Consider the following 72,089-nt stretch of genomic DNA (forward strand, 5'->3'; position numbering starts at 1 on the left):
GCACCCCCAGGCTCAAATTCAGTGCTATCTCCCTGTGTGGGCATAGGATCTGGTCACAGAAGACAATCTCCCCAAGGTCGTGCACCTATGCTCAAATTCAGGACTGCCTTCCTGCCTGGGCGTGGAGATGAGTCGCAGGAAACAAATTCCCCGAGTTCACAAATCCGGGGTCAAGTTCAGCACTGTCTCCCTGCCCTGCGTGGGCGCGGGATCTGGTCACAGAAGACCACCTCCCTAGGGATGAGTGGTTAGGCTCGAATTCCGCTCAGTCTCCCTGCCTGGGCGCAGGGATGAGTCGCGGGAAACAAATTCCCCGAGTTCCCAAGTCCGGCGTCAAGTTCAGTGATGTCTCCCTGCCCTGCGGGATCTGGTCGCAGAAGACCACCTCCCTAGGGATGAGTGGTTAGGCTCAAATTCCACTCAGTCTCCCTGCCTGGGTGCGAAGATGAGTCGCGGGAAACAAATTCCCCGAGTTCGCAAGTCTGGGATCAAGTTCAGCACTGTCTCCCTGTCCTGCGTGGGTGCGGGATCTGGTCACAGAAGACCACCTCCCTAGGGATGAGCAGCTAGGCTCGAATTCTGCTCAGTCTCCCTGCCTGGGTGTAGAGACTAGTCGCGGGAAACAAACTTCCTGTGTCTGACACCAAGGCTCAAAGTCAGGCAGAGTCGCCACTGCTTTGTGTGTGCAGAAAGCATTATTGTGTGGCTGGGTTCTGGTAGTTTCTATGTTGCTGCCGCGGGGGCGGCGGGGGAGGGGGATTGGCTTTGTGACTCACAGAAATCTGTGGCCGGTGCCTGGAGTCCTGGTGTCCCTGTGGTGTCAGGTCTTCTACCAGAGCGACTGTAGGGTCCTGGTTTGCTTCCAAGACCAGACTGGGTGGTGGCAAGGCTAGGATCCTAGTCTCAAGAAATTCTGTTCTTCAAGATGGCGTGGTCTCTGTGCCACCAGTGTCCTCCCCGGAGTGTTTGCAGTGGCCGCGGGGTTTTGCCATTTGGCAGCCCCCTGGAAGAACTTCAGGTTCTAACTGTCCCTATTTCACTCACACACACACCCACACATGTCCACACACACCTCTATCGCTCCCTCACTCTCTCACAAACTCTCCCTCCCTACCTTCCTGCCGGTCGCCATCTTCTTTATATTTTTGTGCATAAAATATTTTACCCTTTCAAACACACAATTACTTTAGGAAACAAAAATATGAAGGCAAAATCCAAAAAAGTGTCAAGAATGTTCTCAGTGAAGAATCAATCAGCAGACAGTGGTGTCCGCATGTTCCAGGCTGTTTGGCTCTCCTGACTGCCTGCCCTCTCCTCACCACACAGAAATCATACTCCTTCATACCATCTACTTTAGTGTCATCTCCCTAGGGCAGTGGTCAGCAAACTGCGGCTCGCAAGCCACATGCGGCTTGTGAGCTACGGTTTGCCGCTCTGTTGACTAATGAGTTTGCCGACCACTGCCCTAGGGCTTCTGAAAGCCCTCGGGCACATAGTGGGCCTTCATTAATTTCTTTTTTTTTTTTAAATATATTTTATTGATTTTTTACAGAGGAAGGGAGAGGGATAGAGAGTTAGAAACATCGATGAGAGAGAAACATCGATCAGCTGCCTCCTGCACACCCCCCACTGGGGATGTGCCCGCAACCAAGGTACATGCCCTTGACCGGAATCGAACCTGGGACCCTTCAGTCCGCAGGCCGACGCTCTATCCACTGAGCCAAACCGGTTTGGGCCATTAATTTCTTTTGAATATCAAAGAACACAGTTGGCAAGAAGAAGGATTGGAACCTCACAGGGCTGGGTCGCCCACTTGGCCTACCAGTCCTGCCTGGACCTGTGAGTACCCCACCTCCCTAGACTGAGAATTGGATGGGCCACCAGGAGCAAGAAGGCTGAGAGGGAGGAGGCAGCAAATCAGGGCTTCTGCCTCCTCTTCACCTCTGTCCCCAACTGGTGCATGCTTCAGGACTGGGAGCTGAGAGTCTCCCACTGGCCCTCAGCCTCCTCTTTCCCCCTGTACGCACACAGGTTGTGGTCGTCTGACCCACTTCCTCTCATTTATTCATAGGCTTCGAGGACAGTCAAGGCTTTGCAGGTGGGATGGTGGTGCCCAAATAGACTCACATTGAACCATGGGTTTTTATGGGCTAAGATCCCTCTGCAGCCCAGGGCAGCCTGAGAGGCTCCTGGTAGGAGGTGCAGCCCTGACCCCTGCTGCCAACACACAGACACTACAGGACAGGGGATCCGCCAGGCTGGAAAGTCTCTCAGGACTCCATAAGGAGCCATTTCTTTTGAAAAGCTATCTTTCAACTGCATTCCCTGCAGTCTCCCTTTGTTGTGAATTGAATTGTGTCCCCTCAGAATTCATATGCTGCAGTCCTAGCCCCCAGGACCACAGAGTGTGACCTAACTGGAACTAGTGCCGGTGCAGATGTAATTAGGTGGTTTAAGATGATACGGGAATAAAGTGGGCCTCTAATCCTACGTGACTGGTGTCCTGACAAAAAGGGGACATTTGGACAGAGGCATACACACAGGGAGAAGGCCGTGTGGACATGAAAGCAGAGATCGGGGTGATGTATCCACAAGCCCAGGAGGCCACCAGCCATCAGGAGCTCCAAGATGCTCACGCCTCACAAGGAACCCACCCTGCCTCACCTCAATCTCAGACTTCTGTGCAAGCCACTCAGTTTGTGGTTCTTTGTCACAGCAGCCCCAGCAAATTTGCTGGGAATTTTTTGCTTTTCTGGGGCAGGTTAGTAAGAAACTGGGAAAATTCCCTGGCAAGTGGAATTGATATCGGATGAAATGAAGGGTCCTCTTCCCCACTGGGTGCTGCTGAGGGTGGACTTCTTACAATATCCCCAGAAAAAGAATTTTCTAAGACTCACATGGGAGTATGAGTGATTTTTATTTGTGTGCAATTAAATCCCTGGTTTCTAAAGTCCTATTTTCCTTAGTCCAGTCAGAGAAGTGTAGCTGGGGTTTCAGTAGAGCTAGAAGCCAGTGTCCGGTGTCTGTTCCATGTTGTAGCAGATCCAGTACAGCATCACACTAGATGAGGTCCATTAGTCCATTGTGTGTGGGGGTCCACATGGCCATGGGCCAGGAAGCCAAGCATGAACCATGAGCCAGCGTGCCAAGAGGAACCAAGAGAGCGAGTGTCTTTGTTCAGGGTATTAAGTATCCCAAATCTTCATGAGCTTGCAGTGGCCACCCCAATTCTGGCCAACCACCTGTCCCCAGGTGTGATTGACAGGCAACTATCTTCCCTGTCACCCCAACTTAACTGGGCATGTGTCTATCTTCCTCTTGTTTAGTCTCCTTGCCCCAATGTTTTACAGGGAACGTGCCTACGTCTAGCCTTCCTGTTGTTCCTTTGCTGTTATTAATAATTAGCTAATCACAGTGGTATCAGAATGAGGAAACAAACGGCCTGAGCAGCTGAGCAATCACCAGCCAGCTAATGAACCACAGGGCCCTGTCCTCCCTTACCCAAGACACCTAGGAGCAGATGGTTTAAATCTCTCCTCCCCAACCAAAGATATCTAAGAGTAAATGGCTTAAGTCTCCCTACTCAGAGGAACACATAACAAAAACCCAAACCCAGAAAACCAATTACAGTCAAGACTAATCCAAGATAGAGCTGAAAGTGTCCAAGCTCATTTTGATAAATTGACATACTCAAGGACACACCTGGAAAGCTAAATATTGTTAAGATTCTCACCAGGGACCTCCCCTAAAACTCCCACCTAGGAAAACAAGTAAAACCCTCAAGACAAAGGACCCAGCACCTGCCCTGCTCTCTCTTCCTTGAGCCTCTTTCCTCCCATGTACTTGACTTTCTTTTTCCTAAGCTCAAGGACCCTCCTCTTGCCTCACTTTTCTCAGAGCCGGAGCAGCTCTGCCTCAGCTCAATCCCGTTCCTGTGATTTTGCTTCCTCGATCCTGTCCCAAGCTTTAATATACCCTTTCACCTGGATTCCCGTCTTGACATGTTGTCTGCACAAGTCAAGAACCCATAGCCCTAGCTGGTTTGCTTAGTGGATAAGAGCATCGGCTTGCAGACTGTAGGGTCCTGGGCTCGATTCCAGTCAAGGGCACATGCCCGGGTTGCGGTCTTGATCCCCAGTAGTGGGGAGTGCAGGAGGCAGCCGATCAATGATTCTCCCTCTCATCACTGATGTTTCTATCTCTCCCTCTCCCTTCCTCTGAAACAAAAAAACAAAAAACAAACGAACACCCCAGACTGTGCCGAGGCAGACCCACTGGGGGCTTGGTCCCTTTCCGGTGACATTTCTAACTGAATCCAATCTTTGAAGCGATGCCTTTAAAGCTGTAGGTAAATATGTTTTAGCTATTAATTTGGCAAAGTCTGTCAGTTATCCCCATTTCCATTCTGGCTGCCTGAAGTATACTAGATTACCTCTCAGCAGTTGGGTGTGGCCTTTTGACTAAGTTCTGGCCACTGGGATATAAGCAGGAATGTTGTGGCATTCTGGGAAGTGTCCTCAAGGGGAGGGACATTTTCTTTCCACACGAGGCATCGAGGACTCAGCAAGCAGGCAATGAGCAGACACAGCCTCTGTCCTCAGGGTGGCTATCCACCAGGGAGCAGTTGGGTCCAGTCCTGGATTCCACATTTTAGGAAAAGCATTAACAAATTATAGTTTATTAAGAAATATAACACAATGCCATGTGATGGAAGGGGGTTCAAGACAGCAGTAGCATGGGTCTGGGAGGACATAATCCTAACTCATATACACACACAGCAGAGTTTTTAAGATGTGAAAAACACCTAAATATTACTACTTTCAAACATTCATCCTACCTTTTGGGGCATGGTTAGGCTCTTTTAAAAAAAGTAGATGATAAAGTTATGTCATTTTTTAAGTTGTTTAAAAAATTTTTAAGTGTATTTGTGGAGCAAAATCAACCATGGGTGTCTAAGAGCAACTATGACAATATGTGGCCTGAGGATTCTTTTAGAACGATGCTCTATCAAGTAATCACTGAAGTTAGTAGAAACAAACATATTTTACATTAAGATCACTTCCATCCACGTGCTATAGTTTTTTTAGACAACTTTCAAGTTTATTCATTGGAAATCATAGTTGTTAGATTTTATGAAGATTATTTTCAGACTCCTGTCCTACCACACTGGGTAGAGACAGGTCATCTTGTAATAAACATTTTTAGAAAATGAGACCTGAAGATGTCCCCTAGAATACTGCCCCATTCCTTTATATTGTTTTGTACACCCTTCAAGTTTCAGGAAAGAGATATTTATGCTTTGATCCTCCAAGAGGAGTAGAAGTAGGGATTTAAAGTACATAAAATTTAACAAAGATAGATAAAAAGAAAGCCTATGATCCAAGTTCTGAAATAAGTCAATAGCCCTGGAAGAAATTTGCATGGTAGCATTTATGAGAAACTAACCGAGCCATGCTGCTATAAGTGTCTTTGGAAAGGTCAAAGCCAGGTCTGTGTTAAGGCTCTGTCACTTCTTGTGACCTTGAGCAACAGAATTATTTCTTTGGTACCGTTTCCTCCCTATAAAACAGGATAGCTACATACTCACAGGGCTTTTGAAGCAGTGTCCAGCATAGCAAGTGCTCAGTAATCCCAACGTAAGCCAACAGCGTGACAAATTAACGACAGCTTAGGTTATATGGCTGCTGCCTCTTTTGGATCCTTTTGGCTGCATAAACATTCCACTTTGGAACCCAGCAATTCTGTGATTTGTCTTTGCAGGTGGGGCCCAGACATAGCTGAGTTGGAGAACTCCTGCACTAAACGGTACTACCTCAAAAGCACCTGTGAAGCTAATTCCACCTGAAGGACAGGCTGCGGCTACCTTAGCTACTTGGCTGCTATTGACTGAAGACACAAATGCAACATGCAACACTTAACTGGAACCTGGATTTGGGGGAGAGGTGCTAGAAAGTCCTTTGGGGGCACAACTGGGGAACTTTAATATGGACTACATTACTAGATTATGTGTGCGAATGGTAGTGTGGTTACACAGCAAGAGCACACTCACATGTTTAGGGGTGAAATCTGGTGATGTTTACAACTTACTTTCAAATGGTGATGAAAAGTGTATCAATCTATTTTGGCTGCCATAACAAAATCCTATGAGCAACAGAATTTCTCACAGTTCCAGTGGCTAAAAGTCCAGGATGAATGTGCTGGCCAATTCTGTTCCTGGCAAGAGCTGTCTCTCTGGTAAAGCTTGCCAATGGCCACCTCCTGTCCTCACATGGCGACCTGTCTCTCTGGTAAAGCTTGCCAATGGCCACCTCCTGTCCTCACATGGTGACCTGTCTCTCTGGTAAAGCTTGCCAATGGCCACCTCCTGTCCTCACATGGTGAGAAGGTAGAACAAGCAAGAGCACTAATCCTATCATGGGGGCTGCACTCTCTGACCTCATCTAATATTAATCACCTCCCAAAGGCTCCACCTAGAATGCCATCACATGGGCCCCGGCACATGAATTTTACAGGGACACAATTCAGTCCACAGCAGTATATGTAGAGAGGAAAAGCACACACAACAGCAAGCTGTTAACTATCTGCAAAGGTAGGGGAGGGGTCTACAAGGTTTATTACAGGGTAGGACAAAAGTAGGTTTACAGTTGTGAGGACACAAAAGTTAATAAAGCTACTGTAATAATCATAACCTGCTTGTCTTTTTCCATTCAAACTATAAATGTACTTCTGCAACACCCTGTATTATTACTCTTTCAGCTTGGAAGATTTTTGAAGCTGCTGGAGACATGAAGCTTGAGAAAAGCTGAATCCCAAGAACACTGTCTCCAAGAATGGCAGCATTTTTCCTGCCAATCCAAGGACATAAAGATCTTCCTGGGAGCCAGAGCTGTCCGACCCGGGACATGTTGCTCTCAGCCAAGCTCAGCTGCTGAATATCAGCATTCAATTCAACCTGGAGAACCACAGCAGGGACATGTGTAGGGGCCTCTGCAGCAGGGAGACCGGAATAGCCCTTTTGATATTACACAGACACATGTGTACCTGCAAGCATACACTCCCTGACAACTTGTCTCTCCAGTCATCTTGGAGAAATTTGGGAGAAAAGAGTTGAGTCTGGGTATGCATTTGTGTTGAGCTAGTGTTTCCCATGAGTAAAACCACACATCAATTCAAGTTTCACATTATGTTCCCAGTGTCTCCATCAATTGCCTTGGAACAAATCTGCATTCTAGCATTATTGCCTGTGTGACACTACTTTCCACAGGCCACGTGGGTTTTGAGCTCACCCTCTCCCTCTCCAACAGGGCCCTGAATTCACCCATCCACAATCTAGACCTGGGCTTGCTCAAGGCCCCTCCTCTCCTCATTCCCTCAAGTTTTTATCAGCAAAGCTCTATCACTGTTTCCTCCAAGTTGACCCTTCTTTAAAAACAAATGACATGGGTTAGTAGATCAGCACAAAGTTGAAATAGCTGGCTTGTTTTCAGCTGCCAACTGGTCACCTGGAAAGGGCTCAGTGTCTAGACAAAGTGGTTAGCTGTGCCAGCCACCATCAGGAAAGATCGCGACTACTCCCACATGCCAATTCTATGAGTAGAAACACTATTCTTCTCAAACTTTATAGTCAGGAAGAAATGATAAGCCCAATATGCAGGATTTCCCCACCACCATCTGTCCAAAAACAAACACTCTTTTATACCAATCTTTATGTATTTATTCACACATTTGAAAAAAAATATCAGGAGTGAAATCATTATGATGACCTAAGTAACTGTACAGACCTACTCCAATGCAGTCAAATTCCCCAAAATCAGAACATGAGCAACACCCAGCTCCTTAACAGCTCTACACTTACTACTGCCCACATCCACCCACGCCTGGCAATCACAGGCGCTAAGTGCAGACATAACCCAGGGCCTCTTCCTGGCCTGTCAGGTCCTAGGGATGAGAAGAGAGAACTGATCAATAAAAGCTGGGGCTGTCGGGTGCATCTCTGCTCTGCCAGACTCAAAGGCAAGACAGGAAACATCAGGCAGTTATTTCCTTGGCACAAAACTTCCCAGGCAACAAAAAGGTTGAGGGGCTTAGGTTAGTCTCAGTTTTAGAACCAAGTAAAAAAAAGGGGGGGAGGGGAATCTGATCATTCTGATTATTTTTTAAGGGGGGGGGGGATTTAAAACTTGATCCCTATTCTTCCAGCAGATGGCAGCATAACCATAAGCAGAATCAGCAAGGCCAAACTGATGCATCCCATTTGACTGTGACTTTATCCAAACAGCATAGTTTGCTTTTATTTTAGCTCTGAAGAGAAGAGGAAAAACTTTCAGGGGAACAAGAGAGTCGCATAAACCCATTACACTAGTGTTGCGGCAAGATTTCATCTAATGGTTCACACAGCTTGTCTATAGCTCTGAGAGCTCCAGGGAGTGGCCCAACACCACTCCTCTGCCTTTAGCCTTCTGAGGTGGAAAAGTACTGAGTTTTCAAACGTGAAGTGTGAAAAATAATGCCTAAATCAAAATGTTTTCTAGACAATGGACTAGAGAAATTCTATTCAACTCCCCAATCCCTACTTTTTGACACAAAGATTAAAAAATATATATACTTCAAATTCAATTAAGTGAAACACTGAACTAATAAACTTTTAACATCAAAAAATATATATATTAATGTGGGATGTTTTGAGCATCTCCACTGATCCTATCAAAACAGTTAATAATACAGGAAGCTACTGTCTGAAAGGATTCATTTCCCAGTGTCCTTAGTAAATGGGCCAAGAAAGGAGGAGCCAAGCCAAATTAACATAGTGTTTGAATACAGCCAGGCCAAAAGAAAAGGCTTTGGGCAGTCAGTGGGTGGTATTTGGGAGGCGAAGAAATTTCCTGGTACAAACTTGATGTTCCTAAAGATAGAAGCAAGGTGAGGACAAGGCACTTACACTGCCAAGCAATAGTTCACATCCATTCAACAATAGGACTACCCAGTACCAAGGGACTCCCAATGACCCCTCAGAGAACCATCAACCGGCCACCTTCACTTTCCAGTTGGACCTTCAGACTAAAGGAAGTCCAAGTGCTGCAAGACTGATGGTGGAAACTGGAATGTTGGCAGAGGAAACTATTCAGAGGAAGCAAAACAAGATATCCTCTTCTGGCCTGAGGTGCAGTTTGTTCCAGATTAGCTCAATGGAATACTGAATTGCAAAATGCTTGGCCTGAGAATATGACAACGCCCCCATGGATGCCTCCTTCTTCTCTGTTTTGATAAAGAGAAAAGGCGGTTCTGAATGAAATCAGACACCAGTTATTGAATTATCCTGCACTGGTGGTTATAGCAGACGCCTTCCAGTACATGTCCCCATTCTGAATCAGAGTGATAGGGAACAAGAAGGGGCTAACAGCAGCCTGTCCCTTCTTATCCCAAAGCCCTTCAAGCATACTCGATCCGGGCAGGGCCACAACTACTCTCGTTCTTCCGCTCAGAAGACGGGGTGGTGGCCTTGGCTTCACTACCCATTTCCACAGGCTTAGATGAGATATAGTCCTTTACTTTGATCTCCATGTTCTTGGCTTTCAGAGTGGCCATGTGCAGCTTCTCCAGGAAATCTGGCATGCCTATTGGGAGAGAGGGGAATGTGAATAGGCTGACAAACCAGCAGTGGGCTCAAAATTCCTTCATGGCGGAGCCTATCCTTCCTTAATGTATAGGGAGTGAAAACAACTCATGACCTCTGAAATCCTTTGAAAAGGCATGTGAATCAGGCCACATCCTAAGTAGCTCTTTCAGGTGATAAACACATCACTTTTCAGTGGCACAGCCTATATATCTGCCTATTTTACTTCGACAAATATCCTCTGCATTCTTCCCCTGAGGTACAAGAAGATTCCAGAAGAAAATCACATCAGTGTGCTTTGTAAGGCAAGACATTGAAAGGGAAAGGTATAGGCACAGCCATGATGTGTAGCCTTTATTAGGACAGCTGCTGCCCTTTTCTCCAGGTGACTGTCCTACAACCACCACATTTTCTCTGCCAGTATATGTCCCCAATATCATCCAAAAGAAAAATTTTAAGTGCATTAATGCCCACAGTCCATATTTAAGGATTCAAGCAAATGCTCTTCTTAAAACTCCCCTCTGAGCACAGTTACTTTCTGGGGCTTCATATTTCTCATCCCTCCAAATCCAGCTGGAGGATTGTACAGCTTTATAATATTCAAGCACAAGCTTGGAAGGACATTTAATTTCCACAACAGGGCTCCAGTGACACAAGTACTAAGCTTGCTGCTGTCAATAAGAAGCTAGAGAAAAACAAAATGCTCAACACAGGTTCCAGACCCTGTACACAAGTGCCCACTCACCACTGGAAACCATCCAACTAACACAGTAGCGAGGAAACACAGTCTGGGGATTGTCACTGTATGTCAACAAGTAGTCAAAGCCATTCTGGAAAAGAAAAACAGCAAAGATGAAGGTACCTGAATTACAGCCTCCATTATCCAGACCCTCAGGATAACCATGACCTGAGTGTGGGTAAGAGTGCCATTTGTTTTACACTAAGCAGAGGAGTTAATTAACACTGAAGACCACGAGGTTGGCATCCAAAGAAGGCCTGCTTGTGAGGCTGGCCCTGGCTGGAGTCTGGGAACTTGGCTCCCAGAGTGTCCCCAGTCAACTGCTAAGAGTGACTCCCTATGTGTCTATTAGTACAAACCAAGCAATTTATGTTGAGCACTTGCTTTCCTCCTGGGGCTCTGCAATTTTGTTATGTGCTGATAGAGGGTGCCTATGTGACCACCCCCAATAAAAATATCAGGTGTTGCCCTGACCGGTTTGGCTCAGTGGATAGAGTGTCAGCCTGTGGACTGAAGGGTCCCAGGTTCGATTCCGGTCAAGGGCATGTACCTTGGTTGCGGGCACATCCCCAGGAGGCAGCTGATCGATGTCTCTCTCTCATCGATGTTTCTAACTCTCTGTCCCTCTCCCTTCCTCTTTGTGGAAAATCGATGAAATATATTAAAAAATATATATCAGGTGCCAAATCTCTAATGGGCTTCCCTGGGCAGAAACATTACATCCATGTTGCTGCACCGTTGTTGCTGGCAGAAGAATGGGCTCTCTGTGACTCTCACACAGGAAGAGGGCATGGGAAGCATGTACGTGCCTTTAGTCTTCTGAGGTGGACTCTGCCTTTTCCCTATGGTCCAGCTGTGCCTTCTGAGATATCGCTGTGATGAACCTTAGCTGTGAGGACAACTATATGCTGAGTCCTGTGAGTCCTTCTAGTGAATTTTCTAATGTGAGGGTGGTCTTGAGTACCCTAACACATACCCCCAATGGTTAAAGATCTTTATCTTTGCCAGAATGGTATTAATTCTACTACTGACAGCAAACATTTACATAATGCTTAACTATGTGTCAGGAACTGCTTAAATTCTTCACAACAATCCCAGAATGTAGGACCTATTAGCCCTAGTTTTACAAATGAGGAAACTCAGCTCAGAGAGGTTAAGTAAATTGGCCCAAGGTCACCCCCCATATACTCGAGAGCCAACATGAACCCAAGACTCTGACCATGGGGCCCATGTATCCACGTTTTCTGGGTCAGCCCTCTCACTGCCTGACAGTGTGAAGGATGAGGATTAAGAGGCTTATAAGTGTCCTGATCTTAGGAGAGGGGGCCGAATCAATTATGCTCCACCCAAAGGGGTAAGAGGGAACTACTTTGTGCCTGCACTTTGTAGGGCAGATGACCACAACTCCAGGTGGCAGACCTAGACTTTCTCTTGTGCCTTTATACCAAAGTCCATATCCTTTTCCCTGAGTGAATGGTTTATTCTTTTATTCTTGTACTCAATATCATCTGGATGTCGGCTATATGTCTGGCATTGTGCTAGGCGCTATAGAGAAAAGAAAAATGTGCTAGTCCTCGTACTTGGGAACTTCCAATAAGTAGGCTAACTGGGTACCTAAATGTATGCCATAACAGAGCAATAGATGAATATTATAGAAGTAAAGAGGAAGGAGAGGTAAGGCCCAGGCAACGGGAATGTGAACAGTACCCACCACAGAGGCCAGTTTTAAAACTAGGAGACACACATTTTTTTCGGTCATCACATTATTAATCTTATTGGTATTACTAGTCTGAGACTGGTTTGTGTGTTTTAGGTTAAAGTGAATGAGTGTTACCTTGGGGTGGTGGTGAGAATTTAGTTTCAGCACAGGGAAAAAGGGTAGATATAAATATAAATAACAACTATACAATCCTCGCCCTGGCCAGCATGGCTCATTGGCTAGATTGTCGGCTTGTGCTACCTAAGGGTCACAGGTTTGATCCCTGGCTCCAGTTGGGGCTTATGCAGGAGGCAACCAATCGATGTGTCTCTCTCACATTGATGTTTCTCTCTCTGTCTCCCCCCTCCCTTCCACTCTCTAAAAATCAATGGAAAAGTATCCTTGAATGAGGATTAACAAAATAAAACAAAAAATTCTTCTCTATAAATAGTTCTGAATTAAACACACAGCTCTCCCAGTAAAAAGAGAGGCAAACACCATATTACCTGAGGTGAACCACAATTTCTATTTGGTTTTTAAAGTGGTATAAATAAAACAACTTGAGCCCTGGCCAGTGTGGCTCAGCTGGTGGGATCGTCATCCTGTACACTGTAAGTTTATGGGTGACAACTTGATGAAAATAAAACCGTACTAAAGAATACAGTTCATATAGCTTTAAAAGGTAGCACAAAAACATAAAGTGAAATAGAACTAAAAACAGCAAACATTAGAATCAACATGTACATTCAACAAAAATTTTGCTAAAAACAAACAAAACACCCCACTAAGTTAAAGAAAATATTTTCAAAAAATGGCTACAGAATTTTAAGGAAGGCAGAGAGCGTCAGTCTAACCCAGTGATTTTCAACCAGTGTGCCACAAGAATTTTTAAAACATCCAACACCCGATTATTTAGTGAGGAGCACTGACCTCTTTTCCTTTGGACTGTTAAATTAAAAAATGATAACAGGCCACACAACAATAGCTGTCTGGTGTGAATGATCAATTATACCTATTTTTTGTCAGTTCAGCAAAAATTATGATATTTTTTGGTGTGCCACAGAATTTAAGTAATTAGCTTAAATGTGCCATGAGATGAAAAGGTTAGGTATCGCTGGTCTAACCCTCTCATTTTACAGACAAGGAAACGGAAGTTGAGAAAGGTTATATATGATCTGCCAACTGTGGTGAAATTTTAATGACTTCTAAAGAATGCTGCTAACCACAGGCTGGGTTAGGGGCTATCATCTTCTCTTGTCTCTCAGATAAATGGGATCTTGTCATAGGGGCGTCCTCCAGGTCTATCAGCCCACAGCAGAGGTTCCCAAAGTGTGGTCCCCAGTCCAGTAGCATCAGCCTCATCTGGGAACTAATAAAAATGCAACTTCTCAGGCTCCAGTGGATTCTGAGAACCAATGCACCTAAGCCCTCTCCATTTCAGATAAAAGGCGCTCCTTGAGAAAATTCCAAAGCCACCACACATCACATCTTGAATGATGTAAACTCACCTCATCAAATGACTTGTGGGGACGGATAACCATTTGGGATTCATATGATTTGACCCTTACAAATTCTGGAGACTCTGGCACACTAGGGTGCTCCACAGCACTGATAAGGAGAAAAATTAAGGAAACTGAGTAATAATGTCTACATACAAAATAGCACAGGAGCTAAAGTTATGAGAAAAATCTAAAAAGCAACACTAATACTTAAAATACAACAGAGAAGCCCAGCCACAGTGGCTCAGTTGTTTGAGTGTCATCCTATACACCGAAAGGTTGCAGGTTTGGTTCCCGGTCAGGGCACATACCTGGGTTGGGGGTTCAATCCCCAGTTGGTGAGTGTACGGAAAGCAACCAATTTATGTTCTTCTCGTATATCAATGTTTCTCTCTCTCCCCCTCTCTCTAAGCATGTCCTCGGGTGAGGATTAAAGAAATAAATAAAATGAAACTCTCTCCTTCCTGCCTCTCTTCCACTCTCTCTAAAAATCAATGGGAAAAATATCCTCAGGTGAGGATTAACCAAAAAATAAATAAATAAAAGACGAGTCACCAAGACAAATGAATACAAACTAACTTCTAAGACAAAGTGAGTTTACTTGGTAAATCCCAGTTCACTAGGCCTTGTGTTGAAGACAGAGCACTTCTTTTTTAAATCATCAATATTAAGAAACTGAAGAAATGATTTAATGAAAAGCATATATCCCTTTAAACTCATGTTCTAGTTGGGATGGGTGGGGCCTGGGCTTCACTTATATAAGGGCACTGAGAACATGCAAACCCACTACAGACATATATGAGCTAACAGAACTTAGCAGGAATCCCAGGTAACCATACATACCGTGACACCAACACCATCACATTGTTTTCCTGATCCACACTGTACCGCCGAACATAAACATAATCCCGGGAGTACATTGGATACTAAAAAACAAAAAGGAGCAGGATTATTGTTCTGCCTCATATGTATGTGGTAAAGTAAAACCAGAAGTAAAAATACTCACAGGAAAATGTGTTACCCAGTGAAGAACCTCAGAACCACTAATGACGTCCCTCTCAATCACTTCCAGCTTGATAACCAGGGCATCCCACTTTTTTCTGTACTCTGTATCCAGCTATAGAAAGAGAAAAGACCCAAAAGATTTAAAACAAAGCTGCAGAAGCCTTCCCCAGATGCTTGGGCCTCTGACCTAAGGACTTTCTTGTGAAATTGTGATCCAACCTAAAAGACAGCACTACAGTGTGAAAGACATGTAAGTCTTAAAATCTCTTCTTGTAGGCCAATACCAGTACCTTGAAAGTGAATCTTAAGAAGAAAAAGATAAACCAAAGAACAATGTAAGGAAAAAAAAATCTCTAACAGGTACATACGTCTGAGAAAAATACAATAGATAGTGATACAAATGTGTAAGGGTAAAACAATTCTAAAAGTTTTAAACAAGACAAAAAGTACAAAAGGATGAGCAGACACTTCATTCAAAGAAATGCAAGTAGCATATTTTTTTAAATTTCCAACATCACTAGTAACTAAGGAATTATAAAATATGACACTATCATACACATCTAAACCAATAAAAATTCAATGTAAATTCACAAAGTTCAGTCCTTAAGGGAAATGTGTGCACTTGCATATTATAGTGGTTGCTATAATCATCAACTAGTTATTGAGGGGGTAGAAGTGGTCCTGTCCCCACTAGACAAAGAAATTGTAAGTCAAATGTTTACCCCAATGCTATTCAATGTGAGATGAGGGGTAGAGAGGTGGATGAATATATTGAAGCCACAATCCATTTTCTGAGTCAGAGAAATTATTCATGTGGATGGTGGCTAAGTGAATTCCCAGGCTTAACGGCTCCAAATTAGGGAAGAAAAATTACTCACCTGAACATTGAAGAACTGCCGGGGTGTAACGTCTGTGTAGGTTCCAAAAACTAGAATGGTAAGAATCAGGGATGTTTACCACATTCTCATCACTCACCATATTCCTATCATTTTACTGTATTTCAATTATAGTACTGACAGATCTAAAAGGCAAATTCAGAAACTAGAAGTCATATTGGGGTGGCAAAGACACCCTATTGCATAGTTCAGCAAAGAAGACATTGGGAGACTCTTGTCATCTAGGAGAGGAAAAACAACTAACAGTAAACCATGGCAAATTCCCTGAGAAACAACCAGAACAGACAATTTAGAGTCTGAGGAACAGAAATCCTGAGCACCTGGGGTAACCATGAAACCCACAAGGCAGCCAAGCTGGGCTCACCTCTATACTGGTAATGGTGGCTGCCTGTAATAGGGCGACGCCACAGCTTAAAATGTTTCTTATCCATCACCATTTCCCATGGTGCCTTTTTGCCCCCTGAATCTTCATTTCCTTCCGTTTGGGATTTTGGTTCTGGAGGGTGGCGCTCAACCCCAGGGCTCTGAAACATAGCTGACATTTCCTCCAACCGTTTCATCTCATCAATAGACCTGGAAAGGAGAAAAACAATAGTTATGTTGCAGGTGGTTAGAGTCAGCCCAGGGAAATAACATGTCCACACAAAGACTTGTAAAAGAATGGTGTTGGTTTAAAACAGTATAAAGTGTGAATAAAAATGTGAGTTCTCTCTCCAATCATGTCCTCCAGTGAGGATTAAAAAAATAAGACAGCCCTGGCTGGTGTGCTCAGTGGTTAAAGCATCGACCTACGCACCAAAGGGTTGCAGGTTCGATTCCGACTCCAATATTCATTAACTAGTATATTGAATTACTGTCCCTATTTCTTAACCTGTAAAGTGGGGGTAACAATAGTGCCTATCTCAAAGTTGATTGTAAAAATTAAATACACTTATATGTAAAATGATTTGTACCTGGCACATAATTAGCCCTCAAATGTTAACTATTAAGGTTTAGAACTGTCAAAGATCATTTAATACACTTTGCCCATTTTTTATTGTTTTTTTTTATTGGGTTCTTTATCTTCCTATTACGTTATGAGTACTTATATATATTTCCTCCCCTCTTAAAAATTCATATACCATCCTTTTACAGTATACAATTTAGTGCTTTTTAGTATAGTCATAAGGTTGTGCAACCATCACCATTAATTCCAGAACATTTTCATCACACCTGAAAGAAATCTATACCCATCAAAGTCACTTCCCATTCCTGCCTCCCCACAGCTCCTGGCAACCACTACTACTCTCTCTATGGACTTGCCTATTCTGGACATTTCATATAAATAGTATCCTATACTATGATAGCATGTGTCTTTTTTTTTTTTCATCTAACCTATTTTCAAGGTTCATTCATGGTTTTATTCTTTAATGACTAATCTAGTGGCCTGGTACACGAAATTCATGCACACCAAAAGGGAATTAATTAGAGGAAATCCTATCTAATAAAAGAGTGATATGCAAATTGACCATACCTCCGCTACACCCACAAGCCAAGACCACCAGCCAATCAGGAGCGAATATGCAAATAAACCCAACCAAGATGGCTACGGCCACAGAGAGCAGGAGGGAGGCTTGGGTTTCCCCGGTAATGGAGGAAGCCAAGCTTTCCGCCTGCCCTTGCTGGCCTAGGCCTCCACTCAAGGCTATAGTTTCAATGATAGAAGATACATAAACCCAAACAGAAATGGCAGCAGCCACAGAGCTGGAAAGAGCAGGAGGCTAGGGTTGCCTGCGGCGATGGAGGAAGCCAAGCTTCTGCAGCCCTGGCCAGCCCAGGCCTCTGCTTAAGGCTACAAAGTTTCAATTATAGAAGATACATGAATCCCCCAAAAAATGGCTGCTGCCTCAGAGCAAGCAGAAAGCTTGGCTCTGCTCCAGACTACAAAGTTTCAATTGTAGAAGATAAATAAACCCCAGATACCAGGGCCTCCACTTGGGTTGCCAGGGGGCGTGGCCGGCCTGCAAACCACCACAGGCCCCTCGCCCAGGCCGCCCCACGCCCCAAGGGAACCCCCACCCTGATCCAGGACACCCTTCAGGGCAAACCAGCTGGCCTCAACCCATGCACCAGGCCTCTATCCTATCTAATAAAAGAGTAATATGCAGATTGACCATCACTCCAACACACAAGATGGCTGCCCCCATGTGGTCAAAGATCCTGCCCCCATGTGGACATAAGATGGCCACTACAAGATGGCCAGCAAGGGAGGGCAGTTGGGAGGGACCAGGCCTGCAAGGGAGGGCAGTTGGGGGCGATCAGGCCAGCAGGGGAGGGTAGTTGGAAGGGACCAGGCCTGCAAGGGAGGGCAGTTGGGGGCGACTAGGCCTGCAGGGAAAGGCAGTTGGGAGGGACCCAGGCCTGCAGGGGAGAGGAGTTGGGGGAGACCAGGCCTACAGGGGAGGGCAGTTAGGGGTGACCAGGCCTGCAGGGGAGGGCAGTTGGGGGGACCAGGGCCTGCAGGGGAGAGCAGTTGGGGGGTTCCAGGCGTGCAGGGGAGCAGATAGGCATCAATCAGGCTGGCATGGGAGTGGTTAGGGGGTGATCAGGCTGGCAGACAGAAGTGGTTAGGGACAATCAGGAAGGCAGGCAGGCGAGCAGTTGGGAGCCAGCAGTCCTGGATTGTGAGAGGGATCCCAGATTGGAGAGGGTGCAGGCTGGGCTGAGGGACACCCCCCCACCGTGCACAAATTTCGTGCACCGGGCCTCTAGTATTTTAATATTGCTATTTGCCCTTTCTCTATAATAGAAGTGTCAGAGATGAAAGAAAATCAATAGAAGTATATGAAAATCTTCCTCCTGTCAAGAGTCTGGGGCACGCCGCAGGACCCCGAGTCAAGTCCACGCCCACCTGCGTACACCTCGAAATGGTGCGAGACCCAGAACCGGCTGGCCCGACCCCACTGGGCGAGATCCAGACCTGGCCGGCCCACCTCCGTCAAGCCCCGCCGGGTAGGGGGTGCAGCCTAAGGTCCCCCGTCAAGCCCCGCTGGGTGGGCACACTCTCAGGTCTCCCGGCCCGGCACCGGGAATGGGGGCGTGGCCTGAGATCCCCCGTCAAGCCCCTTTGGGCCGGAAGCAAAGCCTCAGGTCCCCTGGCCCAGCGCTGGGGCAGGGGGGCACAGCCTCAGGTCCCCCATCAAGCCCCACCAGGCGGGGGTTGGGGGGGACACAGCCTTACGTCCCCCGCCCCAGCCCTGCACCACGCAGCCTCAGGTCCCTGCTGATTGTTCATATGGCTCATTATGGGAACCCTGACTCCGCTATGGGCGCAGCCATCTTGTGTTCCGGGAACCCTACCTCCACTGTGGGTGCAGCCATCTTGTGACAGTGTGATGGAGTGGGGTCAATTTGCATATTATCTCTTTATTATATAGGATAATGTTCCATTGTGTGGGTACATCACATTTTACTTATTCATCGGATGACAGACATTTCGATTGTTTCCACCTTTTGGCTACTATAATATGGCTTTGAATATTTGTGTACATTTTTGTGTAAATATAGGTTTTTTGTGCTCTTGTGCAGATTCCTAGGAATGGATTTGCTGGGTCATGTTTAACTTTATTTTTAACTTTCTGAGGAACTGCCAAATTATTTGTCAAAGCAGATGCATCATTTTATATTCCCATCAACAATGTATTAGAGTTCCAAGTGCTTCACATCCTTGTCAACACGTGTCATTGTCCATCTTTTTGATTCCAGCAATCCTAGAGCATGTGAAATAGTATCTCATGTGGCCTTCAATTTGTATTTCCTTAATGACTAATGATGAGCATATTTTCATGTGCTTATTGGCCATCTGTGTCTCTTTGGAGAAATATCTATTGAAATATTTGCCTATTTTTAAATTGAGTTATCTTTTTATTGCTGTATTACAAGAGTTCTTTATATATTCTGGATACTAATTCCTTACCAGATATACAACTTACAAATATTTTCTCTCATTCTGGGGGTTGTCTTTTCACTTTCTTAATAGTGACCTTTTATTCACAAAAGTTTAACTTTGATAAAGTCCAGTTAATCTATTTTTCTCTGATTGCTTATGTTTTTGAAATTATATCCCACCTTTGCCCAATCCACGGTCTTAAGGACTTATACCTATATTTTCTTCTAATAGTTTTAGTTTATATTTAGGTCTTTGATCACTGAGTTAATTTTTGTGTATGATGTGAGGTAGGGGAGGGGATCTAAATTCATTATTTTGCATGTGTATCTCCAGTTGTCCCAGTACCATCTGTCGAAGACTATTCTTTCCTCATTGAATTGTCTTGGTACCTTTGCTAAAAATTAATTCACCATAAATGTAAGGGTTTATTTCTAAACACTCAATATTTATTCCAAAAATTTTGGGTTGCAGGCTTGATCCTCAGTAGGGGGCATGCAGGAGGCAGCTGATCAATGATTCTCTCTCATCACTGAGGTGGGTTTTTTCGGTTGAACATATTTTCATTTATTGTTTTTTTCTTTATTGTTGAAAGTGTTACTGATGCCCCCTTTGTTTTTTGAGTCAAATGGAGTTCCATTTTTTATTTTTTGAGGAAATTCCATACTGTTTTCCACAGTGGCTGCACACTGACCCGCTCTACCTCAACCCGCCTCTCCCAGGCCTTCACCACTCTTGTCTGTGTCCAAATATACATACTAGAGGCCCAGTGCACAAAATTCATGCACTCGGGTTGCGGGGGGGGGGGGGGGCCCTCAGCCCGGCCTGCGCCCTCTTGCAGTCTGGGTGCCCTCAAGGGATGTCCGACTGACATCTTAGATCCTTAGAGCTGCCATGGAGGTGGGAGAGGCTGAGCAGCACTCCCTCTGTGGGAGCACACTGACCACCAGGGGGCAGCTCCTGTGTTTAGCGTCTGCACCCTGGTGGTAGTGTGCATCATAGCGACCAGTTGTTCCACTGTTCGGTCGATTTGCATATTAGCCTTTTATTATATATGATGATACTTTCTCAAGTTAATCACTCCCCACCCACACTTTCCCTCTGAAATTCGTCAGTCTGTTCATTCCATGCTTCTATGTTTCTGGATATAGTTTGTTCAATAGTTTATTTTGTTCATTTGATTCCACATATGTGGTCATGTGATACTTATTTTTCTCTGACTGGCTTATTTTGGTCCAGGTCCACCCATGCTGTCTCAAAGGGTAATAATCCTTTCTTTTTTTTATTGCTGCATAGTACTCCATTGTGTAAATGTACTAAAGCTTTTTCATTCACTCATTTGCTGATGGGCACTTGAGCTGTTTCCAAATCTTAACTATTGTAAATTGCACTGTTATGAACATAGGGAGGGGTATATATATTCTTTTTGATTGGTGTTTCTGGTTTCTTAGGATATATTCCTAGAAGTGGAATCACTGGGTCAAATGGGAGTTTTTGCATTCCCACCAGCAGGTACTAGAGTTCCCTTTTCTCCACATCCTCTCATCATTGATGTTTCTATCTCTCTCCTCCTTTCCCTTCCTCTCTGAAATCACTAAAAATACTTTTTAGTTTTTCCAGAAAATAGCCTATGATTTTAATAGGAATTGTGTGTTGAATTTGGGTAGTACTGCCATCTTAACAATATTAAGTCTTCTAATTCATAACATAGTATAGCTTTCCATTTATTTGTCTTTCAAAATGTCTTTCAATGATTTTTGTAGTTTTCACTATCATGCACTTTCGTTAAATTTATTCCTTAGATTTTATTCTTTTTTATATTAATTATAAATGGAGTTGTTTTAATTTTACTTTTGGATTGTTCATTGCTAGTGTACAGAAATATGATTTTTAAATATTGATCATGTATGTGTTAGGGGCAGAAATAGAACTACATATAATTATAAGAAATATTAGTCATGCTCTGTTAACCGTGATTGTTCTGTTCTGTTTAGAGAAAGCACATTCTAAACTGCCTGGGAGTTGTATGCCCTGGGACATGGGAACTAACATCGGGATGCAGTCCATCCTCCTTTCCCAAGACTGCCTATCATTATAGAAAGACTAGAGTCCCAGTGCACGATATTCGTGCATGGGTAGGGTCCCTAGCAGCTGCTGGCCAGGGCCTCTTTTCCCCAGCTGCTGGCCGGGGCCTTCCTTCGTTCTGAGCCGCCCCCTGGTGGTCAGCGCATGTCATAGTGAACGATTGAACTCCCAGTCTCCTGGTTGAACTCCTGAGGGGACACTTTGCATATTAGGCTTTTATGTATATACTAGAGGCCCAGTGCACAGGATTCATGCACTCACGGGACATAGGCTGTGGGGATTGGCCCGCTGTGGGAGTGCCACTCATCCCCAGCGGCTGTGGACCTGTCCTCTGAGCAGCTGCTCCCTGATCTGGCATCTTACATGGACCTGGTCACCTCTCCAGGAGACCCGGTTGGGCCCGGGCCCAGGGACAATAGCACTGAGAGGTGGCGGAGTAGGCCTCAGTCCTGCGGTGGCCATGAACCCACCTCTCAGCCTCCGGGGTCAGCTATCTGGGAGTCCAGAGGAAGTGGCAGGGAGTGAGGAAGAGGAGCCTGGGGCAAGTAGGCAATGATTGAAGCCCGGTTTCCTGCACATCAGCCCGGGGTTTGCAGCAGGAGCAGCCACTCATCCCGGTCAGCCAAGCGGCGCTCCCACTGTGGTATCACACTGATCACCAGGGGGCAGCTCCTGGTGGTCAGTGCGTGTCACAGCGACTGGTCAACCAGTCGTTCTGCCATTCAGTCACAGGGCACAGGCTTTTATTATAAAGGACTAGAGGCCCGGTGTACAAAATTCGTGCACGGGGAGCGGTGTCCCTCAGCCCAGCCTGCACCCTCTCCAATCTGGGACCCCTCGAGAGATGTCCCACTGCCCGTTTAGGCCCAATCCCACTCATTTAGGCCCAATCCCACCGGTCAGTCGGACATCCCTCTCACAATCTAGGACTGCTGGCTCCCAACCTCTTGCCTGCCTGCCTGCCTGATTGCCTCTAACTGTTTCTGCCTGCCAGCCTGATCACCCCCTAAACACTCACCTGCAAGCCTGATTGATGCCTAACTGCTCCCCTGCTAGCCCGATTGCCCCTAACTGCCCTCCCCTGCAGGCCTGGTCGCCCCTAACTGCCCTCCTCTGCTGGCCTGGTACCCCACAACTGCCCTCCCCTGCAGGCCTGGTTCCCCACAACTGCCCTCCCCTGCTGGCCTGGTTCCCCCCAATTGCCCTCCCTGTCGGCCTGGTCACCTCTAACTGCCCTCCCCTGCAGGCCTGGTCCCCCCCAACTGCCCTCTTCTGCTGGCCCAGTCACCCCTAACTGGCCTCCCCTGTCTGCCTGGTCGCCCCTAACTGCCCTCCTTTGCTGGCCTGGTCACCCCTACCTGCCCTCCCCTGTAGGCCTGGTTCCCCCCAACTGCCCTCCCCTGCTGGCCTGGTCCCTCCCAACTGCCCTCCTTTACCAGCCTTGTCTCCCCCAACTGCCCTCCTCTGCCGGCCTGGTCACCCCCAACTGCCCTCCTCTGCTGGTCTGGTCACCCCTAACTGCCCTCCCCTGCAGGCCTTGTCCCTCCCAACTGCCTTTTGCCGGTCTGGTCTCCCCAATCTGGGACCCCTCCAATTGCCCTCCTTTGCCGGCCTGGTCCCCCCCAATTGCCCTCCCCTGCAGGCCTGGTTCCCCACAACTGCCCTCCCCTGCAGGCCTGGTCCGCCCCAACTGCCCTCCTTTGCTGGCCTGGTCCCTCCCAATTGCCCTTCTCTGCTGGCCTGATCTCCCACAACTGCCCTCCCCTGCAGGCCATCTTGTGTCCACATGGGGGCAGCCATTTTTGACCACATGGGGGAGGCCATCTTGTGTGTTGGAGTGATGGTCAATTTGCATATTACTCTTTTATTAGATAGGATAGATTTACAACCTAGGGGCTGAAGCAATCTAGTCCTGAAGTCCCCCCTTCCCTGTCCCCACCCCTCAACCCCCAGCTCCTATACCCTGTAATCCTATCTTGGAGGTGCCCGGAGGCACCCGCCCCCTGTGACCCTCCTCCCCGCAGCCAGCATTGTAACCTGTAACCATTATACCTTGCCTACTTTCCCATGCCTGTAATTCTTACTTTGCCATGTAATCTTTGCCCTTCTACCCAATATAAGCAGCTGGCTAATGGAAAGGGGTAGAGCAGATTTTTGTGGATGACCTGCTGCTCTCCCATACTGCCGGCATTACTGAAATAAACACTCATAGATGATTCAACCCTGTCTCTGCTTAATTGGCTCAAGTAGTGACTGGCAGCCTAGACCCATTGGTTGTCTGGTTACATATCCTGCAACCTTGGTGAACTCATTTATTAGCTCTAATAGGTCCCTGTGGATTCCTTAGGATTGTCTATAGCAGTGGTCGGCAAACTCATTAGTCAACAGAGCGGCAAACCACGGCTCACTGGTGGTCAATGCGTGTCACAGCGACTGGTCAACCAGTCGTTCTGCCATTCAGTCACATGTGGCTCGCGAGCCACAGTTTGCCGACCATTGGTCTATAGGATGATCAGGTCAGCTTCAAATAAGAGATAGTATTACTACTTCTATTCCAATCTGGAAGCCTTTTATTTCATTGTCTTGCCTGATTTCCCTGGCAAAAACATGCAGTACAATGTTAAATAAAAGCTGTGAGAACACATTGTCTTGATCCTGATCTTAGGGGGAAAGCTTTCAGTCTTTCACTATTTACTATGCAGTTAGCTAGCTGTGTTTTCCATAGATGCTCTTTATCAGCTTGAGGACGTTTCCTTCTTTTCTCTGTCAAATGTGTTTTTTTTAACATGAAAGGTTGGATTTTGTCAAATTTTTTCCCCAGCACTTATTGAGATGATTATGTGGTTTTTGTCCTTTATTTTATATTTTAATTTATTTTTTATTGTTGACAATATTACAGATGCCCTCCATTATCCTTTATTCTATTAACATAGTATATTAAGTTGATTTTTAAATTTTTACTTATTTTTTCAATATATTTTTATTGATTTCAGAGAGGAAGGGAGAGAGAGAGAAACACATCAGTGATGAAAGAGAATCATTGATAGGCTGCCTCCCACAAACCCCCCACTGGGGATCAAGCCCACAACCCAGGCATGTGCTTTGACTGGGAATCAAACTGTGAGCTCCTGGTTCATGGGTCGATGCTCAACTACTGAGCAACACCAGCCGGGTTATTTATATATGATGAACTAACCTTGCTTTGCTGGGGTAAATCCCACTTGTTCATGTGTATAAAATCCTTTTTATATGCTGCTGGATTCAATTTGTTACTATTTTGTACAAGACTGCATAAAGCTTTAAAACATTCAAAACAATACTGTTACAGGACAGTGTAAAGCTAGGAAAATTCCATAGCAAGTAGAATAGGGAAACTGAGACAGGAAAGTTTAACAAGGCCAAACAGTGTGGCATTTTGCAGCCAATTTGTAAATGTACAGCCCTTTATCTTCCCCAGCCAAGGACACTTGAGAGAAAATGGTTAAAAGCCTCCTTAAGAAGAGAATGCAGGAAAGGACAGGGGAAGGGGAAAGAAAAAAGGGGCCGTTTTTTGTCTCTTTAACTCCCTATCAGAAAAGCCAGCAGTCTCAAGACTTGGTAAGATAAAATTGCCAGGTACTTCTCATGAATTCTGGGAAGGCCACAACAAAGTAAAAAAAGACCATGTGGATTAATCTATACCAAGATACTCAACAGAGGAATCTGAAACCTATAGACAGGAGGATATATACAGAAAGCCTCAAACCCCCACCCAACTCACTCTTCAGATTATCTGAGAAGCCATGTGCACGTTATGTTGGATGATAGATTTGCTTACTGTGCTTCTTTAGTAAATTTGTTTGCTTTAATTGCTTCAGTAAATTGGGTTTATCACAATTCAATCAGGATCTCATTTAAATTCATTTGTACTAGAATTGAGGTAGGAACAAGCCCTCTCCCCTCTGACTTGGGGCTGTCGGACAATATTTCTGGGGTCTGGGCTGCCTGTAACAATACCATATTATCACACTATGTGTCATTTTAAGACAGGCCAATAAGCCAGGACAAATGGAATAGAGAAACTGAGACAAAGCTGAACAAACTGACAGAGCAATTTACAGCAGACACAGGTCACCTCGCTAGAAATAACATCTAGGCCTCAGTTGTATTTCAGCTCCAGATCAAGAAAAGCAGCAAAATCAGTTGTGATGACTGACAACCCCCTTCCCTGACACTGACCAACCAGTGCAGGCCAGGACTCTGAAGGAGCACACCTAGAAAACATGAATATTTCATTGAAACCCTCACCTGAGACCTCCCCTAAGATTCCCACCAGTGAGAAAGAAAGCCTCAAAACAAAGGAGCCAGTGTGTGCTCTCCCTTGGGGGAGCACCTCCCCAGTCCCTTTCCCCTCTTCTTCCCCCAAGGGCATGCATGTTCTAAGAGACTTGCAACCTAGGGATCAATGGGCAGTGGCAGCTTATTGCAGGCTAGACCCTTGAACCTGTTCCCAAGGTCCCCTTTTTCTCTGACTTCCCAGAGAGCTAGGGCAGCCCAGCCTAGGCTCTTCTGTTGCTTCTCCTATACCAGTGGTCGGCAAACCGCAGCTTTGCCGCTCTGTTGACTAATGAGTTTGCCAATCACTGTCCTATACTAAGCCCTTTCTTGTTTTACTGTCCCCAGCTTTAATAAATGTTCCCCCACAGTCATCTGGACTCATCTTGTAAAATTTTTTCTGCACAAAGAACCCACACACTACAGGCTGGCCCCTAGGCAGACTAGCCAAGGGCCAGGTCCCCTTTCCAGTAACAATTATGCATCATATATAAAATACAACAGAATAGGTTTTATTTATAGTATTTTGTTTCTTAAAAATAACTGTATATATAACATTCATGTTACTCTTTAAATCTTTTTATATATCTGAGAGCATTTCATAATTTTTTAAAACATGGCTTTTATTTTCTCCTTAACCTTTAAATAGCAGACATGAAAGAAAAATTGTTGGCTATGTCATCTACAACTCTTCTGTGATTCAAGACTAAAAAAGATACCAACTACTGATACATGCCCCCTGCCTTTTTTTTCTCCTCTTCAACCTTCAAAAAAACCCTCAAAAGTTCAAGATTAATTTCCAGGCAATTAACCATATACATTTACTACATTTACGTTCTACAGAAATATATCACACTAGAGGCCCGGTGCACGAAATTCGTGCACTGGGGAGGGTGTCCCTCAGCCCAGCCTGCACCCTCTCCAATCTGGGACACCTCGGGGGATGTCCGACTGCAGGTTTAGGCCCGATCCCTGCAGTCGGACATCCCTCTCACAATCCAGGACCGCTGGCTCCTAACCGCTTGCCTGCCTGCCTGATTGCCCCCTAACTGTTCCCCTGCCGGCCTGATTGACACCTAACTGCTCCTCTGCCAGCCTGATTGCCCCCAACTACCCTCCCCTGCTGGCCTGATGACACCCAAGGCTTAGTATAGATCTGACCCTTCACAGAAAATTTTACTAATAAGGGCTTTACAATAAGGGCTTGACGATTAAATCACTGGGACCAGACACCAAGATTTCCTTTCTTTGAATAGTGGAGGGAATAATTATCTTGTCTTTAAGTTGCCCTGAAATTAAAATGAGATAATGACTTAGAAAAGTATAAAAGCACCATATAAAGACAACTGTCTTTTTCATGTACTGAAAAGACAATAAAGTAGTAAAATGAAAAACACTATTTTTATTCTCCCCCTTCCTTCCTTTAGAGCTTTTATTTAAACTTTGAAATTTATAAAAATTTCACTCCAATTTTCATTTCTTTACATTCAATATTATTTTGTATTGGTTTCAGGTTTTACATTAGTTACAGAATAGCTCAGGTGTCCTCAAACTGTGGCCCGCCGAGGACATTTGTCCAGCCTGCCGGGTGCCGCTGCCTGTCCTGCTTAGCAGCTGACTCATCCCGGGCCCACAGTGCGCATAGGAATTTGTTCATAGTTTTTTTTTTTTAACTATAGTCCAGCCCTCCAAATGTTTGAGGGACAGTGAACTGGCCCCCTGTTTAAAAAGTTTGAGGACCCCTGGGATAATCATATACTTTACAAAGTGTTCCCTGGTATTTCCAGTACCCACCTGGCATCATACCATCATTACAACACCATTGACTGTATTCCCTATTTAAGTGACAGTGGGTTTACAGGTTCCTTCCAGTCTTTCTTTTGTGTTGTTTGCCTTTCTTTTTCTTTCTCACTTCTTCCCTCATTTTCCTTATATAGTATCTCAATTGGCCATCAAAGGTCAGTGAAGGCACTGGGACACACTTAATCCATTTTACAGACCAGGAAACTGCGGCCAATTCCAGTTGGCTGAGGAACTTGACTCAGCGCACAGGCAGCCCTCAGAGCCATGCTCTCTGCCCTTTGTAAGGGGCAGCTGCCAGGCAAACAGAACAAACCTTCCCGTCAGGCTTCCAAGCCTCTTTCTCAAGCACCTCTTCATTGTGGACGCTCTACATTCTTTCCTCTCCCCAGTCCCCCACCCCCATTCTTTACTGCCCACCCTTCTCTGGAGCAGGTGGAAGGCTTCGCACTCACTGCCTAGGCATGCTCTGCCATGGGGCAGGGCGGCGCGGGCTTACTTTTGGGTCAAGGCAGGAGCAGGAGTTGCCACCTCTGAAGTGCGAAGGCTGCCTGGGAGCTTCTCTGAACCACATCAGTCAGTCCAGTACCCTGCATTGCGGCACCCCTCCACTGAGGTGGCACCGCCCCTCAACCCCTGCCTCAGGGCTGCGGGTCCTTGCCCCTCCCCCCGGACGTCCTTCCATGCCCCTTGATCCCTGGCCGAGCCCACTCGTGTCTTAGGGCCACTGCAGAACCTCTCTCTCTGCAGGTGAGGCAGATCCCTGCCCGCCGGTCCCCTGCCCCAGCCCGAGCCCCTCTGGTGCACCCCGCCTCACCAGGTTTTTGCCTTTGATCTATGGCATTGGTGACAGTACACTCCTAGCAAGCCTGGTACTCAGAGGGCACAGGGTCAGTTCTTTGCCCAGAATGTTAGAGGTTGCAATAGCATTTGCAGATGTCGCCCAGAGCCTGCTGGCGAAGGTAGCACCTGTGTGGGGTGTCCTCATAGAGGGATGGTGAGGTGCTGCTCGGCGCCTCTTGGAACACCCACCTCCTGGCTAGCCGCTTTGCCAAAGCTGTGGCACTTGCCCTGAAGCCGCCCCTCAGGCAGCCCCTTGCCTCTTCTTCCACATTCGGCCTTCATCCATCCCTCTCTCCTGCAGTGCTTGGGCTCCAGACCCGAAAGAAAAGAACCAAGACCAAGAAGGACAAAGCCCAAAGGAAGTGAATCTTGAACCCCCACATCCCATTCTCTGGATTTCCTCCCACACCTCCTCTCTGTGTCACATCTTGAACGGGCACCCTGTGGCCCAGCCACATGGCCACTGGGCGGCCTGGTAGAGTCGGTCTCCGGGAAGCTGTGAATCTGTGGCCAGAGGCCCGGTCTGGTTCTCAGCAACCCCATGCCTGTGATGTTCCCAGGGCCCCACGGGAGTGGCTAGGTGGGCCGGCCGTGCCTCCCCATGCCTGTGATGCTCACGGGGCCCCACGGGAGTGGCTAAGCAGGCCCAGCCACTCCTCCCCAAGTTGGCGATGTTCCCGGGGCCCCACGGGAGTGGCTAAGCAGGCCCAGCCGCTCCTACCTGGGGCTGCGATGCTCCCAGGGCCCCGCAGGAGTGGCTAGGCAGGCTGCTGCCCCTCCGGCGCCTGCAATGGACCCGGGCCCCGCTGGTGGCATCTGGCACTGCCCACCCCACCTCCCAGGGCCCCGATGGACTGGTACCTTGCCAGCAGTGTCTGGTGCTGCCTGCCAGGCCTCCCCCAGCCCCTGATGGACCCAGACCCCTGGGGTGGGCCATGGCACTGACTGCCCCACCTGCATATGCAAATTTACCCACCATCTTTGATGGGTTAATTTGCATACTCGCTCTGATTGGCTGGTGGGCGTGGCTTGGTGTAGCAGAGTGATGGTTAATTTGCATGTTTCTCTTTTATTAGTGTAGATTATAATTAATTTATCTTTATATCTGCCTTCCTTACTAAACTATGAATTCCCTGATGGCTCAGAATCAGTCATTTGCATATTTGTATCCCCAGCTCCTAATGAGTGCCTGGTAAGCATTAGATGCTCAACAAATGTTTACTGAATAAATTGAACAAATAAGTTAATATGAAAGCAGACCTCAGTAATTCAAATTCTTATTAAAGCCCTCCCTGTTTCCACCTATAAAGTGAGGACATTATTTCTTGAAGGTTTCTAAAATTCCAATTCTCTGAATTATAAACCTTAGTTAGATGAAAATATTTACACAGGGAAATTTGTTATGACTGCCTGAAATCTTATTCCATTTGGGGAGAATCAAAAGAATAGGTGGGATGCAACCCCTTCTCTTTTAGAGCATAGAAATGAGGTTAGACATCTGAGACGTCTGGTAGAGACTTTGAATCTTGAGGAAATGAGAAAGGCATGGGATCTTTTGGAAATTATTCTCAGTGATCCTGAGGGAGATGAGAGTACAGCAGTGCAACCAGTCTAGGGAAAACAAAATCAGCAACAATGCCCTAAGATTATTCCTATAGTTAGATGGTCTTGGCAGTTCTCTTGGTCAACCTGTTCTTTGGCATTCTTACCAATGTTTTGAATGACCTAATACCTTTCTGATTAATTCCTTTTTGTCTTAAGTTAACCAATATTGGTTTCTTTGTTTGCAAACAAGAACCTTTTATTTATACTGATGTTCTGATAAAAGGTTTAACCTGTAGGGAGCAGCTATAAAGCCTCTGACTGACCTGTGGGCAAAGCCACAAACAAGTCCTAGCTTAAAAATAATTAAGCTTGACCTTATGAGCTCCCTATATCCTTCCTGGGTAGCTAATGAGATGTGGGAGGTGCAGTAAGTGCTGGCAAAACAAGTGAAACTCACAAGAACATTGTAACTATGGTGACCACTACCTTGTTTACCTCTGACTATAAAATAAAGCCTCAGCTTGCGGGCTGAATCTCCCTCTGTGGCCTCAGCCAGGCACAGGAGATCCATCCAGCCCCAGCTTGTTCTCTTTGTCCATCTTTTCTTTAATCCTTCACTGCCCCAGCTCAGGCTCACCCAACCCTTGAGCCTGCACATTAACCATTTTAGAAAAGTTTTAATTTGAATTAAAAGTTGCAAAATAGGATTGACTGCTACCACTGCAACCAGGTATAGAAATAGGGAAGGAACTCTAGAGTAGGCAGTAAGATCTTGCAAAGGAAAAAAACATAACCACAGCTAGACTTTCTCAGAGAACAAGTCAGGCATCACATGGCCACTTTGCAGGACTAGTAAAGCATCCTTTAATTAAAATAAACAACACTCCCAAACGTCATTATCACATTATAAAGACAAGCAAGAATATCTTATTAAAAGTACATCAGAGGTTCACTAAATTACACAGTAATAAGGTTTTGAGAAAATTAAACTACAGAACTATAAGCTTAATGGCCTCCTAAGACTCCAGGTGGCACAGAGCTCTGACCCATATAATTGAAGTGGCCTTTTATTAAAATTACTAGAGGCCCAGTGCACGAAATTCGTGCATGGGGGGGTGGGGGGTGTCCCTCAGCCCAGCCTACACCCTCTCCAATCTGGGACCCCTCGAGGGATGTCCCACTGCCCATTTAGGCCCGATCCTAGGATCAGGCCTAAACGGGCAGTCAGACATCCCTCTCACATTCCAGGACCGCTGGCTCCCAACTGCTCGCCTACCTACCTTCCTGATTGCCCCTAACCACTTCTGCCTGCCAGCCTGATCACCCCTAACCAATCCCCTGCCAGCCTGATTGATGCCTAACTGCTCCCTTGCCAGCCTGTTTGCCCATAACTGCCCTCCCCTGCAGGCTTGATCTCCCCCAACTGCCTCCCTTGCAGGCCTGGTCCCTCCCAACTGTTCTCCCTGCTGGCCATCTTGTGTCCACATGGGGGCAGGATCTTTGACCATATAGGGACAGCCATCTTGTGTGTTGGAGTGACAGTCAATTTGCATATTACTTTTTTATTAAATAAGATAGAGGCCTGGTGCACGGGTGGGGGCCAGCTGGTTTGCCCTGAAGGGTGTCCCGGATCAGGGTGGGGGTTCCCTTGGGGCGTGGGGTGGCCTGGGCGAGGGGCCTGTGGTGGTTTGCAGGCCGGCCACACTCCCTGGCGACCCAAGCGAGGCCCTGGTATCTGGGATTTATTTATCTTCTATAATTGAAACTTTGTAGCCTTGAGTGGAGGCTGGGCCCACCAGGGTGTGCGGAAAGCTTGGCTTCCTCCATTGCCAGGGGCAAGTCAAGCCTCCTGCTCTCCCCAGCTCCGTGGCTGCCACCATTTTTGTTGGGATTTATTTATCTTCTGTAATTGAAACGTTGCAGCCTTGAGTGGAGGCCTGGGCCCGCCAGGGTGTGTGGAAAGCTTGGCTTCCTCCATTGCCTGGGAAACCCAAGCCTTCTGCTCTCTCCGTGGCCACAGCCATCTTGGTTGGAGTTAATTTGCATACTCACTCCTGATTGGCTGGTGGGTGTGGCTTGTGTGTGTAGCAGAGTGATGGTTAATTTGCATATTACTCTTTTATTAGATAGGATGAGACTAAGTTCCTACAGGGGACAAGAAATGACCTGTGAATAAATAACATTTATTCTTTGAATAGCACAATATCAACACTGGAGCAAGATTGCATCAGGAAAAGGTAAATGATTACCTCCCCAGGGTCAACATCTCTGAAGGGTCTCAACTGCTAAATGCTGACATGCCAGACCAAGCCACTTAATACTCTGTATGCAAAGGAAGGAAAACCTCTCACTACATATCTGTGTAGCCTGCTGTGCCAAATCTTATTTGGGCAGGATGGATGTCTACACCTTGTTATCTAAGAGACTTAAACAAGTAATAAGGACAAAAAAGATTATTCCAAAAATAGTAACAGAATCAGCAGATTAGTAAGAGGATCAAGGAAAGATAGTCAATGCTTCTTTCCTTTCTCCAAAACTAAAGTGGGCTCAATATTTCAGAAAGGCTGGACTAAGAGCTATGAAAATTGAAGGCATAAAACAGAAGAATAAGTATAACCATGGTTGGTTCATTTACGGGGTCCTGCCCTCAGTGTAGAGTTTGATACAAGGCTCAAAAATGACTCAAATGAAGCCAACCATTCATTAAGACAACTGATTCATTTCACATAACCCCCTCCTCAAATTCCATATTGTCAAAGTTAGAGACTTTTAAGTATAATTGTTATGGGACACACCTAAAAATAAAAGACATCAACTACCTCATTGCAATTCTGGGCCAACTGGCTAATGGTAAAATAGTGAAGACAATATAAAAAAGTTCAAGTAAGCTTTTATGTAGTTCTATAAGAAGGGTATGTCAGTAAAATACCCTCAAGTGACGTTGGTTAAAAAAAAAAATCATTTAAGCCAAAAGGACATTTTATTTATCATTTATCTAGTTAATAGCATACTGAAAAGTATTCTGAACGCCCTGAAAGGCAAAAATGAGAACAAGTCAATTTTCTGTATGAAACTTTCTGGCAGTTATTTACTCAAATTTCTAGAGCGAAGAACTGTAATCTTTTTAAAAAGGGGGAGGTTAATGGGAGATTTTCCCCTAGCCTTGCATATTTCTTAATTTCCTTCCTCTTTTTGTTCCTGCAATTTTTTCTTAATGTTTCAAAGTAATCAAAACTTACTTATCGCCTGACCTGTATAGCTCAGTGGTGTCGACCCATGAACCAAGAGGTTTCAGGTTTGATTCCTGGTCAGGGGATATGCCCAGGTTGCAGGCTCAATCCCCGGTACAGGAGGCAGCCAATCTGTTTCTCTCTCATTGATATTTCTATGTTTCTATCTCTCTCCCTTCCTTTCTCTCTAAAAATCCATAAAAACACATTTTTAAAAAATTACTATTGTGTTTTTCCATAATATTTTCCCTCACAGAATTCAAGGTAGCACCAAAAATAGTAGTTGAATTATTTTGTTGGTTTAATTAAAGCTAAGTGGGTAAGAATACTAGACACCAAGCATTAAAAGGCTTAATTTCTATATCTGGTGCCCTTCTTTTCTCAAATTTTCTTCCTGCTGCTAAATTAATGAGATCCTATTTATTATTAAGATGATCTTAAACACAAAAGAATAGAAAGCAAGGTTATTCTTTTTCATTCTGAGTAGAAACTCAAATAATGTAAGAAAACACATCCCACTTTAAAGCACACAGAGATATCCTGCACACTCCATCACTGTTTAACCAAGACAGCAGCCATTGAATTAGTTTGTACCAGCTCAAGTTGGTACAGAAACAGCACAGAAGAGCTAAAGGCTGTGATTTAAGGGCCATGGGACAATTATTCTCTTCTTCCATTAACAATGAAAGAAATTCACTTGTCCTGAGGCACATTCAACTGTGTTCCATGGAAGCTACTCAAAATCACCTCACCAGAACAAAAACCTAAGGTGTTCTAAGCTAGCTATGACAACCTCAGCAGTGCCTCTGTTAAAGCAAACACTAGGCAAAAGAAGTTAACCTGTACCCAGAATATTGTATTAAATAAAATATAAATATGACAAGTTATCAGAACAAAGATCTATGGAACTTCTGTATATAGTTGAATAGCATATTGTTTGCCTCCCTATCAAGATAACAAATATTTTTTAAAATCCTCAAAATGGATAACTTGATCAAATTTTAAGCATATGACTGAATTCAAGCATGAACTGGACAATAAAGTGTAGATGAGGACCTTTACTATAACAACCCTGGAGAGGGTCCAAAGGCACCTTAAGTGTTCTGACTGGCCTTCACCTAAGTTTAAGAAATTCTCCGGCGGGTTAACCCAGAGCAATACCTCTTTTAGGAGTTGGATTAGAACCAAGATTATTTCAACTGCCTCCCCCTTTCAGAAACAGCCAGAAGAGAGGGAAATGGAATGAATACTAAGCTTGGTCATCAGCTTGTCTGATCTTTCTGCTCCAGTGGATAGTTAACTACTAAATCCAAACATTTACAGCTTTGATTTCCTATCTAATTTTCCCCTCTAACTCCTGCAAATGGGAGATCTACTAAACAGAGACTCCAGGCCATTTCTCCATAAAAACACATGGAGTAAGCCAAAGAATGTCATCTGCCCCCTAGGCTCCAACACCATTCAACGCCCACCCCCAAAACATCTTCCCTCTCTTTTGTACCCAGTAGCCTTTTTCTGGCCTTTCTCCTCTTTCCCAAAGAGATCCAACCAAGGGGAATTTCCCCACAAACTTCACCACTGTGGAACAAGTGTATTTCATCATCAAAAACAAAATGAAAATTCAAACAGCTAATGGATAATTTCTCAATTTAAAAGTTTCCTTTTATTTCTTACACCTGAGACTGCTTCATTAGAAATGGCCAAGCAGCAAAAGGATACTAACAAAAAATAGGCAAACTACCAATCATGCTTTGATATCTTAACTTTTTTGTGAATAAGACTATTTGTGGTTATGATTTTAAATTGCATGTATAAAACAGTCATCCTTCCTGCTAGGAAAAGTATTACCAATTCTTAAGGTAAACTTGCAATACCCACAACTCACAGTGTTGCACAAATATGCCTGGCATCTGGGTGCTACACCTCCAAACAGGTCACAATATTAACCTTAATTAAGTATTTCCATTTCTAACCAAACTAAAAATGTAAAATAACAGAAGAAATATCTGGGGTAAATAGACTTGTATGGGATTTACGGCGGGAAGGGGGGCTGTTCTAGGTTCCTGAAATCAGTTTCATAGTTCAAGGGGCACAGTGTATGTGTGGTGGAGAGAGAGAACAGTTTAAGAATATCTGTTAAAAAGAAAATACAGAGACAATGTAAAGCAAGAGCTGAAGCAAAGGCTTCTCTAGGATATTACTTGAAAACTATAAGGACTCCGATTTCGAGTCACAGGTTGACAAATGCAGTCAATGACACGCACTTTTCACTCAGAGGTTTAATGGAGAGCACAATTTCAGAGCTAATGAAACAGTACTCTCAAAGTCCTAGTTACAGTAGTAAAACACTGACCTAATTCTTATAGGTTAAAGTGTCTGGACTACTGGTTTGTGACAGGAGGGCAAAATCCTTTCCAGCTTCATTCTCCCACAAAAGTCACAATGAGGAGAGCTCTCCTGGCACTTCTGACCAAGTCCCACTTTGAATGAAGTCACTTTGTGAACTGCATGTCTATCCCCTTACGTTAGATTTGAAACCTTCTTGAATTTGCACCTTTCTGGGTGTGTTCAAGATTAGGCGAACGATGGCCGCAAGTAAATGCCTTAAACATCTCATATTATTTGTTGCTCCCCATTCCAAGTCTCTCTCTACATTAACCTACACGACCTGCTATTTCCAGCCGGACAAATCAAATTAACAGGAAATTAAAAGCAACAACAACAAGGGATTGCTAAAACAGGAGCCAGCTACTGCATCACCGCTTCAAGGACTACCGGGTGCGGCCCCAGGTTCAAGGTCCCGCCCTACCCTCCGGGGCTGCCCCCCCCCACCCCCCCGCTCCAAAAGCAGGGCCTACCTCTGCAGCTCCTCCTCCTTGATCCGCTCCTCGTCCCAAACGAAGCCCGCAACCGCCGCCATCACGGCCGAGACATGGCCAGCACGGCCCCGCAGCCGGCGCCACAGGCGGCCCAGGAGGACCAGCCGCGCACTCTCTGAGTAGAGGCGGCCGTAGAGCTGCGCGATCTGCTGCGCGCGACGCACGCGCAGGCCCGTCACGAAGCGGCACTGATTGGCCAGCAGGGCAAGCAGGCCACCGCCCCGCGGCACCGCGCCTGCCGCCACCACCGCTGCCGCTGCAGCCGCTGCTCCCACCAGCCTCCGCGGGAACATGCCACCAGCCGGACACCTTGGACAGAGGAACGATTCTTCGCGGTCTCGGCGGGCTCCTGCCGACACTCCTAGTTGGTCAACGTCAACCCTGTCATGTCTCTGCAGCAGCCGGTGAGGAGGGGTCCAATTTGAGGAGGTGGCCTGTGACCGCTGCAGGAAGCGGACGTGGGCCAGGGATGGGAACCTGGCGGGCAGCGGGCACCAGCCTCTTCAGTGTTCTCACGCCGGCTACAGGGGCCGCAGTGCGGAGCGCGCGGGAAGCAGCGTGACAGACGACTAGATCCCAGGCATTCCTCACCCGCCACACACGCTGCCCACCTACAACCTACTCGCCTCTCTGCAGCCCGGGCTCTAATTGGGCGTCGCCCGGACTCCTCGCTGCTGATTGGCCACACCAAGTGCTTGTAACCGTTCCTTCCCGCCCCTTCGCGCACGCGCCGGGGTCCCTCTCTAGCAAGGTAGGTGGCGCGGCGATGGGAACTAGTCAAGGGCGCTCCGAGAATGACCGTCGGGCCCCGCCGTTGCCGCCATTTTCGGGCTGTCCGACCCCGCCCCGCGGAGGAAGGGGTGTGGCCAATGCTACCTCGGGATCCGGCGCGGTGCTGCGTAGCCGCACTTATTAATATGAGGTTTGGGTGGGATGGGGACTTGGCTTGCCTCTGTGGAGGCTCTGGGGGTATTCAATTAGTGGGGGTGTTCAGTTAGTTGCGGTAGTGTGGCCTGGCGGCAGTTGCCATCACACCATTCTCGGCCTCCCCTCTGTTTGTCCCCGAATATCTGGGACGCGGAGACAGTTCCCCGGGGTCGGAGTCTGCGCACCCGTCTAATCTTTGCAAATCAGGGAGGACAGCCTTAGAGCCAGACACTTTTTGGAGAGCCACGTGGATAGGTGGCCGTCTAAGTCTGGAAAAGCGGTAGCCCTTTGGAGTTAGTACCATATACCCTGGATCGGGGAGTACCTGCCCCTCTCCTTGTGACCCAAAGGTACCAGCTGGAGGGGGTGAACAGGTTTCCTAAAACCTATTTTGCAGCTCTCATGAAAAGCCTGGCTAAATGATCTCAAAGGGCATTCAATGACTACTCTGTCGCTAACCTCATAAAAATGAAGCTGCTGAGTGTCCAATAGGAAAACCTTACACTAAATTGTTTCTGGGTTTTTCCCACTTATATTAAGTACCTTGTAGACAGACAAAATATCGAGAAGAACATCTTGATGTTAAAGGGACTGTGCTCATTCCAAGGCAATGCATTAGAAATTTTTCTCTTACTCTATCTAGTGGAGCAATTTTAGATGTTTATAATAAAATTTGTTTTTCCAAAAAGAGAAAAAGAAAATCTTGCTTTACTGGGAGCTGAAATTTATATCTATCCTATCCAGACTATCTGATTTTACTCTGGGGGTTGGTATTGATGTTTATTTTCCCTTGAAAGCAGGTAAGGAGAAATGGATATATAACAGAAAGTAGTATTTGACACTTTGTTGAGCCAGGCTTTTTCTCAGCGATGGTAAGATGGCCAGGAGGAGGCAGTTGGCAGAAAGGTTGAACTTTCCTACTGTCCTGCTTTCCATGATTAAAAGAAGCTTAGCACTTCTGCTTGGTCTTTTTGTTGTGTTCCTGTTTTTAATTTGTTTTGTTTATCGAAATGAGCCCCTCCAATCCCTCCATTTTCCTCCATCTCTACTGCCTCTTTCTCTTAGTACATAAACACAATCAAGCCCATCATCAAATATCTTTGAAAAAAATGAGGCTTTAACTCTTCTTCTGTCCAGATACCACCCCCTTCTCTTTTCTTTCACAGCTCTGATTTTGTTTTTAAAAGGATAGCATAAATATACTTGCTGTCTCCATTTCTGCATCCACCTACCACTTCGTCCTCCTTAGAATTTTAAAAATTAATATCTTCTATACCATTTTCTCAACCACTTTTTTGTTTAGACCCTAACAGTACTCTCTAGCCTAACCTCCCAATCCATTGTCAACAAACTTGCTTGTGTATTCCAGAACAATATTGAAAAACGTAATTCCCTTTGTATATTTTTAAGTTGATCCAAAGTACTTCATCATGAGCTCGTCTTATTTAAGTTAGGTTCTGCCTATTAGATTACCAAAACATAAAGTTGAGTAGGTCCAAAAATAACCCATAGTAAGACAGAAGTGGTACATCCAGAATTGGGCATGAGTAGGGCCAGGGGTACTGATAAGGTACACAGCAGATGGCCTAGACATCCATATCACCTACCATTTTGCTCCAACACTTCTCCCTTAGCTCACACATAAGACTGCATAAGAGATGGGTCCCTTTATGACCAGCTGACCAAGGAGGGAAAAAAAAAGCAAAGCTTGATTTACTTATATGTCCGAATGGTATGTCGGTGCAAGCCAAAAATGAATGATGGCTGTACTATAGCTCCACTCTGGGGTGATCTTGAAAGACAGTGGCAAGGGAAATTCTCCCAATGGATAAATTTTCTCATTGGTGTACCTGGTCATTCACTTGGCATGGACAGAAATGTAGCCAAGGTTAGAATATATATGAACTCATGTCACTAGCTGTTGGCTTGGCTGGTTGACCAGGTCCTGGGAGGAGAAAGATTAGAATATCAAAGATGAGGACTTGCCTAACTGGTTTGGCTCAGTGAATAGAGCGTCAGCTTTCGGACTCAAGGGTCCCAGGTTTGATTCCGGTCAAAGGCATGTACCTTGGTTGTGGGCACACCCCCAGTAGGGGGTGTGCAGGAGGCAGCTGATTGATGTTTCTCTCTCATCGATGTTTCTTACTCTCTCTCCCTCTCCCTTCCTCTTTGTAAAAAAATCAAAATATATATTTTTTTTTTAAAAAGATGAGGGCTGGGTGGATAGACTACGTGGGTGGGAAAGAAATGTGTGGATGCCCTCCAGATGCAACTTCATGAAAGAGGCATTGAACAACTAAGTAGAATGACTCACCAATTAATGTCAGATGCTACTGGCCATCTCATCACTGGCACAATGGGAACATGAATGGAGTAGCCATGGTGGCAGAGATGGGAGCCATACATGGACCCCAGAGCATGGGCTCCATTCACAAAGGCTGAAAGAGATCCTGCCATTGCTGAATGTCCAACCTGCCAGCAACAAATTCAGTGCTGCCCTCCTCTCCCCGTCCCCCCACAAATAGCTGTCTTCCTCTAGGAGAGCAACCAGCCACTTAATGACAAGATGACTACATCGGATACCATCCATCCTGGAAATGGCAGCAATTTATTTTGACTGCAGGTATCACATTCTGGATATGGTTTGCTTTTTCTGCCTTAGGGCCTCAGCCAGCACCACTATCTTGTGTTTACTGAATGTCTGACCCATTGGTAGATCCCACATAATATCATATCAGACCAAAGGACCCCTTACACAGCAAAGGAGTCATGACAGTGGGAGAAGACCATGGTATCCACTATCCCTATCTCATTCTGTACCATCCAGAAGATCCAGCCTGAACAGAGAGAAGGAATGGCCTGTGAAGGCATAGCTGGGCTGCCAGTACAGAAATGCTGCCATCTAAGGATGGGGTACCATCTTCCAGGACACAGTGTATACCAGCAGTTGCCAAACTTTCGGACTTCACGGACCACTAAATTCATAATTTTAAATCCCGCGGACCACTAATAAGATTTTTTTAAAAGATAAATACATTTGTAAAATGATCAGAGAACTTCCATTTTATTAATATGAAATGCACCTATTTAATATAACAACATTATACTTATTTAATCATAACAATCTTCAGAGGTTGTTTAATTGTAACAAATTTATTAAAGTAAGTTTAATTTTTATGAAATAATTGAAGCTTATTTAAGTATTACAAATTTTACAGTGATATTTGCCCCTGTTTGCTTGAAATAAGTTTATGGATTTTTGTCTCCAATGACATTACTGCAAGACGGAGAGCTGTATTTATTTCAAGCTGAGACCGGTTCTGAGTTTTAATTGCTGTGACAGATGAAAATGTTTTTTCACACAAATATGTTGTTGAAAATTGAATCAAAATTTTCATTGCTTTTTCACTCAGCAATGGGTATTCACTTTTATTTTATTTTTTTTTTAAATATATTTTATTGATATTTTACAGAGAGGAAGGGAGAGGGATAGAGAGTTAGAAACATCGATGAGAGAGAAACATTGATCAGCTGCCTCCTGCACACCTCCCACTGGGGATGTGCCCGCAACCAAGGTACATGCCCTTGACCGGAATCGAACCCGGGACCCTTCAGTCCGCAGGCCGACGCTCTATCCACTGAGCCAAACCAGCTAGGGCTGGGTATTCACTTTTAATGGAGATCCAAAAATGTGGTCTTGAGACGAAACCGGTTTGGCTCAGTGGATAGAGCGTCGGCTTGCGGACTGAAGGTCCCAGGTTCAATTCCAGTCAAGGGCATGTACCTTGGTTGCGGGCACATCCCCAGTGGGGGTTGTGCAGGAGGCAGCTGATTGATGTTTCTCTCTCATCGATGTTTGTAACTCTATTCCTCTCCCTTCCTCTCTGTAAAAAATCAATAAATATATTTAAAAAAACACACACACAAAAATGAGGTCTTGATAAGGATGATTGGAATTTAGCTTTGAGACTCATCGGGTGATAGATTGATGACGCTTTTTCATTCACGTTTAAATTGCTATCTTCAATGTTTGCTGCAGATGGATCTATTATCCACATATTGCCATGTCTGGGATCTTCTTTCTTTGGGTAATAACGACCAAAAGATTCTGTGAGTGATTGTAAGTGCCGGTTGAGATCGTAAGTGAAGATTGTAAGTGAAGGATCGGTTGAGATCCTTCTCTCTCATATATTCATCAAAGTTTGAAAACACTTGCAGATCTTCTTCAGCCAACCACGTTTGCCACAGTAATATTTTCTTTTGAAAAGCATCCATTTTACCTCGTAGTGTGAACACGTCCTTAAGTTGTCCTTGCAAGGATATGTTTAGTTCATTTAATAGCGAAAAAATATCTGCCAGGTATGCAAGCTTGGCTACCCGTTCATCATTGGAGTTCTTATAATTTCAGATTATTTTGCCACTGGAAAATTTAGTACAGTGTAAAGGTGAAAATTGTCATTCAGTCAGAATATAAGAATTTCTTAGAATATTTGTTTTATTATTTATTAGGATTAATAAAAAATAAAAAAAATGCAAATAATGTCCAAATTTTTCTACAGACCACCAAAATTTTCTCGTGGACCACCGGTTGGTGACCACTGGTATATACTCGATCAATAATCAATATGGTGCTATGTCCCAAAGAAGAATGGATAGGTCCAGGGACCAAGGGGTGGAAATAGGAGTGTCTCCACTTACCATTAACCCAATGATCCCACTGGGGGTATTTCTGTCACCACAACTCTGAGCTTTGCGGGGTTTGAAGCCCTGGTTCCCCAAAAAGGAAATATTTCTATTAGAGGATAAGAGCCAAAGCCCTATTGAACTTTAATTTACACTTGCCACCAGGCACTTCAAACTCCTCATGTCAAGGGACCAGCAGGCAAGAAGGGTGAGGCTCTGTCCTGGAAGGAACAATTGACCCTGCTCATCAGGAAGAGCTAGGCCTTTGGTTACACAATGGAGCAAAAAAGATGTTTGGTACCCAGATGATCCAGTTGGGTGTCTGTTAACACCCTTGCTCAGTTTTAATGGTAAGTAGACAAGTACAGCAGCATGGCCTGAAAATGGCATGGTGACCAGAGGCTCAGCAGAGATCCTTCCTGAGGGTGAAAAGGATCTAAAATGGCCCTGGCCAGTTGGGCTCAGTGGGTAAGAGTGTCGGCTTGCGGACTGAAGGGTGCCAGGTTCGGATCCTGTCAAGAGCACATGCCCGGGTTGTGGGCTCGATCCCCAGGAGGGGGGCATGCAGGAGGCAGCCAATCAATAATTCTCTCATCATTGATGTTTCTAGCTCTCCCTTTCCCTTCCTCTCTGAAATCAATAAAAATACATTTTTAAGAAAAGAATCTAAAATGGGTAGTAGAGGAGGAAGATGACAATTATCATTTGGGGCTTCAAGACCAGCTGCAGAGGTTCAGACTGGTTTGTCCCATTAACCATCACTTTCCTCCAGGAAAAGTAGAGCTGCTCCCAGAATTTATACAAAGAAGTAACTTTTGATAGCAAAGTAGTAATGGACAACATGACAAACCATCTAGGTCTACCTTCATGACTAAAGGTAGTTGCTGGAACTGTTGCTGGCTAACAGCCCTCTTCGAAATTTCCCCCAAGTGAAGAGAGCTACCTAACCCAAGGTTACACCTTCCTTTCTGGGGACAGCAAGCATTCAAAGACTGGCTGAAGCTGGGGTATAAAGACTGTCCCTCAGGACAACTGAAAAGGCCGTCCAGCTTCAGAACTCTCTCAATGGGGTCAGCCGAGGCCTTTGTGGAGAGTATTCCCCACCTTCTTCCTCTGACCCAAGGCTGCTTCCTTCCCCTCCTCCATAGGTGATGAACCTGAGAGCAACCTCAATACCATCTCAAAGTCAGCTGTCCAGGGAACCCGACCTGCAACAGACTGTCATTGAGCTCAATAGAGTATGCCTGTTCAGAGAAGCTGTATTGAGGTTTAGGTCATGAGCTCTCCATCTCTGCCCAGGAAGTGCTGGGGGCACTGCACACTCCCCTCTGCAGCCAGCCTTCTCCACTGTCCCTCAACAGATGTCCTTGCGCTCTGTCCTGCCCTTCCTCGTGGCTTGCAGATAAGATGACTGAACATCATCTCTCCCAGTGTGGGAACCTGGTAGAGAGTGAAGAAGCACCAATTAGCAGTATGTAGAAATTTTTCCACAAGTACTGGGCTCCAATTGTCAGGCCACAAGGCAGCAATAATTGCCTTTCCTTTTCTTCAAAGTGCTATATGACCCAAAGTTCTATTACTCAGAATGGAAAGTGTTTACAGTGTCCATCCAGTTACTAATCAGTAGGTGAATCTCTTCATAGCAGGCAATTTCCCCCTGATTCATAATCTAAATTCATGAAAGCATCTGGGTTTGTCATCAAGGATGCGGCTGCATATAGGTCAACCCTTCCCCGAACCAGATGAAAATTCCCAGTGAGAATCTTCGGGCAGCCTCCACCAACCCTGCTCTGGGAGCAAGGCTTCCCTGCCTCCTGTAGGCAAGAATTTTCCCAAGTGGACAGTGGAGGGCCTAGAGCTCGGAGTGGATTACATGAGACTCCTACTCATTCCTCCCTCCCTCCCTTCCAGTCAGTGCTTTGCTGGCTCAGCTTTGGTTACTATCCGTCTCCAGCCTGGTCCAGTGCACAATGAGAAGAAGCCAAACAGCAGGGGCTGCTGCACCTGAAGATAGACGCTCATTGCAAGGTAGCAGGTGCAGAGGAACCAAGCCAGCTGGAGCTGGGAGAGTATCTTAGGGTTCAGAGATGCAAAACCATGTGCCAGCAAGTCAGAACCCAAGCACCAGGGTATAGAGGTTCTGCATGTAGCAGCCCAGGCCGGGGGCAAATAGGAGGATGGTCTCTAGAGCCTTGAGACAAAGGTAGGACCACAGTGAGGTGACAAGAAGCTGCATCTAAGAGTGTTGGCCTGAACACTCAATCCCTCCTGCTTAGGACCTAGGTAGACCCATCTTAAATGCCAGCTTTTGGAAACCTGACCTGTTGCCTTCTGCATGCAAGGTGCTCCAATGGGGGTAATACTCCTGTCCTCTCGTTGCTCAGGAAAAGTGAAAGATGACCACTCTGGTGATGGGAATGGAAAACTGGTCATGCATGGGCCAGCTCCTTCCTCTTGTGAGTGTGAGCTGCCTGCAGGGTACAGAATCCCACTGCTCTTGCTGCGGTGGGCTCTATGACTACAGGGGCAGGGCAGCAGCTGGAGGGCTTTCTCTAGGTAGGGGGGTCAGCCTCATGGGATCTGTATTAGCCCAAACAAACCTAACACTATGTACTCCAGCCCAGCATCTCTTTCAATAATACATATTTGGACACTGGCTGCCACTCCATTGTTTCTAGAGACCCTAGAATCGCTTTCCTGATCCCTTCAGTCTTGCCCTTTGAATTCCCACTGCATGGTTTTTTGTTTGTTGTTGTTGTTTTTTTTTGGTGTATATTCACTATGACATTTAATTATTTGGGCAACTACCTTTTATCTCCTTCCCTCACTAGTTGAAATCTAAGAGAAGACACTCTGATATCAGCTGGGTAAACAAAGACTGAAGAGAAAGACATGGGAAAAAACAGTGACAGTGCCCTGTGATGAGTGTGCTTATGGGGCTGGAAACACACCTCTGTCAGGAACACCAACAGGAGCCTAACCCTACGGGGGAGGGGACAGGTTAGGATGAAGGATGGCCTCAAGCCCAGAGTCTTCTCCATTTCTGGGAGACATTTGCATTTCAGCCACTCAGCATCCATCCTCCCTCCCTCTAGTAAAAGTACTTTGCTTTCCTTTTCCTGGAACCTACCCTCCCGCCTCATCCACATAGGTTGACAAGTGACCCTATGCCTGACCACTCAGTGCACTGAATTGTCCTCAGGAACAAGGTCCATCCTAGGCTAGCCAAATCAGAATGAACCCTGGGACATTTGTAAACTGCAAGGAAAGAGCCTTGTTTTCTGTTGAATTTGGTGCTCAGAGGAGAGCCTGAGGCTAAGCGGCTCCCTTACTGCCACTAGGGAAGAGCCTGGTTGGGAAGTGGAGCAACTTTTTTTTTTTTAATATATTTTTATTGATTTCAGAGAGGAAGGGAGAGGGAAAGAGAGAGAAAGAAACATCAATGATGAGAGACAACCATGGATCGGCTGCCTCCTGCATGCCCCCAACCGGGCATCTAGCCTGCAACCCGGAATCAAATCTGGGACCCTTCAGTCCGCAGGCCGACACTATCCACTGAGCCAAACCAGCTAGGGCAGGAAGTGGAGCAACTTATACCTCAGTGCTGGGAAGTGGGGACAGTCATCTCCACCTACAGCACAAGGTCACACAGCTAGGAGATGGAAGTGTCCTCACATCAGTGCTGGGACCTGGGGACAACCAGCTCCCACCTACAGCTAGGGGCTGGAAGTATAGAATTTGATCTCTTGTCTGGAGGACTTTTGAGCTTTCCTGCTTAGCCACCTCATAAGAAAGGGGTTTGCCCTCGGTCTGTGTCTCTTCATAGGACACTGGTCCACAACTGCAGCTACTTCATGTTCTACCACAAAATGCTGGGCCTCAGCGAGGCCCCTCCCAGCTGTCTCCTGGGCAATGGCCAATTGTCACATAGACAGGTCTGTTATGCAGAATGGCTAGAGGGAGCATACGTGGGCAAGTGGCCACCCCTGATGGCCCACATCAGAGATGGCTGGTCTTGCTCCTTGTAGAAGCTGGCTGAATGTGAGGTACCAGTAGCCCATAATTCACACTCTCTGTGAATTACATAGATCTTATCCCTACCTCTGCCATAGAGGCTACAAATATGAGTAGGAAAATAATTTAACTAGGGCTTACAAGGGAATTTAAGGCTTTAAAATACCTGGACCTGTTCTCAGGCCACCCTTCTGCCCTGAATTCCTAAGGAGAAAGTGTTTTTACAAATATTGAATTGAACTTCTTACCTGTCCTTATTCTTTAAGACTAACATTTTCTTTTTTAACTTTAAATACTTTTTCTTTTTATAAAATATGTTTTTAATGATTTTAGAGAGAGAGGAAGGAAGAGAAATAGAGAAACATCGATGAGAAACATTGGTTGGCTCTTGCACACCCCCTACCGGGAATCGAGCCCGCAACCCAGACATGTGCCCTGACCAGGACTCGAACTGGTGACCTCTTGGTTCATGGGTCGACGTTTAACCACCGAACAACACTGGCCGGGCATTTTTTATTTTTCAATTACAATTTTGAAACTCTCTGAGAAGTCACTCTGGATTCCTTGGGCATGATTAGGTGCCTGTGGGTGTCTTCAATGGCTCTTGCCCCATCTCAGCTCCTACTGTGGCTTTCTTCCCACCAGGACTCTCAGTACCCAGCATAGTGCCCGGCATGCAGCAGACCCAACACGTGCTTGTTGGAAAAATGAAGGCATGCATGAAAATGAATACAGTAAAAGCATAAATTTTTACTAAGAGCCCACATTTTATTTGATGCATCATGACATCTAGAGGTGACTAGTGTCCACCATGAACCCAACAAAATCAGTTTAACTCCAGGGGTCATTTCCTTTTGTTTTAGCAAGGGCCTTCTGAGTGCCAGCTATGAGCCAGGGACCATGTGGGTACATGGGGACACTTGCATGCCTTGGTCAGTACCAATCCTCAAGGGGCTTTAGGCCAGAAGCATGGACTGCTGCTCACTGGCATAGCCAGCATTGGCACTAATACCACACCATGGTAGGGAGAGGGGAAGGACACGTGGGCTCTAATGGTCATGGAATTGGCGTGGAGAAGAGCGACTTCTGAGGGCAGTGGAAACTCTATTTATTACATGAGCTACCTCAACACCATCCTGTTTCTCATTCCCTTAAAGGAAACTTGGGGGTTCCAATTCTATTTCTGGCTTCAGCCAACATTCCTGGGAAGCTCACGCCTGAAGCCATCCTGGATTCCTTTATTCCTGATCCTCTGAGCAGAGAGGATGCTGGGAAGGAGGTTCAGAGAGGAACCAGCCCTGCTTTTTAGCCTCTGTTTTCTCCAGCTTCTTTTTCCTCTACCTTTCCAACCAATGCTTTAAAAATAAATCCTAATTGGATAACCACTTGGGAAGCAAAAATAGAGTTGGGTCTCTTATACTAAAATTATAACAGAATGAAAGAAGATAAAAAGACTAAAATACCGGGGGGGGGGGCATAGATGGCTTTTTAAAAAAATCTGTGCAACTAGATATTTAAAGGAAAACACTGAAACATTTAACACTGTAACACTTCTATATGGCAAAAATGAAATAAAACAAAAATAAACAACTTCAAAACACATAACCAGAGGAAAAAATACAAGTAAACACATGATAAAATGCTAGTACTCTTAATATGCAAAGAACAATTACAAATTTTAAAAAAGGAAATACCTCAATAAAAATGGGTAAAAAACAGGTAATTTTTCAGTCATACAAATGGCCAATTATATGAAAAATAAAACTGCTTGCCCTACCAGCATGGCTCATTGACCAGTGGCTGAGCATCTATCTACAAACCAGGAGATAGCTGGTTCGATTTCCGGTCAGGGCACATGCCCAGGGTTGCAGACTTGATCCCCTGTAGGGGGTGTGCAGGAGGCAGCCGACCAATGATTTTTCTCTCATTGATGTTTCTCTCTCTCCCTCTCCCTTCCTCTCTGAAATCAATAAAAATATATTAAAAAATAATAAAACTGCTTGATTGATATTTGTTTACAAATCTTGGTATATACCTAATGCTGACAAAGGTGTTTATGGGAAGGTAAACTGGTACATTTCCAAGGGGAACTTTAGTAATTGAAATCTCAAAATAGTAAATGTATACATCTTTTACTCAAGGATGCATACATCTTTTACTTCTAGGAATATATATATATACACTAAGAAAATAATTGGCCAACTGCATAAGGATGAATGTGCAACATGTTCATTAAAGCAACCTAGATATATATAAACATGAAATCATTTGTCTTTCAATATGTAAGAGAATAATTTTTAGCTATAGGCCAAATTTTCCTTGGCTCATTATGACAGTGTTATTATTAAATAAGTTATGGTATACTGATTCTTTGGAATGTGTTTGCCATTACACATAATGTAACTATGTATTATCATAAAAATAGGTCCCAGAATATATTTAACATCAGCAATAAAACAGAACTATCTCTAAATCCACAAAAAGATTGTGATTTGAAAGTATATTCATCAAAAAGTTAACAGTGCTTTATTTGTGTGTGGCTGGGTTTAGGATAGTTTACTTTCTTTGTATATTTTTTAAAATTTTATATGGCAAGAATGTATTGATTTAAAATCAGAAAAACACAAGCTTCTTTTCACACCAAAAACATTAAGCCCTGCCTTTCAAATAAGTCCAATCCAGCACTTGACTGCTAAGGCAGGAGATATATAGAAATGTAGAAACAATAGGTATGTAGATTAATAGATACACAGCATATATAGAAATATAGAAACATTGCTCAGTGAGAACAAGGGAAAAGCTACATTCTGAGATTGAAGGTAAACTAGCCCAGCTGGATGGCTCAGTTGATTGGAGTATCATCCAGTGCACCAAAAGATTGTAGGTTTGATTCCCGGTCTGGGTGTGTACAGGAGGCAACTGATCAATTTTTCTCTCCCTCTCTCTAAAAAATCAATAAAAACAGCCGAAACCGGTCTGGCTCAGTGGATAGAGCGTCGGCCTGCGGACTGAAGGGTCCCGGGTTCGATTCCGGTCAAGGGCATGTACCTTGGTTGCGGGCACATCCCCAGTGGGAGGTGTGCAGGAGGCAGCTGATCGATGTTTCTCTCTCATCGATGTTTCTAGCTCTCTATCCCTCTCCCTTTCTCTCTGTAAAATATCAATAAAATATATTTAAAAAATAAATAAATAAAAATAAAAAATCAATAAAAACATATCCTCAGGTGAGGTTTAAAAAAAGAAAAAGAAAAAAATTGAACTATATGGTTCTTATTTTCCTTTGGAGTGGCAGGGTCCTTTTAAATAGCCTTGGTAAGAAGGACACTGAGAAGTATCCATAACAATAAACACTATAAAAATTCAAAACACAAAAGCAGCAATCAGCTAAGGATTTGGGTTTTCCATGTCACAAGCACCATAGAGCTTCTCTGCCTAGAACAGATTTTTCCCCAAGCTCGCACTTACAGCAAATGCAGTTATATTTCAATGACATTCGTCTCATTCTGCCACTTTTTCCAAAGCTCCTATTTTAACCATCACCATGGGAACATTTGTCCTCGGATTCACTGATGAGTTTTCAGGCTAGGAGTGTGGCTTTTATAACGACAGTGTCCTTAATCCTATGGCTGATTTTAAAAATGAAATAGCAGCGTATAACTAAAACCATGGAGCACAGGCAACGTCAGTGGGCTAAAGATAGCAACTCAGCACTAGTTCAGGTACCAGGACATATCAGCCCTGGTGCTGGAAGGCAGGAGGTGCAGAGCAAGGTTCAGATCCTGGCATTGTGGCCTTGCCAGTCACTTCAAAGTCCTGCACCACAGTCCCTATGCAGAGTGGCATGAGTCTTAGAGTCCTCTCAGGCAGGCCCACCCAGTGGGTGTGACCAGAGTCAACACAGGGCTCTGCTCCTCTGGAAGCACCCTGGGTGGCAGCTCTGCCCACTCACACAGTGCACATGGGACTCCCAAAGTAGAAGGGGCTGTTGAGGCTCTCCTGTCCCATCAAATACCATGGAGAGATGGGGTCTATATCACCTCCCTTGAATATCAGCCTGGGTGACAGCTTCAACCAGTACAGGGTAGTGGGGGTGACTCCCTGTGACGCCTGGGGCTCAGGAACAAAAGGGTATATGGCTTCCTTCTTTTTTAAAAAAAAAATATATATTTTATTTATTTTTTTACAGAGAGGAAGGGAGAGTGAGAGAGAGTCAGAATTCCTTCTAACTCTTTCACATGCTTTTGAAACACTCACTCTCGGAACCCAGCTACCAGGATGTGCAAAGCCAGGCCATGACCAATGCATGAGCAGATGCTCTGCCCGTGGTCCTAGCTGGCCTCAGATATATGAGTGAAGGACCGGCCCCAGCCACCTGAGTCCCTCCCAGCATTCCAAGTCTTCCTCACCAAGGCCCCCAACGTTGTGGAGCAAAGGCAAGCCATGCCCACTGGTTCTTGATCCACACATGTGAGCATACTAAAAGGGTGGTTGTTTATGCCACTTGGTTTGTGATGGGTTATTGGGCAGTAATGGCACCTGGAACTCCAGGTCTGACATATAAACACCTAATGCTTACTATGTACAAGGCCCTGTTCTAAGTAGGATACAAATATTACTTGGTATTATAATTATAATATAAACCATTATAACATCCTGGTGTTATATTATTGTCTGTATTTTACAGTTGAGGAAACTGAAGCTCAGAAAAGTTAAGTAACTTGTCCAAAGTTATACAGTTACTAAGGGGCAAAGGTAACATTCAAACCGAGGGGCTCTAGCTCTGGATTGCATACTCTTTTTTAAAAATATATAATTTTATTGATTTCAGAGAGGAAGGGAGAAGGAGAGAGTGATAGGAACATCAATGATGAGAGAGAATCATTGTTTGGCGCCTCCTGCATGCCCCACACTGGATCAAGCCCAGGCATGTGCCAGACTGAGAATGGAACCATGACCTCCTGGTTCATAGGTCAATGCTCAATCACTGAGACATGCTGGCCAGGCTAGAATGCATACTCTTAAACCACAGGACAGGTACTTTGTTTCCGCCCAAATCATTGGGGCTAAAACTTTCTGTATGAACTCCACCTGTGGGCCTAGCACCCACTCAGCATCCTTTGTTTCTTTCTGCCTTGTTGCTAAGATGTGATTAGACGTTCCAGGGAAACACACCTATTTTGCACACCTGGACAAAAATCTCATAAAAAGACACTTTCTCCCTAGGAAAGGGCAAATTCATTATTTATCTTTCATACAAGCCCCATGACAACTCCTAGTCCTGCCCTGATGTTCTTCAGGCCACAGGCAGCAGCTACTTGACATCACACCAGCCATTCATGCAGCCCACAATTGCTTCTTGAGCTAAAGGCCCTGCTTAGCAGTTGTTTTATTTGGGTACATGTGAATATCCTACATTCTTGTGTACTTACTCAGTAGGCCTGCTGTCTCCACAAGAGGACCCTGCAGGACCTCTTAGTGGATTTCTTTGCTTCAATAACCATTTATATGCACCCAGTAGCAAATCCTTATCAATAAAAGACAATGCCATTTTAAAGGTTTTCCTAGAATCAGAGGGTCAAATACTGAGTGCAGTGCCATTCGATTATGCAAAAATCCTGTACATAAGTCTTCTCTACTCCACCGATCAATCTAAAATGAACAAAACTGCCCAACTTGTGTGGCTCACTGGTTCAGCATCGAACTATGAACCAGGAGGTCACAGTTCAATTCCCAGTCAGGGCATATGCCCTGGCTGCTGACTCAATCGCCAGTAGGGGGCATGCAGGAGGCAGCCAATCAATGATTCTCTCTCATCGTTGATGTTTCTGAGACCTTAAATGACTTTTAAAGGGGACATTAATTAAGACCATATCTAAAAATCTCTACAGGAGAAATGACAAATTTATTCAATATACTTAGGAATCCTAAGAAAGTTTTTATTAAGTGTATGCAAAGACCTACAGAGTCAATTTTTTAATTTTGTGACTCACATGTAATAGCAGTTTGCAACCATCTAAAAAATATGAATGCCAAGCGGTTTGGGGCCACCTGGTAAATCCTATCTTCCCTAAAACAAGGACACTTAAAAGTCAGTGATTTATATTTTGCCTCCCAAACAGAGGCAAATAGCTTATGCCAAAGTACTCAAAAAGACTGATAGCAGAAATCCAATTAGTGTCATTTACTGTCCACACCCTAGGTCAAATAAAGTTCAGAGGAAATAATAGTGGAAGGTTACCAGATGCTTAATATTGTCACAGAGGCTTGTCTCTCACCTGGAAATTACTCATGGATGCATTTTATCCGTATTTGTGCTGATATTGGACCAGCCTACGTTCAGGGAATGGTATTAGCTGCCGCATTGAAGATGTTATACCTCAGGCATTCACCATTTTTACACATGGATCCAGTTCTGGAAACACTGGATCTACTGCAGCAGGGGAGCAAAGGTCCTTCAAACCCCTTATATTTCAGCACAACGGATAGAAATACAAGCTCTTATTTATGCCTTGACAGATTTTGCTACGGAGCCTATCGACCTATAATGATAGTGCTTATGTGGTAAGTATGGCCAAAGTTATTGAAACAGCTACAGTAGGGCACACTAATTCGGAGGAACTCTTTCATTTATTTTTCAGCCTTCAAAAGGTTGTTTGAGAATGACAGTTTCCATGTTTCATTGGCCATATTAGACCCCATTCTGGCCTTCTGGGTACCTTGGCTGCAGGTAATGAGGAAGTAGATTGCCTCGTTGCCTCAGTAGAGGAGGTCACTCCATTTTCCATGGCACAGGCCTCACATGCCCTACATCACCAAAATGCCTCTGCCTTGCACAAGGAACTCCATATTTCCCGAGAGCAGGCTCGCCAAGTGTCAAGCAATGCCCTCAGTGTGTTATCCACCTCCCTGTGCCAGCATTAGGGGCAAATCCCCAAGGACTTAAACCTAATCAAATCTGACAAATGGATGTCACTCAATAGTGGAAAGAGCCAATCGTACTCTTAAAATGCAATTACTAAAACAAAAAGGGGGACAGATGTTATGTGTCACCTCAAAACAAACTCAGTCATGCTCTTTATACTTTAAATTTTTAGAATTGCAATGCAGAGGGTTGTACAGCAGCCGAAAGGCATCAGGCCTCCTATACAATAGCCTCCACCAAGTTAGCCTGGTGGAAGGATGCACAAACCAGACAAGAGTTTTTATCAGATTCAGTAATAATGTGGGAAAGAGGTTGTGTTTTGTATCTTTCCAGAAGGAGCAGAGCAGCCAATTTGGGTGCCAGAGCGTTACGTGCATCACCACAATGGACCCAGAGAAGCTCCTTGTCCCTTTGTTCAAAAGACTAAGAGTTGCCCTGATGACAGCAAAGCGGAAGAAGAAGAAAACAGACGGCTACACAAGGGACCAAGGTGCCAACATGGGGTCATCTGAAGAAGTTAATGACTGAAGCCCAGCAGATAGTAGAAAAGCAAGAAGTGGAAGCTACTTCCTCAACCATGTTTCTGGCTATGCTAGCATTGGTTAGCTGCCAGTCTTCTGTAAAGTCTTGCGCAGCCAAGTCCGAGGACTCTGAGTAAATATACACCAGCAGCAAAAGCAACTTTCATTTAGTAGCTAAAAATGTTAACATGTCTGTAATTTGATTTCTCTTTTATTGCTGTGTTGCATTGGCATTGTTTTGTTATTATTTTAATAGTCAGAGCTTTGTTCTTGATATTTAAGTTTTATTTTTATTATAGTAGCTGGAATTACAACTAAAATATAGAAAAACTTCCTGAATAATCAACAGAAAACTCCCAGGAGAGAACCCTGATACCTGAGGACCGAAAGTGGAGACCGCATAGAGACTGATTTATTTTGTATATTGTATGGCTAAAAATAAGTAAATAAGTAAATAAAAACAAAAAGTGAATAAAATAATAATACAAATGATTAATAAAGCTCTGTCAATTAGAAGTGAAATATGTGAAGAACCAGCATATAAAAAAGCATAGCTATAGAAACAGGAGGAGGTTAGTGGTAATGAGGTGATCGGGGAGGGGAGAATGGGAAATACTGCTTAAAAGGTATAGGGCTTCCTTTTATGGTGAAGAAAATGTTTAAGAATCAGAGAGCTAATGGTTGTACAACATTATTCAGATTCTAAAGCTACTGAGTTGTATAGTTTAAAATGTTTTTTAATTTTTTGGTAATTTTCTTAAAAATATGTTTTTATTGATTTTATATAGACAGGGAGAGGGAGATAAACATCAGTATGAGAAACATTGATCAGCTGCCTCTTGTATGCACCCTGACGGGATTGAACCCACAACCTGGGTATGTGCCCTGACCTGGGAATCAAACTGGCCACCTTTTGTTGCATTGGACAACGCTCAGTCAACTGAGCCACACCAGCCAGGACTAAAATGTTTATTTTTATTTTATGTATATTTTACCTCAGTTTTTTAAAATGGCATGAATCTAGTATCACTGATTACAATCTATATATATAAAAGGCTAATATATGACGGGAGTTTGATCACTTGCTATGACTTGTGCTGACCACCAGGGGTAGCATGGAATGAAGGAAGGCCCCAGCTGGCAGCCAGAAAGCCCCGATTACCCCTATCACTGGCCAAGCCTAGGGACCCTACCCATACACAAATTTCATGCACCGGGCCTCTAGTAAAACATAATTAGATTTCAGAATATAAAGTTGGTAACATTTCTAGTTAAATCTTTCCATTTCTGTAAGTACTTGCGAGTAAAGGCTTCTTAGTTATTTTACTAGAGGCCCGGTGCACAGATTCGTGCACCAGTGGAGTCCCTCAGCCTGGCCTGTGGAGATCGGGCCGAAACTGGAAGTCCGACATCCCCCGAGGGGTCCCAGAGTGCGAGAGGGCACTCTACAAAGTTGCTGTCACTCAGCAGCTCCTGCATTGAGCGTCTGCCCCCTGGTGGTCAGTGCATGTTATAGCTACCGGCCAGTCAGCCAGTCACTTAGGCTTTTATATATATAGATACCTGCAGGAATATTAATGGGGGCTGAGGTTGGGAGTTTCTGGCCTTGGAGGCATGATTTCCCATGTTAATATGTTTTATTTTGAAATTTTCAGAGTCTGAACAAATTTCTAGGGATATTGTGTAGAACGGAAATCATTATCTTCATCTGGTTAAGAGGCAGCTTATGGGTTGAGCTCCAAGGGGCTGTCACCTCCTGAGTCTCAGTCAACCCTCTTGGATTTCTTGGTTTCTTTCTCTGACAGTCTAATACAGCTATGAGGGCTCAAATGCTAGGTAACCAACCTACTGTGTTTTCCCGAAAATAAAACATACTCCGAAAATAAGACTTACTTACAGGTTTCCTTCTGAGTGAAATATAAGGCATCCCCCGAAAATAAGGCCCCCAGGCTCTGTCTCAGGATGAAAATTAATTTACCGTAAACTGGTCACTAGGGCCGCCCCGACTTGCATCTAGCAACCAGTGACGTTACGCGGAGTCCTGACGTCACTGCTGTGTGGAGGCGGAGCGGAGGTCGGAGTGAGCGGTGAGCGTGGGGCGGGAGAGAGGAGGAGACTTTCGCAGATGCATGTAGAATTACAGGAGGATTAGAGCAGACAGGATGCGGCGAAGGTGGTGAGTGTTGGTCTGTCTCTGGTGACACTACCTGATGCTCGCGGCCGCCTTCATGATGACTGAAGGTTCTCAGTCAGTGGCAGACCCTGCTCCAGCCCAGATCCAGGCCCCAGCAAGCCCAGTGACAGTCCCCAGGCAGGCCCCAGGGGGTAAATGTCTGATAAAGGGGTAGGGGGGATGTCTGGTGAAGGTGTTCAGTGGCACAGGGGTGGGGGGAGGGGGATCACTTAAAATGACACAGGAGGATCAGAGGGGGCAATCAAAATGACACAGGAGGATCAGAGGGGACAATCAAAATGACACAGGAGGATCAAAAGGGGTTACTAAAATGGTAATCCCCCCTCTGATTCTCCTGTGCCATTTTGATTCCCCCGTGTCATTTTGAGTGATCCCCCCCCCCACCTTGATACCCCAATTCCTTTTTTTTTTTTACCCCTAGAAATGAGCGCAAAAAGAAAAAGCTACTCCGTGTAGTACAAGAAAGGAATCGTGGAAGACTCTTGGGGCCACAATCTTACTGCTTTCTGCAAAGAGAAGATGTTGAGTATCTGATTGGTCCGAAAATGGCGAGCAGAGTATGGTAACCTCATTGAACAAGTGGACAAGGGAAATGCTAAAAAGCGCAAGTGTGGATCAGGTCGGCAACCATTATTTTCCGAGCTGGAAGACCTTATCTGTGAATGGGTTGTTGACAGGAGAGCAAAGGCTTTGGTTGTGAATAGGGCTCAGATTCAAGAATTTGCCCTTGCAATGGCACCACAGTTTGACATAGCCCCCGAAGACTTCAAAGCATCACAACACTGGCTGGATAATTTCCTTCAGCGAAGTGAACTGTCTTTAAGAAGATCTACAACATTGTTTAGGTTGGAAGATACTCAAGTTATTAAGCGAGCACTTGCATCCAAGTCCTTTATTGATGATGCTGACTTCTCTAAATACAATCTTCCAACATGATTGCTATGGATGAAACTGCAGTGTTTATGGGCCAATCATCTCAAACAACAATTGAACAGCGGGGTGCCTCCTTGGCGTACATTCCCTCCACTGCTTACGAAAGTGCACGTGTTTCCTGTATTTTGGCAATTCGTCTGGATGGCACTAAAATCCCACCTTTAATCATTTCTAAGGGCAAGAAGGAAAAGATTGAACGTGTTTTGGGCGTTTTTATTCTTGAAACTGGAAAAGCCTGGGCCACACAAGCAGTTATAAGGAAGTGGGTCGATTTAATGCTGCCGCTTGTTATGCAAGGGAGCCAAAGAGGTCTGCTAGTCTGGGATGCAGCCAGCACTCACCGCGCTAAAGACATGAAGATATTTCTTCACGAAAGAAAAATAGATCAGATAATGATTCCCACAGGAATGACGGCCTATCTCCAGACTCTTGATATTGCAATAAACAAGCCACTCAAAGACAATTTGCGCATGGAAATTAATGACTACATTGAAAATAGAATGGAGAGAAATCAGCGTGAAAACTTTGTGAAACCTAAACTGCAAGAAGTTGTGACTTGGGTGAAGAATTCATGGGAGAAAATCACTGACAGTTGCATTGCAAATGCACTGCTAGCAGGCTATCTTGACAAGAAGTACTCATTTAAAGACAGTGCTATTGCTAAACATGAGAGATTTGGTCCACTGATTCTGAAAGAAATGGAGTCACAAGAAATTCACCAGGAAATTCAGGAATTGGATTGTTATGATGATGTTCCAGAAGATGATGACATGATTGTCATTGAATAAATGAGTAAATTCTTGATACTGTAGGATTCACAGTTTGTCTGGTTTGTGTTGACAACTACCGTACTACCGTACCGTATACAGGTAATAAATTTCCTTTATTTTCATTTAACAATAAATGTGTACCGTATTCTTCTTCATGGAAAAATAAGACATCCCCTGAAAATAAGACCTAGTGTGTCTTTGGGGGCAAAAATTAATATAAGACACTGTCTTATTTTCGGGGAAACACGGTATATGTGCATGGCCCCAGAAGAGTCAAGTATTTCATTACAGTTGGTTGGCATTTCCTATGTGGCTCCTGCACATAGTAAGGGATATCCTCTGACACCTCCACAAAGCTTGTTAGTCACCTAGGAATACCTAAGATTTGGGCTGGAGGAAGTGCCCCTCATCTTCAGAGTTGAATGAGTTCAGGCTCTCATTTATGAGGTAAAATGTTTTGCTCAGATTCTCAGAATGCAATTCCAAATGAAAAGCCAATCTAATTTTTTCCCTCCTGTTCTTAGTTATCTCCATTCTTATCTTTAGCCTGGGTTCTCTCAACCATTTACATTTAGCTCCACCTCAAGGATTAAAAAAAAAAAAAAAAAAAAAAAAAAAGAGCTGAAATAAAGTAATCCTCTTACCTTAAAACAGGGAGGTCTGAAATTCCAATGGAAATTCACCCAAGTTCACCTGATACAAAATGAGGAGTCCTCGGGTCCCTGCTGGTACCTAGAATGGGTCCGGGTCTGCAAGATGGTCCTGGTGCGCTTCTTTGGAATCCTGTCACACTACACCAAGTAAATGTCGACATAAGAAAAGTCCAAACCTGTACGATTTTTATGAGTTTATTTGAGTCAAACAATTGCCAGGAAGCAAAATCTCAACAGACTGAGAAAATGCTCCAGAGAATGGCAGTTTTGCACCTCATTTTATACATTACCATCAGAGGATGAGGCATAAGGAGGGTTACATGAAACCCACTGGTGATAGATTAGGGAGGTGAGAGAAAGCAAAGTAGGGAAATCTCTGGGATTGCATAAAACAAATAGACACATACTTCTTTTACATTGGTGGGTATAGGATAATTAACAATTAACACAACAATAACAATGATCAGTTTTGTGGTCTCTGCTCTGGTGTAATAAGGAGTCCTGAAAAAGGGAAGTTACACTGACATTCCCAAGGTATGTTATCATAGATACAAAAAGATTAGACAGGCTTGGTTAAGGTAAAGGCTGATCTTTGAAAAGAAGATACTGGCTTAGGGCATGACTACTCACCATGACTTGGTTAGGAAGTTTTCATTTCAGACCATTTTTTGTGGTTACTTTCAGCCTCCAAGTTTGTAAGACCAGACATGCAGGCCTCCCATGTGCTTTCCAGGTTTAGTATGGCCCCTTTTGCATCCATACCCCCTCCAAGTACCTAGTTCTTCACACACTGGAAATGGAAGTCCTAAATTCTGACTCATGAAGTTACTGGAAGGCAATGACGAAGTAGAGGCAGGAATACAGATGCTCTTCTGTTGGTCAAGCAATTTGAAAAGTGGGGAATAGAAAGATAGAGTGATTGTTGTTTTTTGTTTTTGTTTTTGTTTTCGATGGCCTGGTGGCTTTATTGGGAAATGCTGCAGCTGCTACTAAGAGAAACCAGGATGGAAGTTACTTCTTTTGCAATAACAGAAGTCTACGAGGGCAGTCAGGAGCTGGGTTGTAGTGGCCCCACAATGTCATCAGGAATGTTATGCTAAGTAGGCTGCAATCACATGGATGCTTTAGTCAGAAAGTAGAAGGGGATTAAGCCCAAAAGGGGCACATGCCAGTGTGTTTCTCTTATGAAACTTGTGCCCACTTCCCTCTGGCAATCTGTAGTTCCAAGGGAGGCTGGGAGTTTGATCCTTTAGCTGGTCCCGTTGCTGCTTGAGTGGAACTAGATAATTCTGGATACTTGGGAGGCAAGTAGCAGTCTCTGCCACAGGACTCAAAACACTCTTACTGCCTAACGCTGTGCATCTAGGGAGAGACTGAAATCAAGATGATTTATTGGAACAAAGTCCTAAAGAATATGGGAGAGAAGAGGGTCAAACAGAAAGAGAAGACAAGGATGGGCATGGGGTGGTGAGACCGAAAGCCAAGGGGAGTCCTCGTAGACACAAGTGACAAGGTCTCCAGTGGAGTTGCTGAGTGGGGGGCAGAGTGCAGAGGGTAGTGGGCCTGCACCATCTGCTGTGTAAATGTGAACAGTATCAAGAATATGTGGTGAAAGCCACTTGTCAAAAGGCTGTATTTATGAGTAACAACTGGTTTCCATAGCAGGACAAAATCACTTTCATCAGGACATGTTTCTAAAGCAGGAAACACAATCAAAACATTTTAGCCTGTCACGTTTGAAAAGCACTTTATCCAAATTTGTGCTTAACATATAAAAAACTGGATTGAAAGCTGAAGGTAACAGATGACAACAAATTTAGGCACTGGTGACAGGGGACACCCTTCTAAACCAGTGGTTGCCAACCAGTGGTCCGTGGATCACTGGTGGTCCGTGAGGTCCGGAAGGATGGTGACCGCTGTTCTACACAGCCCTTTCACATTTCTCAGAAAGTACCTTTCCATCCAGTACGACTTTTCTGAAGTGCTCCTGACACCCCAGAAACCACCATGTGAGGGGCCTCTGCTGAAACAGTTGTCTGTACCCTTGACGAGTAAGAATGAAAACTTAGGTTTGCAATGAAGAAGGTGTACTCCATCTACTGACATCCTTTTTCTCTTCCACAAATAAGGAAAAGAAGAAAAAATCCGCTGTATTTGACCATAGTCTCAGTGTGTTTCAGTTTCCCCCGAAGACAGGCTCTGGGTCCCATTCTTATGTTTTCCCTGGTCACTTTTCTGCTGTGGAATAGATTAACTTAATGCTCAAGAGCCAAGTTGTATCATTTCTGTCACATCACAAATGCTCCAAATGAAACAGAAGGAAATTAATGGTGAATATTATAGGAAAGTCTCCCAGAATTATTAACCTGTAGAAATCTGCAGGTCAGGTTCTAAATCCCAATACTAATTTTAGGATAGAGATGCTTCTCTCTCTCTCTTTTTGGATAAGATTGGGCGCATTCAGTGGTGTAGCCATAGACGGTCTATCTTTTTGTATCAAGTTTGGTCAGCATGACTAAACAGCACCTGGGGCCTAGGGCCTGTGGCCAGATGGGGCTCATGAGCCAAATCCACAGGCAACTGAGCTTTAACTGACCACAAATTAAGTGTCTCAGTCTGCCCTGGAGGCAAGATTATGAGGCAGTTTACACACTCACATTGCTCCAAGTGGTACAGCAAACATTTAGAATCCCATCTGGTATAGGCGCCACCACTGTGGACACTGCTCATCTGCCCGCCAACATTCAAGCACAGTTCTCTCTTTCCTGGGAGCTGCGCGAACTGCAGCCCTGAGGAGATGCAGTGCTCGAGCCTTCACCTGTGTTCCTCCCACAGCACTTCATTTCACTGTCAGCTAACAACAGAAAACCTAAGAAAGCAGATCTCCTTCAAGTGACAGACCTGCCCAAGCTTGTATCAACCCTGCAATGAAAATTTCAGAAAAGATCCTTCAAGGTAAAACGTGACAGAGTGGCTTTTTATCAGCAGCACTGGCTCTCGTGTGTAGAAAAACCAATATTCACTAACACAAATAGTTCTGATGGATGAATCAAAGCTAGTTGTCATTTGTTGAATTACAGCAAAAATAAATTTTATAGTATAATCGAAAGGAATTCTGTGCCCTCTCTGATTCATATTTTTAAGATTCAAATCAGCATTAAATGCTACATCATTCAACACAAATATTAGGAATATTTCCCCTAATTATTCTATCAATGTTGATTTGTTAAGAAGTGATAGATGCTAAGAGAATTTTAGGCAGAAAAACATCTTGATGTGTTTTTTATTAATTGAGGTTCTGTTTATCTATGTGCATGCTTATATGTTTATTTAAAAAATTAAGGTAGCCTTTTGCAGTAATTGAGATTAGCTAACATCTCAACAGTTTGAGATAAAAAATTATTTTAACTGGAAAAAATATTTAACCCAAGTGGCAGTAAATTGAGATCTTTCAGTTATTGCTTTAAGAAGACAGTGTTTGTTTTTATAAAAATCATTGCATATTCTTCCAAATAGGTTAAATACTAAGATTTTTTTCCTATCAATCATTCCTTTGAGCTATTATTCCTGTTGCTACCTTTATAAAGAATATAAATAATAATGTAACTGTAAAGCTTCATTTGCACTTTTTCCACTGTATATATTATTCACATTTAAAAAAACCTCCAAATTCCTTTTTATGTAATGATAGGTGAGTAAATAGTGAATAGTTTTGCAGCTTTTTAAAACCACAAGTGAGGAAAACAAAGACATGTGCCATACCAACAGCTGATCTTTATTTTTTTAAAGAAAATGTTATTAATTTAAAAAGAGTTCTAAGAAGTCCAATAGGATTCCCAGCAATGATTATTCCTGAGAACTACGAGATTTGAAACATAATTATAAATGGCTAAAAAACAAAGGATTCATTCCTACTTTTTCCTTTAAAAAAAAAAAAAATCCAGATCATCTGTCACATCAAGAAAGCTCAGGCCTGGCCGGTGTGGCTCAATGGTTGAGCATCAACCCAGGAACCAAGAGGTCACGGGCAGGGCAGGACAGTACCATGGCACAGCTCAGTCATCCTCAGAATCGCTGCCCCTGCTCATGGGGATGGAACTGCGCACCGAGGACAGCAAGACGTCTTCAATTGGCTTCTTAGGGTTTTCCTCCAGGTCTGTCTTGATTGCTCCAGACTCAGACAATTTCCACTCCAACTCTAAGCAATAAAGAAAAAGAAAATCACCTAAGTCAGACTGCACAGGGCTCTCATCAAGTCAGATGTTTTCTATGCAGAAACTATAATCAACAACATTTGATGACAATTTAATTTTAGTGCCATAATTACAAGGTACCTAGAAGAAAGGAAAAAATCGGACCTTGAAGAAGGAAAACAAAAATACTTTCAAACACTTTTCCAGACAATGAGATCAGATATAATATTACATATATTGGGACCTATTTGGTAACTAAAAGAAGAGAAGACTAAACCTAAGTCTCCTAATGACTTCAGTTTCTCAGACTCCACAATCTCCCAGGAAAGAAATCAGCATGAAGCATTTAAAGGCAATTCTTTTCACAGTCCTGCTGGCTATCTGATCATTAAGTCCTATTTTAGTTAACAAAAGGAAATTCTTTAGCCTCACGTCCAATATCTCCCATCTATTAGAGTCAAAGGCTAAATGGGTGATGACATTTTTGAACTGATCATTTGTTCCAACTAATTAAAAAAACACACCACAAAATGAATGAGTGACTAATGCCTCAGTTACTGTATTGTATTTCACTCTCTGATAATCAGTGAGCCCTTGTGAAGCAAAATCAGTAGAGGATCCAGGCAGAATTAAGGGACTGGAGGAGAAAGTCCACAACAGCCTGGTTTAAAGCAATGCTCTGTTAATTAGGTCCTGCCATTAAAGTCAGACAACCAATTTTACTGAAGTCATAGTACTTTAAAGAGCTAATGGAAATAAATAACATCAGTATTTTCAGTTTTCTCAGTTAAATGTTACAAAAATTCAACCAATTTCTTAAAAAATCCCCACACAAAACCCAAGCTTAAGATTTCTGATTCTTAACTCAAAAATACATTAAATCCACACATACATTCATACATATATATATGCTATATGCCTTTACACACTGGAATAACTGATGTAACATACTGATGTGTATGTTTATACTTTTCCCAGTTGAATATCATATAAAGTTATATAAAGTAGTATGTAATCATATTTGAACATGTTTTTAAAGACTACTAAAGCACAGTTAGACAGGTTATTTCAATAAAGAGATTTTGACCTAGCAGGAAGCCCTCAGGCCTCAGTCTCTCTTTCACATTGTGTGTGTGTGTGTGTGTGTGTGTGTGTGTGTGTACACACATACTCAGCCCAGCCTGGGCCCTTTCGCAGTCCAGGAGCTCTCGGGGGATGTCCAACTGATGGCTTAGGCCCGCTCCCTGTGGACATCCTTAGCACTGCCGCGGAAGCAGGAGAGGCTCCTGCCCCCATCAGCCCGGCTTCTGGCTGAGCAGACTGACCACCAGGGGGTAGCTCCTGCATTGAGTGTCTGCCCACTGGTGGTCAGTGGGTGTCATAGTGACCAGTACTTCTGCCGGTCAGTCGATTTGCACATTACCCTTTTATTATATAGGATTTGACACCTCATGTTTAACAGGTAGAAAGGAATAAAAAGACATAGGTTACAAGTTAAGAGGAAGCATTAAATAGACTTTTAATTTAAAAGTTATTAAGACATTCGAGAGAAACCAAGATGGCGGCATAGGTAAACACCTAAACTGCTGCCTCGCACAACAATTTCAAAACTACAACTAAAAGACAGAACGGACACCATCCAGAACCGCAGGAAAGCTGACTGAGTGAAAATTCTACAACTAGAAGGAAGGAGAAAAGCTCACAGAGAATTGGAGGTACGGCAAAGGGTCTTTGTGCGCGCAGAGAGGAAGGGCGGCGGAGTGCCTGGCTGGCTTTCTCTGGCGGAAGGGGGAAGGGAGCCCCCGACCGCATTGAACCCCAGTTCTGACTGCACTGAACACCTATTCCGGGCGAGCCCCTGGGGACCCACGCTCTTGTGGGGGGAGTCTGGACTCTCGGGCGGAGACTCGGGAGCCGGGGAAGGCAGAAGACTGAAAGTCCGCTCGCGCCAGTGCGCACAAAGGCTGCGGGAGGCTGCCACAGGCTTTCCCTAGCGGAAGGGAGTGAGAGGCTCCTGACGGCACAAAACCCCAGTTCTGACTGAAGTGAGCCCCAGTTCTGACTGCAGTGAACCCCAGTTCCAGGCGAGCCCCCGGGGACCCACGCTCTTGTGGGGGGAGTCTGGACTCTCGGGCGGAGAATCGGGAGCCGGGAAGGCAGAGGACTGAAGGCACACACGTGCTAGCAAGGGCAAGGCTGACGGGAAGCCAAGACTGAGACTCCACCCCATCCAAGCTGAGCACAGAGGCTATTGCAATTTGGCAAGTCTAATCCTATAAGGCTGTCTCCAGCACCGGACTTCTCCCAGCATAGACACAGCTGATCCTTACAGCCAACTGGCCTGGAGGTCAATTCTTCCCAGTGATACCAACAACAATAAAGACTTAATTACAACAAGGCTGTACACACAGTCCACAAAGGGGTGCACCAAGAGTGTCCACCTCAGGTTAACTGGGGAGGCAGACCCACTGGGCCAAATTGGAAACCTAGCACACAAATCTACCAACTCAGGGAAGCAGTGAAAATGCGGCGTCTAAGAATCAGATCACAAACGAAAGAAATGGAGGAAAACAAACGACTGGATATAGAATTCAAAACCACGGTTATAAGGCTTTTTAAGAATATCCTAGAAAAGGCCGATAAATATAACGAGACCCTCGAAGAGATGAAAAAGGACCAACTAGAAATTAAACATACACTGACTGAAATAAAAAATATTATACAGAGACCCAAAAACAGACAAGAGGAACACAAAAATCAAGTCAAAGAATTGAAATACAAAGAAGCAAAAAACACTCAACCGAAAAAGCAAAAAGCAAAAAAAAAAATCCAAAAAGTTGAAGATAATGTAAGAAGACTCTGGGACAACTTCAAGCGTACCAACATCAGAATTATGGGGGTGCCAGAAGAAGAGAGAGAGCAAAATACTGAAAACCTATTTGAAGAAATAATGACCGAAAACTTCCCCCACCTGGTGAAAGAAATAGACTTACAAGTCCAGGAAGCCCACAGAACCCCAAACAAAAGGAATCCAAAGAGGACTACACCAAGACACATCATAATTAAAATGCCAAGAGCAAAAGACAAAGAGAGAATATTAAAAGCAGCAAGAGAAAAACAGTTAGTTACCTACAGGGGAGCACCCATACGACTGTCAGCTGACTTTTCAACGGAAACTATGCAGGCCAGACGGGAGTGGCAAGAAATTTTCAATGTGATGAATAGCAAGAACCTACAACCAAGATTACTCTACCCAGCAAAGCTATCATTCAGAATTGAAGGGCAGATAAAGAGTTTCACAGACAAGAAAAAGCTAAAGGAGTTCATCACCACCAAACCAGTATTATATGAAATGCTGAAAGGTATTCTTAAAGAAGAGGAAGAAGAAAAAAGGAAAGATAAAAATTATGAACAACAAATACATATCTATCAACAAGTGAACCTAAAAATCAAGTGAATTAAAAACCTGAGGAACAGAATAATCTGGTGAATACAATAGAATCAGGGGCATAGAAAGGGAGTGGACTGATAATTCTCAGGGGGAAAGGGGTATGGGGGGGTTCATAAAGAGACTGGACAAAAATCATACACCTATGGATGAGGACAGTGGGGGGTAGGTAAGGGCAGAAGGTGGGGTGGGAAATGGCTGGAGGGGAACTATGGGGGAAAAAAGGAGAAATAATTGTAATAATCTGAATAAAGATTTATTTAAAAAAAAAAAAGTTATTAAGACATTCAACTGAGAAAATATTCCTATAAAGATGATTTACATATATATATATATACACATATGTATGTGTGTGTGTATATATATATATATGTGTGTGTGTGTGTGTATGTGTAATATATATACTAGTGACCCGGTGCACGGATTCGTGCACGTTGAAATTAATTAGAAGGTGGCCAGGGGGCAGGACTGGGTGAGACGGGCCAGACATGCCCTGGAGCCCACTTCCCACAGTCTAAAACCCCGTCGGTCCCTCCCCCTGCCGGCCACACCTGGGGTGGTGCCGTGGCTTGAAGGGCATCTGTGGAATGAGCGGGATCCCTCCAGCAGGTGGGGTCCCTTGGCCTGGCCAGTGGGGATCAGGCCGAAACTGGCTCTCCGACATCCCCAGAGGGGTCCCCAAGTGCAAGAGGGCACTCTGCAAAGTTGCTGTAGTACAGGGTATGGAACGCAAACGCAAGTGAGCAGTAAACCAGATTCGGGGCCAACAGTGCCCTAGCAACAGGGCCGAAGGTGAAATCCGCAGCTCCACGAAGAATTGGGCTCCCTGCTTTCTGTTTTCAAGGTGTGTCACCCGAGAACCACTGCTGCCAAACTGCAGCTAGGCAGCTCCTGCATTGAGTGTCTGCCCCCTGGTGGTCAGTGTGCATCATAGCGACCAGTCAGATGGTCGGACACTTAGCATATTAGCCTTTTATAGATATAGATATATAGATATAGATATATGCATCTGTCCTAATATGTTCATGTGAATTTAATAAAAACGAATGATGTGATCTCGAGTTATAATTTAAAACATTCAAATATAGGGACAAATAAAACATTAATATTAAATATATTTTAAAAGTTCACCATGTCCTCTTTTCACTGAGAATCATTAGAGCCCAGTTATTCTGCCCCACTGACTGGTCTAAGATGAGAGATTAAATATGCTTCTTCCTATCTCCAGCATGCACTGGCCACCTCTCATGTGCCCTGGACCATCTCAAAGAGGCCCTTACCATCTATTGTCAGGTTCATACCACCAAACACTAGAGGTCCAATAAATTGAGCCTTGATATCACCTTCAAGGTAAACAAATATTGTGGGCAGATTCCTATCAGGATAATTGGGGATGCAGGTTGTTGAAATGGCTTTTATAAATTTGACGTCAGGAAACTTCCTGGCAAGTCCATTGAAGTGCTGGTTTATCAGGGAACAGAGGGGAATCCTATAAAACAGAAATAGGAAACAATAGTGAGAGGAAACCCTACAAAGTAAAAATAGCAGTTATGATTCTGCATTTATACAGAACCAAGCTCAACTAGCCTTCTGCCCTAAGTGAAAACTCACAAGAGGATCTGCTACTCCAGTCAAGATGAATTAACGTTTTTAAAAAAACCTTCTGTGGCTTAGTGGTTGAGTGTCGACTTATGAACAAGGAGGTCACCTTCAATTCCCGGTCAGGGCGTATGCCCCATTGTGGGCTTGATCCCCAGTGGGAGGCGTGCAGGAGGCAGCCGATCAATGATTCTCTCTCATCACTGATGTTTCTATCTCTCTCTCCCTCTCCCTTCCTAACTGAAATCAATAAAAATTATATTTAAAAGAGCCACAAACCTTCTAATATGTTCAGGAAAAGTGAAGAACTCAAAATCCAAAGTCCAAATTAATATTCCGAAATGTAAGTAAAAAAACCAGCATCAATGTAAAAGATAATTGTTATGCCCTTCTCCATGACAGAATGTTGAAGATTCAGAACGTGTAAAACACGTCAGAAAGCATTTCCTGCCCTAAAGAAACTCCTACACAAGCTTGACTCTGAGGACAGGCCTGCAGGTGAGAAACATGGAGGACCACTGCACCATTCACTGTGGACAATCATTACAAAGGCACCTCTCCACCTATGAGAGTGAATCATACATGGGATTATAAAAAGCCAGAGTTTCTCTAGAGGAATAAATAGCTTAGGAATTTATTTTCAATAAAAGTAAAGTCTCTACTGTTACACTGTAACTAAGGCATTTATGTTAGTCACAAATATTAATTTTAAAATCTTAAGACAATAACTAGGCATTAAGGTTTGGGCAAATCAGCCACAAAAACACATAAGATCAAACAACCTCCAATGTGGAATAAACTCAAGATGTTCAAGATATAAATTCAAATGAGCACTGAAAGACAAAGCATAAGCTCACTCACCCTTGTTTGTAAAGGTGCAAGATCACCCACAAGCCCTCTCCGGCTTTAGTAACTTCCTGAACATAATCCTTTCCTGAGATCTCCAAAACTTCTCCAAATTTATTCCTCAGTTGAGTTGCTTTCAATTCAGCCAGTCTCTGCTGCCTGTACAACAGGAGTGAGTTATCTTACACACACACGCGCATGTGCACACATGTATATCTTTCACACAGCAACCTTCATAAAGGTCCAGGTTTATTTATTTGCCACATGGCAAAAGTCTAAGACCTGTTTGCTGAAATCTGAAATATTATTATTTAATTATGGTCTTTTCCAAATGTGATCTCAGTCAAAAAATTCATTTTTCAAATGACACACATTTTAGTGCCACACAAAAAAAGTCCCTCTGGGTGGCACTAACCTGTACATTTCAATAGCTCGTTCATCTTCCTCATTAAATTCATCTTCATTATCCTCCAATTCTTCCAGAGTCATATCTTCATATGTTTTCACTGAATGTAATTAAGTTAGCAAAACCAAAACATTTAAAGGAAGAACAAACATGCATTTCATTTTTTTCCTTCACTTTTCTCCTAAAGCATGCAACACCCAAAACTCACAGCCCACCAAAACCAGGACGCAAAGTACTTCAGGTATTACACTAGTAAAAATAAGTTGGGGTGTTTTAAGAAGAGATCTAGTGTGTTGGTATCTATAGGCTTGACTCTTTCCTACACACCAAAGTAAGGACATGAATGGGAAGTTTCCCAAGTTTATAACTCACCTGGCAGAGCAAGCCCATACACTAGTGGGTGGTGTATCACAGTCCTCCTGTCTCCCAGGAGATGGAAGGAGACCAGTGGGTGTCCTCCCACAGTGAGCACACCCTTCCTAGAGTTATAGGGATTATCACAGGCTCTTAGTATTTCCAGGCCACTCTATCTTTTCTTTTAAGAAAATGCTATAACATTTGTATTTTGTTTTTATTGCCATAAACACTCTTGCTTTTTGCCATCAAAGCGGGCTTTTGTCCCTGACACCCACTCCATCACAACAAAGAACTGCTTTTATCAAGGTCAACAATGATCTTCATTTCTTGACTGAGCAGCATGTGATCCAACCCATCACTGCCTCCTCTGTGAAAGACTGCCCTCCGCTGGCTTCCAGGATACCTACGCTCTGCTCTCCTCCCACCCCTAAGACTGCCCTCCTTTGGACTCTTCGCTGGTTTGACCTTTTCTTCTTTATCTATAGCCACTCCCTTGTTGATGGTATCTCATGGCTTGTAGTATGCTGACAATTCCCAAATTTATGCCTCCAGCCCATATTTTCTGATTTGGAGAAAAACATACCCAACAGCCCACTTACCATCTCTATTTGTCTAATAAAAAATCTCAAAGTTACTATGTCCAAAACAGACTTCCTGATCTCACCTCCAAACCTGCTCTCTCCAAGCTTTCCTCATCTCAGTTGGGGTCATTCCATTCTTCTGCTGGCTCAAGCCCAAAGCCTTGTAGTCATCCTAGACTTCTTTCTCTTACACCCCTCATAGGACCAATCCATCAGCAAATCCTGTTGGCCCTACCTTCAAAATATATCCAGACCTGACCACTTCTCACCATTTCCACCACCACCACCACGTTGGTCCAAGCCAATGGTATCTCTTGCCTGAATTACTGCAGTAGTTTACAGACTAGTCTCATACGTTCTGTCTTGCCCCCCACTGTCCATGATCTGGAAGGCAGCCATAGGATGGTGCTGCCAACATGGAGGACATGTCACTCCTGAAACATAAAACTCCAATGACTTCCAACTCACTACATAAAATCAAGATCCTTACTAGAAGCTACAAGGTTCCAAGTGGTTTGACCCCCAGTTACCTCTCCGAACTTTTTTTTAAAAATATATTTTATTGATTTTTTACAGAGAGGAAGGGAGAGGGATAGAGAGTTAGAAACATCGATAAGAGAGAAACATCGATCAGCTGCCTCCTGCACACCCCCCTGGGGTTGTGCCTGCAACCAAGGTACATGCCCTTGACAGGAATCGAACCTGGGACCCTTCAGTCCGCAGGCCGACGCTCTATCCACTGAGCCACACCGGTTAGGGCACCTCTCTGAACTTACTACTCCTCTCTCCTAATCATATTGGCTTCCTTGTAGATTCTCCAACATACTTTTCACTAAACCAGCTGTTTACCTCCCTCAGCTCTACCCAAATACCATTCCTAGTGAGGTCCTCGACCCTATCTAGAATTACACTCAACTCTCCTCCCTTTCAAGGCCTTTTCACTGTCTTCTTTTCCTGTATTTCATTATATATTGTTCATTGTCTGTCTCTCACTACAGTGTAAGTCCCACAAGGACAGGGATTTTTGTCTGACCTGTGCAGGGTTAAAGCCCCCCGTCCAGAAAAACACACGGCACACAGTAATCGTTCAATAACCACTTGCTGGATACATGCTTTGTAATAAGAACTTCTCTAAATTAGCTCTAATATGTAAATGGAATTCTGTGTCAGTAGTTCTCAGACTCTAGTGTGAGTCAGAAATCTTTTGAGGCACTTGCTTAAAATGCGCATTCTTGGGCCTCACCTCCCCCCTCCTGAGATTCCGATTCAGTAGGAACGGAGTGTTTACAAGCACCCCAAGGATTCCAATTCAGGTAGTAGAGCTACCTTTGAGAAAAGCCCTCTCTCAGATCCCATACATTGTAAAAATCTTATGCTTCCCCAAATTAAGTTAAATATTTCAATCAAGGCACAAAGAGAATAAAGTATAAGTTCAGAATTATACAAACAATATAAACTTTGAGCAGATTTCCATGACATTATCCCAAGTGAATTGCAGATGAGAAAGTCAAGTTTAAGATTGTCATGTGCTCATCTGACACACACAAGGAACTGTGGAAATGAAGGGAGCCTTGAAGTCCCCTAATTTACAGCCCAGGAAGACAAAGGTAGAGACATGCTATGACACGCTTGCGGTCCCACAGCATTAATTCTGGCACCTCAATCCCTGGCTCCAAACTCTTGCTCAGAGAATCCTTCCACCAAAGCAGTTAGAGGCTTAGAAAGTTGTTTCCTACCCAGATAGACACAGAACAGAAAGTAATAATAGCAAGCTCACCAACTGACTGCTGAAGGACTCGCTGCTCTTCCTCTTCTGCCTCCTTTTCCAGTTCATTCAAACTTTCCTTTGCGGGCAAGATGCCCTTTTTGCGTAAGATGTCATTCCACTCAGTGTCTGCATTGGGGTCCTAGAATAGGGGGACCAAGGATACATATGCTATGAGTGCAAAGTCCACTAAGGAGGGTGCCATGTCGGGCAAGGGGTCAAATGGGAAAGGAAAGGTGGTGGGAAGAAAAATTCAAATTATGTTTTTGAGAAAGTGTCAAAAGACTCAGAGGCTCTGTTCCTTTCTTCCTGTCCTTCCCCTCCGCCCCACCCCCATCACTGAGGGGTATAAAACAGGATATGATGTGCAGATCAACATCAAAGCTGAAAACAAGGCTCTGACCTGACTTTTATCAAATATTCTTATTAATGACTTAGAGTGATTCATTCAACAGATATTTACTGACAAAGTACTATATGTAAATTATTGCAATAGTAGGGAAGAGTGGTGAATACCAGAACCACCTATTTTACAGTCGAGAGGAAGAGACAGGCATCAAACAATTAAATACACAATCACAGACTTATTACAAACTGTAGCAAATGCAATGGCCAACAGGCTGCTGACCTAGAATTACGAGGGCCTGCATTCCACAGGATGGGTAAAGACGGTCCCTCAGAAGAGGTGACATTTAACCATCTCTGGAGGGTGAGAAGGAATCAGACATGAGAACTTAGGAAATTACATTCCAGGAAGAGGGACCAGCATATTCAAAGGGCCCAAGAGCAGCGATATTGAGCATCTACAAGTCCTGTGGCTGCAGGAGAAGCACGAGGAGAGCCTGATGCTAGGCTGACAAACTCTTTAACAGCTAAACCTGAGAGGAAGAGCTGAGACCCACAGAAAAGCTCACAATGGCTAACACCTGATGAGTGTTGGGTGCTGGATACTTTTCTAAGCCCTTTAGTTGTATCTCTTAATTCATCTTAACAAGCCTAGGAGACACAGCATTTAGGAAGCCATTGCCATGCTGGTACCAGTCCAATTTACCAGGCAAATGTCAGAAGGATAAATGTCAAAGTGGGCTCTTAGCTCCAGAACCCAACTGTTCAAACACGGCTTTGCACGGCTTGGCAGGGACACTGCTAATGGATCTGGTTTGAAATGTGTAATCAAGGGGCGCTGTGGAAAGGGCACTGGGATA

The 72,089-nt window shown here is 44.4% G+C and overlaps 2 protein-coding genes across 3 annotated transcripts in view; both read right to left on the minus strand.

The window, feature by feature from the left end:
• Positions 1-4,654: 4,654 nt before the first annotated feature.
• STARD7 (StAR related lipid transfer domain containing 7) lies at positions 4,655-37,952 on the minus strand. The gene is made up of 8 exons (XM_080683647.1): positions 36,052-37,952; positions 15,816-16,024; positions 15,434-15,483; positions 14,557-14,667; positions 14,394-14,476; positions 13,560-13,659; positions 10,359-10,443; positions 4,655-9,614 (listed from the first exon to the last, which is right to left on the minus strand). Exons 1-8 carry the CDS (start codon positions 36,363-36,365, stop codon positions 9,430-9,432), a joined length of 1,137 nt encoding a protein of 378 aa, XP_080539773.1. The 5' UTR covers positions 36,366-37,952; the 3' UTR covers positions 4,655-9,429.
• A 19,917-nt stretch (positions 37,953-57,869) lies between these two features.
• Positions 57,870-72,089, minus strand: part of PDCL3 (phosducin like 3) — a 15,528-nt gene continuing 1,308 nt past the window's right edge. Inside the window, exons 2-6 of one of the 2 annotated variants that reach the window (XM_080685890.1) lie at positions 70,897-71,026; positions 68,191-68,281; positions 67,791-67,934; positions 66,611-66,819; positions 57,870-61,887 (exon numbers count right to left, since the gene is read on the minus strand). In XM_080685890.1, the coding sequence (XP_080542016.1) occupies positions 61,745-61,887; positions 66,611-66,819; positions 67,791-67,934; positions 68,191-68,281; positions 70,897-71,026 (717 nt within the window). In that variant the 3' untranslated portion in view covers positions 57,870-61,744. The remainder of the gene's footprint in view (positions 61,888-66,610; positions 66,820-67,790; positions 67,935-68,190; positions 68,282-70,896; positions 71,027-72,089) is intronic. The other variant, XM_080685891.1, reaches the window with a different exon arrangement.

The sequence above is a fragment of the Plecotus auritus genome (assembly GCF_963455305.1).
Source record: "Plecotus auritus genome assembly, chromosome: 8".
NCBI classification, from domain to species: domain Eukaryota; kingdom Metazoa; phylum Chordata; class Mammalia; order Chiroptera; family Vespertilionidae; genus Plecotus; species Plecotus auritus.

Bases quoted from the DNA above. Each gene is read 5' to 3' on its own strand.
- STARD7 (XM_080683647.1), bottom strand. From the start codon at position 36,365: ATGTTCCCGCGGAGGCTGGTGGGAGCAGCGGCTGCAGCGGCAGCGGTG. The intron at 15,484-15,815 runs GTGAGCCCAGCT...TTACCATTCTAG, and splicing joins CCACCATTACCAGTATAGAG to TTTTTGGAACCTACACAGAC. The intron at 13,660-14,393 runs GTATGTATGGTT...TCTCCTTATCAG, and splicing joins GTGATGGTGTTGGTGTCACG to TGCTGTGGAGCACCCTAGTG.